This window comes from Panthera uncia (genome assembly GCF_023721935.1).
Source record: "Panthera uncia isolate 11264 chromosome C1 unlocalized genomic scaffold, Puncia_PCG_1.0 HiC_scaffold_3, whole genome shotgun sequence".
Lineage (NCBI taxonomy): Eukaryota > Metazoa > Chordata > Mammalia > Carnivora > Felidae > Panthera > Panthera uncia.
Genome location: NW_026057584.1, coordinates 108726479 through 108788387, shown reverse-complemented (window position 1 = coordinate 108788387; position 61909 = coordinate 108726479). Strand labels below are relative to the sequence as shown.

Here is a 61909-nt window from a genome sequence, read left to right as displayed (position 1 = left end):
ACTTGTTGGGATGAGCACCAGGTGTTATATGTAGGGGGTGAATCACTGGATTCTACTCCTGAAATCATTATTGCACTATATGCTAAGTTGTATGTAAATTTAAAAAAGAAATTTAAAAAAAGAAATAAGTGTGCCTGGGTAACTCAGTTGGTTAAGCGTCTGACTTCAACTCAGGTCATGATCTCACAGCTCGTGACTTCGAGTCCCACGTTGGGCTCTGTGCTGACAGCTCAGAGCCTGAAGCCTGCTTCAGATTCTGTGTCTCCCTCTCTCTCTGCCCCTCCCGTTTGTGCTCTGTCTCTTTCTGTCTCTCAAAAATAATAAATAAACATTTAAAAATAAATAAATAAAAATTATAAAATAAAAAAAAAACTTTTGTGTTTTAAATGACATCACCAAAAAAGTAAAAAAGCAATCCACAGAATAGGAGAATATATTTGTAAATCTTGTATCTGCTAAGGATTTGTATCTTGAATATTTAAAGAACTCTTGCAACTCAATTAGACAACCCAATTTTTTAAGGATTTTAAGGGCCAAGGATTTGAATAAACATTTATTCAAAGAAGATATGAAAATGGCCAGTAAGTGCATGAAAAGATGCTTAACATCATTAGTTATGCAAATAATCATAAGAAGACACCAATTAGCATCACTGTAATAACAGCATTGTTCACAATGTGGAGAAACTGGAACCCTCATACACTGCAAGCTGGAATGTGAAACGGTGCAGCCACTCTGGAAAACAAGAAGTTCATCAGAATGTCAAACAGTGTTACCATGTGATCCAGCAATTGTGGTCCTAGGTATATACCCAAAAGAATGGAAACGTATGTCCACACAAAAACTTGAACATGCATTGGGGCACCTGGGTGGCTCAGTTGGTTGAGCGTCCAACTTCAGCTCAGGTCATGATCTCACAGCTTGTGGGTTTGAGCCCCGCATCAGGCTCTGTGCTGATGGCTCAGAGTCTGGAGCCTGCTTCAGATTCTGTGTCTCCCTCTCTCTCTGCCCCTCCCCCACTCATGCTCTGTCTCTCTCTGTCTCAAAAATAAATAAACATTAAAAAAATTTTTTAGGGGTGCCTGGGTGGCTCAGTTGGTTGGGTGACCGACTTCAGCTCAGGTCATGATCTCACAGTTTGTGAGTTTAGCCCCGCATAGGGCTCTGTGCTGACAGCTCAGATCCTGGAGCCTACTTCAGATTCTGTGTCTCCCCCTCCCTCCCCTGCTCACGCTCTGTGTCTGTCTCTCAATAATAAATAAATGTTAAAAAAAACTTTATACAAAAAATTTTTTTAAAAAAGCTTGAACATGAATGTGCATAATAGCCTAAAAGTGGACACGACCCGAATATCCATCAACTGATGATTGTGTAAACAAAATGTTATATGTCCTTGCATACACAGGAATATTACTTGACCCTAAAATGGGATGAAGTACTGATATGCGCTGCAACATGGATGAGCCTAGAACACATGCTGAGTGAATGAAACCAGACACAAAAGACCAAACATTGCATGATTCCATATATATACACGAAATGTCCAGAATAGACAAATTCATAGATCAATGGTTGCCAGGGGCTGGAAGGAAGAGAGAATGGGGAGTGACTGCTCATAAGTAGCAGGTCCTTCTTTGCAGTGATAAAAGTCTTCTAGACTATGGTGATGGTTGCAAAACTCTGCAAATATACTAAAACCCATTAAGTTGCACGTTTTTAACCAGTGAATTTTATGGCATGTAAATTATATCTCTGTAAAGCTATATTTTTAAGAAAAGGTTTCTTCAGGGCACCTGGGTGGCTCAGTCAGTTAAGCGTCCGACTCTTGATTTCAACTCAGGTCACGATCTCACGGTTTGTGGGATTAAGCCCCATGTCGGGCTCTGCACTGTCAGTAGAACTGACTTGGGACTCTCTCTCTCCCCCTCTCAGCCCCTCCCCTGCTGGTGTGTGCTTGTGCTCTCTCTCTTTCAAAATAAATAATAAACATTAAAGAAAAAAATGTTTCTTCAAGAGGTCAAAATATAAGACTCACCTGACTTCTCTGTACCAAATTTAATGACTATACAGCAATATCTAAATTTTAAGGGAAAGATTGACCTATTTTCTTATAGGAACAAAAATCCTAAAATCCTGTGGCTTAGGGCACCTGGGTTGCTCCATCGGTTGGGTGTCTGGCTCTTGACTTCAGCTCAGGTCATGATCTCACAGTCCATGGGTTCAAGCCCGCATAGGGCTCTGCACTGACAGTGTGGAGCCTGCTTGGGATCCTCTCTCTCTCCCTCTCTCTCTGCCCACTTGTGTGCTCTGTTTCCCTTTCTCTCAAAATAAATAAACAAACTTGAAAAAAAAAATTTAAATCCCAGTGGCTCAACAGCACAAATTTATTCCTTGCTTGAGTTACATATGTAATACCGGTTGTCCCAGGACCCTGCACTGCACACTCCCCTTGCAACCCAGGCTGACAGAGCTTTACCATCTTATAGCTGGAAATAACTGGACCCTCCCTGTCAATACCCCAGAGGAATAGACTGCTGGAGGGGGGTCACCGGGCAACAAAATGCTTCCGCCCAGAAGTGAGACTTGTCACTTTGACTCACACCCCTTTGGCTAGCCCATTTGACTTACAGCCCATTGCCCTCTCTGTCTTACTGCAAGAGGACAAGAAGATGTAACACTTAATGTCCCTGGCAGGAAAAGAGGACTAGGTGTGGGCAAGCTCTAGAAGGGTCAACCACGGCATAGGATGTGACTCTGGCTGTCAGATCTGTCTCTCCCGGACTTGAAGTAAGTCCCTAAGATGCGAAGGATCCAGAATGATAGCGAGTCTTCCATCACTAGTCATGGCAAAATAGACCTCCCCTCCTGGGGTGCTAACGCCAGGAGCACTGTGCCCGAGGCTTGGCTTCTGAACCCTGTACTGCTCAGCAGCAGCCTTGCTGTCCTCGCAGGACCTGTGGTAAGGTTCAGTTTTGACTGTGGTTTTCATGCACGGCCTGGGAACCAAGCTGCTTCATCAGCTCTCCAAAGAAGTCCAGGATTTTCCATAAATTCTTCATCTCCTTAAAGCAGCCAAAATGGATTTTTGTCATCTGATACTGAAAACCCTTCCTGATTGGGGACAGCTATGCATACAGCAATGAGGACAATCACATGACTGGGAAACCTACCCATTGTCATTAATTTGTTCTGTGCTTATGGATAAGACTTATGATAGAAAAGCCAGGTTTATGGGTTAGGCACAAAAGGAGTTTATTCCTGGGGCGCCTGGGGGGTTCAGTCAGTTGAGCGTCGGACTGTTGATTTCGGCTCAGGTCATGATCTCACAGTTTTGTGGGACTGAGCCCTGAGTCGGGCTCTGTGCTGTCAGTGCAGAGCCTGGTTGGGATTCTCTCTCTCTCTCTCTCTCTCTCTCTCTCTCTTTTTCTCTGTGTGTGTGCGTGTGTGTGTGTGTGTGACCCTCCCCTGCTCATGCTCTTTCTCTCAAAATAAATAAACTTTTTTAAAAAAGGAAGTACAAATCTCTCTATGTCACTTGTGCACACACCCTCTTATTTTCAAAGAGCAGGTAAACACAGGCAGAATTCAGGCATCCACTCCAATGTCCCTTCCTTTGCAGCACATTTGTCTGGCTATCAGCTTTAGATGCATCTACTCATTCTTGATCTTGGATGTCTATATTCTTTGAGTGTACAATACCAAGAAAACTATACCAAGATACCAAGAAAACTATGTGTGGCCTTTTAGCTCTTGCAAAGAGCCAAGGTGACATGAGAGAGAGACTGTAGGAGATGAGGCCCCTCCTCACCTTTGATGGGTAAGTAAACACTGGGACGTGTTGTTGATGCCTGCGTCATATCTGGGCTGTAACAAGGGCCTGAGGAGGGTAATAGTGACCATTACCATGCATGTTAAAATACTTGTTAAAATCATGTTTCCACAAGCACCTAGTTGTATGCCTTTGTCTCCTAAAATTCACAGTACAGCTAAGAGGCATCTTAATCTGCACTGATATACTTTCCTGCTGGGTTTCCTGAAGTGTCCAGGCTGAGATAGAGGCACAAGACGCCAGGATTGGCTCTTGTTGGCAGTTAGTAGACAGGAAAAGCTTCCATAAAACATAAAATTGCCATTAGCTTAATTTTTTTTAAGGTCACTCAGGAAGGCTGTATTTGGCACCCGCTGTCTTGGCTCAGTCATCGCCAGCAATAACCTCAAAGCCAGCACACGGCAGCTGCATCTGCAAATGATTTCCTTGAAGGTCAATTGCAAACACCGTTTCTTGGAAAGTTTACCTTTTCTAGAGCAACACTGAAAGCTTTAGCCTACAGCCACTTAGGGGTTAATGGCCACCAGAGAATCTGCATTTAAAGCCGCCTGCTGATTTTGCCTTCAGGAGCCTGGGGACTTTGCCACATCAAAGCTTCCCATTCCTCACCATCATGCTTAGCACTCCTCTAGCTGTAAGAGTGCAGGGAGCAGAGCTTGTGAGGACAGGGTCTTTACATACAGTGTTTAATCTTGGCAACTCACCTGTTGGGCAGTTACAAAGCTGAGCCTCAGAGAGCTTAAGTGACCCTGCTCCCGGGGGTGAGAAGCATAACTACAAACCCCAAATCTGTGCAGTTGCTCCTTGCACTCTTTTGTGGGCGGGGGGGGGGGGGGGGGGGGGGGAGGGCGTGGACCGGTGATGCTTTACTCACACAGTTTGGTCATTTGCATATTTGTTTGGTCTTTCACCTAATGAGCTGATGAGAGCTGGCAAATACATAATGAGTGTATCCTGTGTGCTAAAAACGGTCAGGCACCTTACATAGGTGCTCACTTAATCCTCACCATTCTAAGAAGTAAACTTTTGAACTTTTTATTTGAATATTGTCTTTTTTTTTTTTTAAGTAGAAGTACACACAGGAAAGTACACAAATCCTAAGCCTAACAAGGTTTCACAAAGCACACGCGTCTGTGTAATCACACCCTAACCAAGAAACAGAGCATTGCCAATATTTCAGAAGCACCCTTGTGCCCCCTCCCAGCCACTGGTCCCAGCCTCCAGCCAGGGATAACCGCTACACCTGGATTTTCACACCAGAGACTTGAGATCTAGAATGAGGGTCCCTTCTTTGTAGCTGACAACAGACTGGAATTTTTTGCCCCCGAATCTGCCTTAGCCAGCTCAGCCTGCTACAACAAAGTGCCACAAAACCCTGGTGGCTCAAAGCCCAAAAATTTATTTCTCATGGCTTTGGAGGCTTGAAGTCCAAGATCAAGGCATCCACCAATTTTGTTCCTGGTGAGAGCTCTCTTCCTGCTAGCACACCTGCTCCCTGACGATCTCATTTGACCTTAATGTGTCCCAAAGACCCTATCTCTATAATGTCTATATACAATCACATTGTGGGGGTTAGAGCTTCAACATATGAATTTGGGTGTTGGGGGAAGCACAATTCAGTCCGTACAAGAAATCAATGCTTCTCAAACTTTGATTCCCCTGGGGAATGTGTTGATTGCAATTACAGATCCTGTTCTGCAGTCACTGATGGAGTAGGTTTAAGCTGGAGAACTTCTTCTGACCCATTCCCTTGTCGACACTTGCTGTACCTGGTGGAAAACCGCTGTCTCGAGCCATGGAGCAGAAACAGCCTGCTTTGAGCTGTCTTCCTCACTTTCCTCCTGTTCATTCGCCCTCTCTCTGGCTAACGCATTTATCTCTAAGCAGGTTACATGAGGATTTTTGTGTATGATTTGGAGAGGGCTGCCAATAATCAAGGAAACAGCATTTTTCCTAATACAGGTTTTATATTTTACAAACTCAAGAGTGAGACTGGTAAACTGGGCCCCTCCTGGCCTGAGGGACTAACCTCAAGGTGAAGAGCATAGAATAATGATTTCAAATCAGAATCTGGAGGGTCATCTGGCTGTCTCCATTTGATCTCAGGGTAGTCAGCTCAAGCCCCACACTTGGGTATGGAGATTACTAAAAATAAATAAATAAACTTGAAGTAAGAATCTTTAGTAAATGTCCCATAGCTTTTACTAGAATATTCCAGATGTCCCCACATTGCAAGGCATTTCAGCATTCAACTTATTTTTAATAACTATTTTTTCTACAGGCAATGAGTTCTTTTTAAAAAAATTTTTTTTAACATTTATTTATTTTTGAGACAGAGAGAGACAGAGCATGAACGGGGGAGGGGCAGAGAGAGAGGGAGACACAGAATCTGAAACGGGCTCCAGGCTCTGAGCGGTCAGCACAGAACCCGACTCGGGGCTCGAACTCACGGACCGCGAGATCATGACCTGAGCTGAAGTCAGACGCTTAACCGACCGAGCCACCCAGGCGCCCCTACAGGAAATGAGTTCTTAATATGCACCAGATACACTGAGCTTGCCTGCCTGCCCGGTGTCCTTTTCCACAGATGCCTCCTTTTGGAGCTAGAGAAGATGCCCACCTGTCATTACAGTTCTGGCATCAACTCTCAGATTCTCTGTGACACTGACCTGATATCCAACAATTCAATTCAATTCAGTTCTGACAGTAAGTACCCAGAGTTAGTGGCAGAACCCCACAGGTTTAAGGATTTAGTTCCACATGACTACCCCCACTGCAGGTGCCAATTGCAAGTCCCGGAGGGGCCACCCATACTTCTGATGGAGCAGCTATAGATCCTGTGACTCCCCTCTTCAGGTTCCATGCTTGGCTAGAATGACTCATGGAACTCAGGAAAACACTTTACTTCTGTTTACTAGTTTATGGTAAAGGATACAATTCAGGACCAGGCAAATGGAAGAGATGTATACAAGGCAGGAATAGCCAGAAGGTATTTGGAGCTACTACAGAGCAACCTATCCTCTCCAGGCACACCTCCCCCTAGAACCTCACTGTGTTCATCCATCGGGAAGCTCTCTGAACCTGCTGCTTAGAGATTTTTATAGGACTGTCATCACAAGGGCATGACTCATTAAATCACTGGCCATTGGTGATCAAATCCAATCTCCAGCCCCTCTCCCGCTCCCCACAGGTCCGGAGCTCTAAGCTCCCACCATCTAATTCTATGGCTATTTCGGTACCCGGGCTGCATCCTGAAGCCATCTAGGGACCCACCAAGGCCACCTTATTAGCATAAACTCACATCTGGTTGAGAGAGGTTTATTACGAACAAAAGTGCTCTCGTAACTCTTATGTCCTACGACATCCTACGGGCTTTAGGAGCTCTGCACCAGAACAGGCGATGAAGATCAAATATATATTTATTACACCAAATGGTAATTAAGAATTGCTAGTGTGTTTTTATTTGTTTTTTTAAGTTTATTTATTTTGAAATACAGAGAGAGAGAGCACACGCACGAGTTTGAGCAAGGGAGGGGCAGAGAGAGAGGGAAAGAGAGAGAATTCCAAACAGGCTCCAGGATGTCAGCACAGAGATCAATGCGGGGGTCGACACGGGGCTCAATCCCACGAACTGTGAGATCATGACTTGAGCCGAAATCAAGAGTCGGACGCTCAACCGACTGAGCGACCCAGGTATTTTCCATTTTGATTTTCCACAGGGAAGGTTATCATGTTTCAGTAGAGTTTTCCACGCCTCGCTCAGTCCTTGCTCACACTCTGTCTCTCTCTGTCTCTCAACAATAAACAAATGTTAAAAAAAATTTTTTTTAAATGGTGACAATGGACCATTTTGTTATGTGTTTTTTGCCACAATTTTTATTTTTTATTTTTTTAAGATTTGGTTTTATTTTATTTTACTTTGTTTTATTCATTTTTAATTGTTTTTCAATGTTTATTTATTTTTGAGAGAGGGAGACAGAGCATGAGCAGGGGAGGGGCAGAAAGAGAGGGAGACACAGAATCCGAAGCAGGCTCCAGGCTCCAAGCTGTCTGCACAGAGCTCGACCCAGGACTTGAATTCACAAACCGCAAGATCATGACCTGAGCTGCAGTCAGATGCTCAACTGACTGAGCCACCCAGGTGCCCCTGAAACCAGTATATTGTTATTAAAGAGAAATTAAAGTTAAAAAATCAAGTACCATTTTTATCACCTAAAAAAAAAAAAACAAACCTTTTCATTGAGTGAATTAATGAATTAACAAACAAGTACACGCTGAGGCCTATCTTCAGTCCCCTCCTTTGTCTCCGTTCAGGCTGCTATAACAGAACCCCACAGACTGGGTCTTCAACAATAGATACTGATTTCTCACAGCTCTGGAGGCTGGGAGTCCAAGATCAAGGCACCAACAGATTCACTGGTAAGGGTCTGTTCCTGGTTAATAAACACCCATCCTCTGGGCACCTGGGTGGCTCAGTCGGTTAAGTGACTGATTTCAGCTCAGGTCATGATCTTGAGGTCTGTAGGTTCAAGACCCACATCAGGCTCTGTGCTGGCAGCTCAGAGCCTGGAGCCTGCTTCATATTCTCTCTCTCTCTCTCTCTCTCTCTCTCTCTGCCACTCCCCTGCTCATGCTCTGTCTCTCTCAAAAATAAACATTAAAAAAATTTTTTTTTCAATAAACACCTGTCTTCTGGCTGTGTCCTCACATGGTAGAAGGGGTGAGGGAGCCCTATGGGGTCCCTTTTATATGGACACTAATCCCATTTGTGGGGGCTCCACCCTCATGTCATAATCACTTCCATAAATATCACCTCCACAAAGGCCCCACTCCCAATACCATCACACATACGAATTTTGGTCTCAACATATGAATTTTGGGGGACACAAACATTCGATCTATGGTACATCTATGGCAATAAAGGAATTCATGTAGTCTTTTTTTAAAACACTTCCTTTACAATTATTCAAAAGGCATTTAGTTAGGATATCTTGGGGTCATTTCCTTCCTTCTGCCAAGGTTACTGAAATATCTCACAAAAAGTGTCACTTCATAATGAGAATTTGGCAGAAATTTTCTGCTAGAGTAGTTGAAGTCTATGGGCCTTAATTATAAAGTTGACTAATATAGCTCATTATAATACAGTAGTTTTTTTTTAAAATTTTTTTTCAACATTTTTTATTTATTTTTGGGACAGAGAGAGACAGAGCATGAACAGGGGAGGGGCAGAGAGAGAGGGAGACACAGAATCGGAAACAGGCTCCAGGCTCCGAGCCATCAGCCCAGAGCCATCAGCCCAGAGCCATCAGCCCAGAGCCTGACGCGGGGCTCGAACTCACGGACCTCGAGATCGTGACCTGGCTGAAGTCGGATGCTTAACCGACTGCGTCACCCAGGCGCCCCTATAATACAGTAGTTTTAATGTAGGGGCCAGTACTAAGTTTCACATGGATAAAAGGGATTGACTTTCAGCCCAGGTGATTGGTGGGTTCCTTATGTTTTATTCTAGCCCCATCCCTCAATGTCTCACTCTTCTTGTTAAGAGCCTGGACCAGGGGTGCCTGGGTGGCTCAGTCGGTTAAGCATCCGACTTCGATCCGTGAAGTCGAGATTAACGACTTAACTCACGGTTAAGCATCCGTGAGTTCGAGCCCCACGTCGGGCTCTGTGCTGACAGCTCAGAGCCTGGAGCCTGTTTCAGATTCTGTGTCTCCCTCTCTCTGACCCTCCCCCATTCATGCTCTGTCTCTCTCTGTCTCAAAAATAAATAAACGTTAAAAAAAAAATTAAAAAAAAAAAAAAGAGCCTGGACCAGATCAGGTGACCTGTCACATGAGGGCACAATGGCCAACCCCTCAGATAGAAAGGAACAACAGCCAGGCTCCTGGAGCCTGCTACTTCTTTGCTATCTGTGGATGGAAATGCTGAGCTGGTAAAGAAGAATCAGTTTCCTTGAAGCTGCTAAAATAATACTCATGTCACTTCATCAGTGAACTCTGGACTGTGAGAAACTATAACCTCTCTTAGGCTGGGGCACACCCCCCCCCCGCCCCCGCCATCACACACACTTCTTTCCCTCACTGGTTTCTAGCAAAGGGAGGAAACATTACACATTGCTGTCTGTTACCTGTATTTTGTGAGCTTTCTCTTTATTTAAAAAAAGTTTTTTAATGTTTATTTATTTTTGAAACAGAGACAGAGGGTGAGTGGGGGAGGGGCAGAGAGAGAGGGAGACAGAATCCGAAGCAGACTCCAGAGCTGTCAGCACAGAGCCCGACGCAGGGCTCCACCTCACGAACCATGAGATCATGACCTGAGTCAAAGTCAGAAACTTAACCGACTGAGCCACCCAGACGCCCCGTAAGCATTCTCTTTAGAGGAAAAAGAAACTGATTCTGGCTCCACTCCTGGAGCTAAAAAGTTACTACTTGGGGCGCCTGAGTGGCTCAGTCAGTTGAGCGTCCAACTTTGGCTCAGGTCATGATCTCGTGGTTTGTGAGTTCAAGCCCCACATTAGACTCTGTGCTGACAGCTCAGAGCCTGGAACCTGTTTCAGATTCTGTGTCTCCCTTTCTCTCTGTCCCTCCCCCACTCATGCTCCGTCTCTGTCTCTCAAAAGTAATAAATAAACATTAAAAAAATTTTTTTAAGTTACTTCTTAATGAGACTGTCACAAAAGCGGGTCAGAAAAACGGGTAGCTGCTTGCACAAAAATCTTCTGACTTACCGAGGGATCTTCCATTTTTGTTAACATGGAAGACGGGGCTCAGGTAACACAGGAGAATGTTTCTCTAATCTACTTATTCAGAGTAGAGGCATCTTGTCCACTGTTATTTGAATTGTCCCAGGGACTCTTTATAGTTTGTTCCTTTAATAGAAGATACAATTTATCACATGAGTCTGGGGTAGTTTTACCTGCAGGCATGGACTCTTTCAGAGGCTCAAACAATATAATCAGCGTGGTTCCTTTCCAGCTGCTCCAGGTCATGTGCTGCATAGTAGCAAGACACCCAGGGGCAGAGCCTGGAGAAAGGCATCCTGTGGCTCACACCCAGCCCCTGTCTTTGGCCTGAGTTGTGTCACATGGTCATGCTTGAGCCATGTGCTAGGACAAGAAGGATGAGATGTCAGGCCTGAGTTCCATCCTGTCCATGCAGCGGAGAGTGAAGTCGAGCTGCCCTAAGTGCAGGCTGGGGAGGGGCAGAGCTGTGCCCCTGGGGGACCTCACATCACATCCTGCTCCTTGAGCTCCATCCAGGTGGGTGCATTTATCAGGAGTTTTTGTTCATTTTTACTACCGAGTAGTACTTCATAGTATGGACCTATCACAATTTATTTCCCCCACTGAAGGACATCTGGGCTGTCTATAGTTTTAGGCTGGCATGAATAAAGAGGCTGTGGGCAATTGTGTCAGAGTTTTTGTGAAGACACAAATTTTCGTTTCTCTAGGAGAAATGTCCAGTGGTGTAGCCAGGCCATAGGGATAGGAAACTGCCAAACTATTTCCAAAGTGGTTGTACCAGGTTACATTCCCAGCAGCAAAGTACAAGGCATCCAGTTCTCCCCACATCTTTGCCAGCATTTTGTATTACCGCTGCTTCTTACTTCAGTTGTCCTGGTAGATGTGTAAGAGCATCTCAGTGTGGTCTTTACTTGCCTTAACGTAATGGCAAGTGATATTGAGCATCTTTTCACATGCCTGTTTTCCTTCCATCTATCCTTTCCAGTGAAATGTTTATTCATGCATTTTGCCCACTTTCTTATTTTGTTAATTTTTTTTAATGTTTATTTCTGAGAGAGACAGAGCACAAGCAGGGTAGGGGCAGAGAGAGAGGGAGACACAGAATCCGATGCAGGCTCCAGGCTCCAAGCTGTCAGCACAGAGCCTGATGCAGGGCTCAAACTCACGAACTGTGAGATCATGACCTGAGTTGAAGTCAGACGATCAACTGACCGAGCCACCCAGGCGCCCCACCATTTTCTAATTGGATTGAGAGTTCCTTATATTTCTAAAAATGAGTTCTTTATCAGATATGTGGTCTGCAAGTGTTTTCTCCCAATCTGTAGCTTGTGCTATTACCCTCTTTAGAGGGCATTTCACAGAGACAAAGGTTTCATGAAATCCGATTGATTGATATTTTTCTTTTATGGATAGTGTTTTTTGGTGTCATATCCACAACTTCACCAAGCCCCAGGTCCTGAGTGTTTTCTGCTGTTTTCTTCTAAACATTTAATAGTTTTACACTTTACTTTAAAACCCACGATCTTGGGCACCTGGATGGCTCAGTTCGTTAAGTGCCCAACTCTTGATTGTCATGACTGTCATGATCTCACAGTTCATGAGATCGAGCCCTGCATCGGGCTCTGGGCTGACAGGGTGGAGCCTGCTTAGGATTCCCTCTCTCCCTCTCTCTCTGCCCCTCCTCAAGTGCACACATGCATGCACACCCACTCTCTCTCTAAATAATAAAATAAAATAAAATAAAATAAAATAAAATAAAATAATTTATGATCCATTTTGGGGTGCCTGAGTGGCTTGGTCAGTTGAGTGTCCGAGTCTTAATTTCAGCTCAGATCATGATCCCAGGGTCCTGGGATCAAGCCCTGTGTCAGACTTTGCACTAAGTGTGGAATCTGCTTAATATTCTCTCTCTCTCCTTTTGCCCCTCTCCCCTGCTCACTCTCTCTAAAATAAAATAATAAAATAAAATTTAATTTAATTTAAAAATCTATGATCCATTTGAGCCAATTTTTGTAAAAGGTGTGGAGTTAAGCCTGGGTTTTGGGTTTTTCCCATGGATGTCTAATTACTCCAATGCCATTTGTTGAAAAGACTCTCTTTTCATTCACTGAACTGCTTTTTTATCTTTGTCAGAAGCCAGTTGGTTAGACTTGTGTTGACTATCACTTGGTTCTCTGTTCTGTGATCTATGTGTTTATCCCTCAGCCAATATTGCAGTCATGATTACTGTAGCTATATAAGGAAGGCATAATATCAGGTAGAGTGAGTCTTCCTACTTTTATTTTTTTCAAAATTCTTTGAGATATTCTAGTTCTTGTTTTTTCTATATGAATTTCAGAATAAACTTTTCTATGTCTACCCAATCCTTGGTAGAATTTTGATAGGAATTGCATTAGATGTGTAGATAGATCAATTTGTGTAGAACCAATATCTTTATTATGTTCAGTCTTCCAATTCATGAACGCAGTATGTCCCTTCATTTTTTTTTAGATCTTTTTGTATTTCTTTCATTAGTAGTTTTCATTATACAACCCCTTACATATTTTGTTGGGTTTATACCTAAGTGTTTGGGGTTTTTTTGAGCAATTGCAACTGGTATATACCTTTAATTTGAGCCTTCACATGTTTATTGCTAGGATATAGACATACGATAGATTTTTGTGTTTTAATCTTGTGTTCCATGACTTTGCTAAGCTGACTTGTTAGTTCTAGGAGTTTTTTTTGTAATTTTCGTGGGATATCCTATATAGACAATCATGTCATCTGCAAATGGGAACAGTTTTATTACTTTCCAATCTGTACTCCTTTTGTTTATTTTTTCTTGCTGTATTGCATTGGCTAGAACTTCTAGCATCATGTTGACTACATACTTCACTTTTATTTATTTATTTTTTTAATGTTTATTTTTGAGAGGGAGAGAGAGCAAGCTTGAGCAGGGGAGGGGCGGGGGGGGTTGGTGGACAGAGGATCTGAAGTGGGCTCTGCGCTGACAGCAGCGAGCCTGATGCAGGGCTGAAACTCATGAACTGTGAGATCATGACCTGAACCAAAGTCGGACCCTCAACCAACTGAGCCACCCAGATGCCCCCATACTTCACTTTTAAAAAAGAGAATTTTAAAAATACTTAAAAAAATTTTTTGCAAGTAATAAATTTTTTCTCCTAAATCATCTTCAGCATGTTTTTTAAGAAATTATCTGTAAACACTTATTGAGCATGTACTCCTAATAGAACATTAAGGGGGAAAAGGATGGTAGTCTTCAATTGCTTTCATGTTTCTATATCCGAGAGACTTAAAGTCATTATATCAAGAAAGTCCTTGTAACATTTGTAAGGTACTGACTCTTGGAATGTGTCCCATTGACCTCAGATAGGGCTAAGAAGAGAAAGTGTATCCGACCTTAGGCTCTTTCCTTCCCTTGGTGTATATCCAATTGCTGTAGCTTTAGGAGTTAGACGTTTAGGAGCCCTAAGGTGCTAGACAATTCAAGGAGGGTGACAGCTTTCAGCATTCTTGGAAGAAGATCCAGAACTTCTAAGGTTTCAACCAGGACCCAAAAGAGTTGCAACTGGCATATTCTCGGGGCGGCGGGGGGTGGGGGGGCAATCTTCTTGTTTTGGTGAAACCTTGACGTGACATCTGCAATGGTAGTTACCTATTGCTGCTCAGGACAAGCCTACCCTCTCAATTCCACTCTGAGATGCTGGGTCTGGGTGTCAGCAAACCACATTTCCCAGAACCCCTTGCCACCTGATTTCCTTTTAGGCTCTGCCTATGGGGGGGCACTGGTGAAAAACTGGAAGGTGGGAGGAGATAAGAAGGGCATCTCTTCCTGTTTTCAGCTACTGTGGGACTCCTCCAGTAACTGCAGTTAGTTCCAGCTCCCTGCTACTCTGGTTCTCAAAGCCCTCAGCTCAAGGGCACCCCTCAGAGGCCCGAGGCCCAGCTGCACAGTACCATCTTAGAGGTCCCAGCACCAGAGAAGTTCTACAATGGTCTCTCAATCAAGCCAGCCTATCCTTCCAGTTCCTCCATTCTGGTAATGCTAAATCTTCCCTTGTGTTCTCTCACCCCTAGAGATGGTAGCTACTTCTTACAGTTGCTAATTTTTGGGTTACCTCAATATCAACTTTATTCTTTTAGACTTCTAGCATCTGTATAACCAATTCCTTGTATTAAGACCCTTTTGTTTGAAATGCCTAGTGTGGTTTCTATTTCTTGGACCTTAGTCAATATGGTACTTGGTACCAGGATTATTCCCCACCTCCTGGAACACATGTGACTTTGTAATGCATCACAAGTACTTGCCATCTCCTCATCACGTCCATTCAGCAAAATGTCACCAATGTAATGGATCGGTGTGATGTCCTGTGGAATGTCAGGAAGACTAAGTTCTCTTCAGGCAAGATTATGGCAGAGAGAAGGATAGGTGACATAACCCAAGGCTAGACAAGTGAGGATGTATTGCTCTCTCTCAAATACCTCTTTCCTAACTGGATTCTGATGGATACAATAGCCACTTATAACCACTGCAATTCAAGGATGAACCACACTGAGGTTGCAAAAAACATGAGCTATTGTAGAAAGTCTTAAATCCCTAGACTCAGAGAAGGGAACAAGATTTTAAAAATAATAATGCTGGATAGACAAATTGTGACATATTCATTCAATATGTATTGAATGGCCCAACAGTCTATACAGCAAAGAAAAAGAATGAACATACCTGCACCTAACCAGAGAGATGAATTTCCGTGACATAATGTTGAACAAAAAAACCCAGGCAAAAATGAATACATACTGTATGGGTCCATTTCTATGACATTCAAGAACAAACAAAACTATTTCTGGTGATATAAGTCAAAATAATGGTTGTCTTCTGAAGGGGGATTAGCACCTAAGTGAGGGCACATGGGAGATTTCTGGACTGCTGGATATTTCTACATCTTAATTTAGATGGTGATTACATGGATATATACTAATGTAAGAATCAGCCAACTTATACACTTAAGGTTTGTGCATTCTATATGTGCATGTTACATCTCAGTAAAAAAGTAGTATAAAAGTTTCAGTACAGACTAGACATTAAGAGTATTTATAGAATAAATGGATATGTGACTTGAGCTTTCCAACTTGGTTTCATTTATTTCCACCAGTAATAACTAGAAGTTTAGAAACTTTTTGAATTGTGTACCAAGTGACATCCAGTTTAAAAATACAATTTCTCAGAATAATGTGGTTTAACTCTACCACAAACAAAATACTGTGGGTCTTGTCAGTTTATTTAAACTATTTTGTATTTCTAATACTCAACCCACGTAGACATTTGTATACAAAGGTAAAGATTTTATTTTAATCAGATTAGTATTCACCACCCTTTTAAAGTGCCCAACTGGACTTGTTCTGTGGAGGATACACAAGAGACAGGCACTATCTCCGAAGGAGTTACAGTCTCTCTATGCCTGCCTTTTCTGGAGACCAGAGCACAGATTCAGACTTTGTATTTCCTACTAAGACCAGACCCATGTCAATCTGGAAAGGGGGACAGATAAAATCTGTGCAACCCATCAAGATCTCTTGTGAAAGCTTATTTCCTGACTACTGGTTGACAAATGCCTTTAGTGCATCGAAGCTGAGAGAATGTGTATGTCTGTTGTACAGGCCAATTTCATGTTTATCACTACACCCTAATACTAATAAGGTTCACAGTTATTGAGCATCTGTGACCTGCTAGTCCTATAATAGCTTCATATGTGTAAACTTATTTAAATCTCACAATAACCTCAAGTTACATAATGCTGCAATCCCCATTTTACAGATGATAGAACCAAGTCATTGACATTAACTTGCTCTAGGTTCAAAGGTATTCAGTGTCAGGGCTGGAATTTGAACACAGGCTGATTCCAGAATGCACTCTCTTAATCATTACCATGTACAATTTTTAAATTGAGATATAACTGTCATATAACATTGTGTAAGTTTAAGTTGTACAATCTGTTAATTTGATACATTTATATGTTGCAATATGATTACCACTACAGAGTTACATAACACCTCTACCATATCACATGCTTATTTCTTGTTTGTGGTGGGAACAATTAAGGTCTAGTCTCTTATGTTACCATATATTCTTAGCCATCTAAGGTAAGAAATGATGGAAAGCTGTGCATCTGGAAGCAGGTGATTTGAGCTATTTTAATAGAACAGTGCAGTTATATCACAGCAGACTAGGATGACATTTCAGGATCATGCAGAGAGCTTGAGCTACAGTTCCCTTTCCCAACTATATTACATTCCTGCTGCTTGCTGGATTGTTTCTTCACTTATTCAGGTTACAAATAATTAGTGCATGCCTCTTATGTACCAGGTTTTTGTATTTTGTGTGGGAAAAGAGAAAACAACTAAGACAGCCTCTTCCCTATTTCTGGCGTATATTGCCCTCAGCTTCTTCTTCCTAGTCATAATTTCATTCTGCTTATCTTTGCATCAGTTTAAACTGTTGCTTACCGATGGAAGTGACCCCAAAGTGACTTTTTAAGAGTCCTGACCTTTTTTGCCTTTTGGCATCCATTAACAATGGCCACATCCGAGTCCTAGCTCTCAGTAAAATGCCTTTTTTGACAGCTCAGCGCAAGGTTTGTTTTTGTTTTAATTTGGGAGTGTTTCAAATCCGACTTAGTTCCATCATTTACCTCCTGACAGCTTGATAACGAGGGAGCAATAACTCCCTTATCTGTGGGCTGTTTAATGACGATATAGTAGCGCCCTGGGAGCAATAGACTAAGGCCCTTTCCAGATGCCGTATTTTAAGACTTTCAGCTGGAAAAACCTTCACTATGTGAAATTTATTCGGATTATTTTAAGTCAGGATTTTGTCTTCTTATTTAGAAACAACAACAAAAAAATTGACCGCTGGCTTGCTGCCTCCTAGATTTCTGGCTGGGGGCCATATGATCATCTAATTTGTAGTTTTTCAGGCAGACAGAGGTTAGAAACAGGCAAAAGTGGCCTCAACAGCAGATAAATGTGTCAAGACTGTGACAGGAATTGTGAAGACTGCTATAGAAATAGCTTTTTTAAAGTCACCTCCTGTTCTACAAAGCATAGCTGTCTGTTCCTTTCCCTGTTGTCCTTCGCCAGGTTCGACAGTTAGGTCCAAGAGACTGATACTCAGTTTCCTCGGTTTTTGTTGCCGACAGGTAATTATGCTAAAAGTCTGTAGTAGTAGATCTTATTATGCTTGAGTACATTATGCATTCTAGAGCAGAAGGTTTTTGCTGGAAAGCTTCACTGTCAGATATGATTTGCATTTTTTACTAGATGCTTTCTTTGCTCCTTGAGGACAAACATGTTAAGGATTCCTTTGTGCATAAACAGAATAGCAAAACACCAGTCTATCTGTGGGCTCGAGTCTGTGTTCTTAACAAGACTGGCATTGCTTCAAAAGAGGGCATGCCTTTGCTGCAGGACCTAGATGCAGTTTGTTTGGAATGGTGAGGGTGAGGGAGCAGGACAGAAACTTCGTGCAACTCCATCTTAACTGAAAACAAAAATGCCAAGCCCTCAAATCAAACCAAATAGTAAGTATTGGAAACTAAAATCACTTACTTCTAATATTTTCTAAAAATGTTTTCTATTGGTCTTTTTGAGCCCCTTGCCCTGATAAGTGCTGAGGAATATGCTTTTACTGTGCCTACGGAATAATCCTGTCCTGTGGGCAATTGCACTGAAGTCATCTCCAGCCTGGGAATTCAGGGATTCAAGACAGAGAGACGGACTCCTGACACCAAACGCTGGGTGTCGTTTGCCCTTCTCCGTCCATGAGGAGGCTGGCACCGAACCTGGAACATCTCCCGCGGCCCTGGCCTTGGTCAGGGGATAGTCTTCATTTACGCTGCCCTGAGCTGCCCCTTCTTGGTTGCTTTTGAAGGCTGTGGCCGAATCGGCTTGGGCGCTTGAGAAGAAAGGCTGTGGGAAGCTGGGTGTCTGTCCGCCTCTAACTCGGGTGAGGGCCAGACACCCCAGGAGGGCCTCTGCGCGGACAATGCTGCCCGCCCGGGCCCGCACGAAATCTCCCGGCGCACTCCGCGTCCGCTCTCAGAGGCCCGGGCGGCCCGGCGTGCACTGCGCCGGCCGACTGTGCGGGTCTCCGAGCGGGTCTCCGAGCGGGCAGAGCGTGACGCCCGGTTACGAGGCCGGCCGGCGCCTTTGGATCCGCTCCGCGTCCTCTTTTTATTGCCAACTCCCTGGGACTCGGCCCCACGAATGGAAAGCAGCCCTGTAAATTCAACCCCGTAGAGTAGGCGCCAGCCAATAAAATGCGCAGACCCGGGGCACGTGACAGTAGCGGGGCGGTGCTCTGGCGGCTCCCCGATCTCTATGGTTTTCGCGGCTCGCTAGAGGGCGTGTGGTCCACTGGAGGACTCCCTACATTCTTCCTCCATTACCTCACTGCCTCCGGTGGCTGCTGGGATACTGGAGGACTCGGGTCCCGGCTCGACTCAGTCCTCCAGCTGCCCGGGGAATACCTCTAGCAGTTCTTCCCTGCCGCCACCGCCGCCCCGCCGCTTCCTCCTCCGCCCGCCCGCCGGCCTTCTTCGCCCCGCCCCGTCCGCGCCGCGCGTCCGGCCCGCCCGCGGGCCCGCTTCTCTCGGGAGCCCCCACCCAGGCGCATGGCTCCATGAAGCAGGAGGAGAAGGTAGAGCGCGAGAGGTCCCGTCCACCCCGGCTGCGTCTGGGCCAGGAGAAAAGGTGGGAAACTCGGGCTGCGCCGCGCCCTCCTCTTCCTCCTTCCCCGCTGGGCCCGGCCTCCCTCGGGCCTCAGCCGCCCTGCCCGCCGGGCCTCCTTACCCGGAGGCGAGTGGAGGGGCCCGGGACGGGGTCCCTGGGGTCAGGGGCCAGGGTCCCGGGGCAGCGTGGGGGAGGGGCTCCCTGGCGGCGGGGTAAGTGGGCGGCCAGGCGGGGCCTGCGGGCCTCGTGTCCGGGCCGGGGGCAGGGGGGTCGGGAGGCAATGCTGGTGAGGGGTGGGCGGCCGCCCCTGCTCTGGGCCGCGAGGTGAGGCGAGGCGAGGCGAGACTCCAGCTCCTTTCTGCACTCCCTCCAGGAAACAGTCTCGGGTCTGTGTAAAGTTTGGTGGTCTCCGGCGCCGCCTGGCGGCCCCCACCCACTGTCCCGCCGCCCCCTCCCCCGCCCGGCGTCTGGATTCCACCCCCGCGGCTCGGCCCTCTCTGTCCTACCCGTCGCCCCGGCATCTCCCCAACAACCCCCAGCGCCCCGTACTCTCCCTCCCCACCCCCCTTTTTTTCTTACCTTTCACCTTTCTCTCTGCCTGCTGTGCCCCTCCCCGCTCCGGCCTCTCCTTTCCCCACTCTTTCTCGTCCTTTTCTTGCCTAACTCTTTTCACGCGCACGCTCTCTCCTGTTCCTCTTCTCCCTCTTCTCTTTTTTCCCAGCCCCACCCTCACTCCCTGCTTCCTTATCCACCCGTAGCCCCCATTTCCATTATCCCTCCACCTTACACTCTTTGGATTTTAAGCTTCTCTCTCCTTCCCAGGCTGTGGGTTTTGCCCTTCATTCCTTGTCCTCCTCCCTCCCCTGTCCTGATCTGAACTCCTCACTTTGCCACACTCCCTTACCCTTATCCCTCTGGGCCTATCCTCTTTCACTGCCCTCTCCTTGGATAGTGTGGGTGGGGCTTGGAGTCTCCTGTTTACATCTTTGGGAATAGCTTAATTTTGTACTGGGGGGGTGGGGGAGGTGGGGAGAGTTGTTAAAGGATTGTGAAGAGATTTGTGCAAGACTAATAGTAAGGATGGATGACTCTTACCAACAATTATCATCTCCACCTGGGATGACAAGATGGCCTGTCCTCAGGACCTTGGCATGCTGTCCAGTAATTCTTCAACACCATCTTTGCAGAGAATTTGGGACTATGCTTGTATTCTGAAACCAGTGGAGAGCCTTGAAATGGTATATCTTGGCCTGAGAGCAAGTTTTGATCTAAATAAGTGGTGGAGGAAGTTTTAATGTGTGTCTCATGTTCAGGCTCAATAAAACCTTTGATCCTCACTGTCCTCCCTTCTTGGTGATGACGCCAAGGATGAGGTGATTCAGTGCATGGGACTGCCATTGCTGCCTTATATTTAGATTTTGAAATGTTTTGAAGTAGGGAGAGCCTGTTCCCTAGCTGTTGTTTTCTTTTTTTGTTTTTGTTTTCTAGAAATTGCTCTAGGAGTTGTAATTTTTCACAAGCCTTATCTCACCTCTGGACTGACTTGATTTTGTTCATTCACTACCCCTGAATTTCTGTCTTAGGTACAGGAAGAAGGAATGGAATCGGAAGGAAGAAAATTCATTTCAGAGACAAAATAGCTCCCCTCCTCTGTTATAGCTGTACCCCTGGCAATAGAAACTGTCTGCTTTCAGTGAGTATTACCTTGGACATACTTAGAATATTTAGAATTTGTTGCTGTTATTGGTTTTAGCCCTGTGCTAGGACATTAGGATGTAGACTTTTTCACTTGTATTTTTCTGCTTCCTTGAGGGGGTCCTAATGTTGATGGAGTTCCTTCCACTTGTCCTCTTAAAATAAATGTGTAAAGATGAACTTGTTTTCCATAATCCCATTAGAGTGACCTAGATGGTGGTATAGTAGTAGTACACTTATCCTTTATGTTTTTAGTACATAAGTCTAGCTCCCACCTCTTCCCAAATTACTCATTTTTTTAAAACAACCAAAGATCAACATTCAGAGGTTAATGCAGTTCCTGATCAAGGTCAATTATTGGGTCTCTTCTATACAGTTATAATCTTCAGAGAGTTTTGGAACATTTTGCCCTAAATCTGCTATGGTGATACTGTTTTCTGGAAAAATTTTTATTACTGCTGTGTCCCCTTGAGTGTATTAATTGTGGTATGCATACACTTGTAAGATAGCGTTTTTCACAGTTCTTCACATCTTATTGGAGCCTCGTAATCCTCCGTAAAGGAGGCAAAGGGCAAATATTTTCATTTTATAAATGAAAGAACCAAGGCCCAGAAAGATGTGGCACCTTGCCACAGATCACATAGTAAAGGAAGGGGAACTAAAAACAAAACTTTTGACCCCTGTGGGTTTTTTTTAAGCTACGTTGAAATGAAAATCTGTAGCCCTGTGCATTTTTGTAAATCTGTAAATTTTAAATTTAAATTTTATGGGTAGATCTGTATTTTGCATGGAAAATTTTCACACAGCAAGTGTTTGGATATGTGTACGCGTGTATGTTGAGGTTTCAAAAATATAGAAGTGATTATTTGAAATGATTACCAGAATGTTTGTGGGTTTTTCATCTGTTTCTTGGAATAGTTACATAAGTAGGCCAGAATTACAGTTCAGGTGCCATTTCCCTACTCATACCACATAATTATTAAATTGAATTTCAGTTCAACTCTCTGTGTCACAAAGGAAACAACAACCCATTCCTTTCTGTATAAAGCTTGATTTGAACAGACATTGGGACACTACATAATAACAACAAAAAGCAGGCACTCCTTTTTTCTTTGCCTCTTTCCTATCTCCCAGATCTGCTTTCTTTGTTATAAGGTCATGCTCCCCAGTAAGCTGTTTTGAGGCTTGTCTTCAAAAGGTGAATCCAGATTTTTTTTCCCCAGGCTTTTCTAGATATTTTAACTTGGTTTTTGTTCAAAATCTAACTACTTTGACACAGTATTTCCATTAGTACTCAATATATCAAGACTTTTACAATAATAGCATATTTAGCAAGTTTCATCTCCTTGCAGTGTATATCTGTAAGCTTAAAAGAGGACTCTGGTGGAATAGAACTATGTACAACTCTCAAAGAGCCCAGTATTCATACTTTGTATTTTTTGGGACCTCACTGTGAACAGAACAGTAGATGATTTATTGGAAGCCATTGCTCTCCAAAGAGGAAGAGCATCAAGGTCATTAAAGTAATAATTTCATGTTAATAATAAGATCTTTTTTGACTACAAGGTAGTTATTAATAGAATTTTATTATGAGGGCATTTATTTTCCTAGAAATTGTAAGAATTCTAAGCTATGTTATTTTTATAACATACCCTACTTACATTAGGTAGTGGTAGTATTAATCATAGCAGACACTTGAATAAATAATAGTTAATGTGCCAAAGAATGTTAGATGCTTTTCATGTGTTAGTTATTGAATGGTTACAGATAACCTTCTGTGGTATCAGGAACCTAAGTCCATAGACATGTGACAACCTTCCTGAGTTTGCATAGCCAGTACGTGACAAGTCTGAGTTAGAATTTGAACCTAGACTGTAATCCCAAAGCCTAGGCTCTGCCCTCTGATGTTTGGAGCTGCTCTGTGAAGATGTCAGTGAACTTAAGGAGCCTTGGAAGGGAGGAGGGCTATCCTGTCCTCCAGCCAGATCAGTCAGGGTATCTTCACATCTTCCTCTCCACAGTGGTCTCCACACCTTTATAAACATCAGAAGTTTGGGGCGTCTGGGTGGCTCAGTCAGTTGAGCATCCAACTCTTGATTTTGGCTTTGGTCATGATCCCAGGGTTGTGGGATCCAGCCCCACATTGGGCTCTGTGCTGAGTGGGGATCCTGCTTGAGATGATTCTTTCTCTCTCTCTTTCTCTGTCTCAATCAATCCTCTCCATCCTCTGCCCTTCTCCCCCTGCTTGTGCTTTGTCTAAAATAAGTAAAATGTAAAAATATATAAGTAAATAGACATCAGCAGTTTATGAGACATCATTTGTATTTACTCCTGAAATGATAAATTGTTTCTCAAGCAAATAATGTTCCAGTGGGTAGCTCTTAAAGCACCCCGTCATTTAAAAACAAAAAAAAATTTCTCAAGTACAGTTCAGAAGCTAGGTATGGCCTGTTAAAGGAAAGCCTTGAATCATCTTAAAACTAAATACCTCCCAAGGCTAAGTCCAGGACTAACCAGTGACTGTTGTGTTTTAGCAAAGAAAACCGCTACAAGCATAAATCAAACCAAGAAGTTAATTTAAGAGATATTTGATCTAATTTGTGGAATGAATTGGACACATTGGCTATCCATTTAGCTGTGAATTAAACCATTCCTTGGTTTAGGCTGAATAGAGTTGACATTGTTGATAAGATTTGTAATTCAGCTGCCTTCAGCTTCTGACGCACTCCACAGTCAACACCTCACAGTGGAACCAAGGATCTAAAGACTAGTTTGTGCCATAAGCATTCTTTTTATGAAAAAGACAAACTTTGGGTGGCTCATTTAGTTGAGCATTTGACTCTTGATATCAGCTCAGGTCTTGATCTCGGGGTTGTGAGCCCCGTGTTGGGCTTCGCACTGGGCGTGAAGCCTGCTTAAAAAGAAAAGATGAACTTCAGTGAAATTACCAGATTTGTAGGTAAGACTGTTGGTGTGTATACTATATGCAGGGACTGTGTTAGGTGCCGTGAAAGAAAACACAAATGCCGCAGCCTCTGAGACGGAAGGCGATGACGAGCTCAGTGCTGGCTGGGACAGAAGCGTAAGCTCCCCAGCCCAGAGCAGCAAAGCACTGCTCCGCTTCCCCAGAGGGAGGAAGAGCTACCATCCAGCTTTTATTGTGGAACCTAATGACAGCAGATCCTTTGAGGGTTGTGTGTCAGGGAGGGCGTGGTGACTTTTTCAGCAACGAACATACTTCAATGTATTTGATGCTTGTTAGGTTAGGAGATCTTGAAAGAAGAGGTAAAACCATGATTCTTGTTCACTTTTCCAGCTTTTTGTGGAAGTATAGTTATTGTCTCCATCTGGTGGAAATCAAGTTTTAACTTGTTCATTCTCGTTGACTGGTCTAAAATGGACAGGCAGTAGGAAAATGAGATCAGCGTTGCTGGCTTTTTAAGTGGCCCTTCAGGGGCACCTGGGTGGCACAGTGGGTTGAGCATCCAGCTCTTGATTACAGCTCAGGTCGTGATCTTACAGTTTCATGAGTTCTCGCTGGCCTCACGGAGCCTGCTTGGGGTTCTCTGTCTCCCTCTCTCTCTGCCCTCCCCTGCTAACACTGTCCTCTCTCAAAATAAAAAAAAAATTTTTAATTAAGTGGCTGTCCCTTCAGTTTAGCTTTGAAAGAGTAACCAGCTGAAGGCGTGGAACTGTCTCTGTGATGTATGTGTATACAAAGGTGGTTGATGAGCCCAGTGCTGACTGGATTTTGGGAGCATTGTAAGCCACCCAGCCCAGAGCAACTTTTTACACTCAATTCCAGTTATTTCAAATGAACCAACTTCATAGTATCCATTCAGGAATGTTTCTGCTCAAAGTACCATCATTGGTAGTTTTCATGAGATTTGGGAAAGGTTAAGAACAAATGCACACGCGGTTTTAGAAAAGATAGAGTATGCCATTAGGGGTATTTGGTTTTAGCTGGTTAGTCTGTTGTATTGAAATGCTGTTCTGAGATCTCTTAGGCTGTACTCTACAAAGCCAAACTCTTGGGGAAATGAGTGACTCTTTGGTCATTGGAGGACAGTCCTGGGAGTGGAGTCTGAGACTGCTTAGTTGTGGTGAGATGGCCCACTTTATTGGAGTAGGATTAAAAGCATCTCAGAGAGGGGCGCCTGGGTGGCTCGGTTGGTCGTCAGACTTCGGTTCAGGTCATGATCTCACGGTTTGTGGGTTTGAGCCCTGCTTCAGGCTTTGTGCTGGCAGCTCAGCTTGGAGCCTGCTTCAGATTGTGTGTCTCTGTCTCTCTCTGCCCTCTGCTGCTTGTGTGCTATCTCTCTCTCTCTCTCTCTCTCTCTCTCTCTCTCTCTCACACACACACACACACACACACACACACACACACACACACACACACAAAATTAAATCTTAAAAAAAAAAAAGTCTCATAGAAAAAGTTTTGATGAGGGGCACCTGGATGCTGGATGGCTCAGTCTGTTGGGCATCCAACTTCGGCTCAGGTCGTGATCTTGCGGTTTGTGAGTTCAAGCCCCGTGTTGGGCTCTTTGCTGACGGCTCAGAGCCTGGAGACTGCTTCAGATTCTGTGTCTCCCTCTCTCTGCCCCTACCCCACTTGTGCGCTGTCTCTCTCTGTCTCTCAAAAATGAATAAATGTAAAAAAGAAAAAGAAAAAGTTTTGATGAAATTGATAAATAGGGTTGATGTTGTAAATATGTATTCACTCACAGCACTTTGGTTTACTTTACATTCTTTATCTGTAATTCACTTGTTATTTGCCTTATGCTGACAGAATATGTAAAATATTGGCTCCCTTAAAAACATGTCTTTGTAATGATTCAGTAGGAGGGGAGATAGAGTGAGTATGTAGACTATAGATGAAATAAGATTAGCCATATGTTAAAAATTACTAAAGCTGGTTATTTGGTTCATTACACTATCCTACTTTATGTTTGAAATTTTTTATAGATTGAAATTTATAGAACAAATTTTTGAAGAAATACCTTCTCATGTATTTTTGATGCAAAAAATCTAACAACGCCTTTGGTCACTAATTGAGAATATCGATTGAATTGTTTCCTTAGTGGCCTGCAGAGAAATGCTTGGGCCTAAGGAGCCACAAGATTTGGGTTGGTTCTATTGATTTCAAATCGTAGTTTAGGTGTGGGGAGTTGTTGAATGTAATCACTTGGTATCGGTTGTGATCGTGCTCCATGACAGAGCAGTGCTTGTACATGGTGGCACAGAGGCAGAATCTTCCTAGGCTTGAGTTCACCTGCCTGCCTTGGCCTGGTTTGAAATCCTTTCTGTCGCTCCATTGTGGGGTGTTTCACCAGTCAGGTAGCAGATGACACCTGCTAAGGAACACCTGAGTTGCCACCATGTCATGACATTTCACTCTTTCTTCAGGTGTGCTTTGGTGCAGTGAGAATGAGGAAACGTACCTTTTTTTGACTTTTGTGTTTCATCCCTTCTCTTTGCTGCTTTGAACTTTGGGGCTTTCCGGACACCCTGTTAGAGCTCCAGCTCTTTAGAGGTAGTTCTGCTGCTTCATTCAACCTGTGTCTAAGCCCCCAGCCCACAGTGATACACAAGATAGAAAGTCAAGAGGCCGGTGACATCCACTGTGGAATCAAATGACAGTGACAGGGGCACTGGTAATTTTCAGGGTCATGGCTTGAGATCTTGGCTTTCAGCTTAGGTCGGTTTTTTTCCTGCTCCATTTTATTTTTATTTCATTGAGTTTTATTTATTTATTTTTAGTAATTTCTGTTCCCAATGTGGGGCTTGGACCCATAGCCCTGAGATCGAGTCGCATGCACTTCCAACCGAGCCAGCCTGGTGCCTCTCCTGTTCCGTTTTTGTTGGCAAGATTCTGTGAAGTATTAGGTTTGTTTTTAGTATACGCTTGAATGTAACTTGTTTTTTTTATCATACCCTTAAGAAATGACTGAATCCAGTGGATATTATTGGCAGGCGTCATTCTTCTTTGTGGCTGGTGGAAGGACCCAGGCCTTGGAGTCTGACAGATAGACTGTGGTCCAAATCCTAACTCTGCCACTTAGCAGCATGCTATCTGGCTTTGGGCAGGTTATCTTGCTTATTAAGCCTGAGGTTCCTCATCTGTAAAATGATGGTTACATTGCCTACCTTGCTGAGGATTTGAGGTTTTGAGTATTTAATGAAATCCTGTTTAAAGAGCACCTGTTCAGAGTAAGCACTCCTCTAAGTGCTGAGTGCCTAGCAGTCCTGGCCCTCTGGGAATTTCCATCCTAATGGGGCAGTTGAACAAAAACCCAAAGTGATAAGAGCAGCTAAATGTATTATCACCTAGTATATGGCAGGCACTGTTTCAAGTACTTTATTCGTATTAAGCTCATTTAATTCTCCTAAAACCCCATGAGGCAAGTATTATTGTTGTTCCCATACTGAGGAAACTGAGTCATGGGGACGTTGATCCTGGAGGAACCTGAATTTGAACCCAGGCCATTTGGCTCTGGAGGCACTATTTTTAAGAAAAATGTTCTCTTTTTGTTTTTTAAATTTTTTTAATGTTTGTTTATTTTGAGACAGGGACCAGGATCAGGGGAGGGTCATAGAGAGAAGGAGAATCCCAAGCAGGCTCCCTCTTAGGGCAGAGCCTGACATGAGGCTTGAACTCATGAACCATGAGATCATGACCTGAGCCGAAATCAAAAGTCAGATGCTTAACTGACTGAGCCACCCAGGTGCCCCTGTTTTTTGTTTTTTGTTTTTAATTAGAGAGTGTGCATGCACAAGTTGGGGAGAGGGGCAGTGGGAGAAACAGACAGAATCCCAAGCAGCCTCCACGCTCAGTGCAGACCCTCACGTAGGGCTTGAACCCACGACCCTGGCATCATGACCTGAGCTGAAATTGAGGATTGGACGCTCAACTGACTGAGCCACCCAGGCACCCCTCCCTCTTGTAACAGTCTAAACAAGACAGTGACATCCACGTTCAGAAACAAACTTGTCATTGGGGCTTTTATTGTATCAAGTACCTAAGGTTTTCTCAAAAAGAAGCTGTTTTCAAGTGAGACATTGAAGTGTACAAGCTATTATCCTCAGCTACAGACAACTTTCATCACACTAAGAATTGCCCTAAATACAAAAATCTGTATTTTGCTATGGATTAGCATATATCAAGAACATAAATAATACTTGTGAAATTTTTGTGTCTCAGCCTAAAGTGACGACTTGTTTGTGTAAAAATAATGGCATTGCAAATGGGCATGTAAATATCTAATTTGATTTAAAAGTTTGTAGAATTTACAACCAAAATACCGTATTATATAGAGCATTGCCTAAAAAGGCATATATCCAAATCACAGGAAAATTTAAGTATGCTTTTCTCAAGGCAGCAGAATTTTACAAACTTTGATATCATCACTATTGAAATAACTAGGATTAGGGCACCTGGGTCACTCAGTCGGTTAAGCGTACAACTCTTGATTTTGGCTCAAGTCATGATCTCACAGTTTGTGGGATCAAGCCCCATGTCAGGCTTTGTGCTGGCAGCATGGAGCCTGTTTGGGATATTCTCTCTCTCTCTCTCTCTCTCTCTCTCTCTCTGCCCCTCCTCTGCATACATGAGTACTCTCACACAAAATAGGTAAATAAACATTTTTTAAAAAAAGAATTAGGATCTGTTTTCCTGATTCGGTTGAGTCAGAGAAAGGATCTTGGTCGTGTTATAACTATGCATTTTTACCTCTGGCTGTTTAAGAAAAAAACTTAGTAAAAAACCCTTCATTCCTTCTGTTCACATCATCAGATGGGATGTTCTGATTTTCTCGCTTGTCCACTGCCACACGTTGTTAGGCTGAGTGGCTTTGCCTGCATCTGCCTCGCTGTGACAGGGAGGAAATGGCTACCTCACAAGAGGCCTCTGAAGCTTAGGTCATTTCTGTGAATAAAGGTTCCTACTAAGTTGTAGCTTTTTTTGAATTGGAGTTTTGAAAGGATAGAGAGATGTGTAGAAATTGGAGTGAGTTCAGAGAACCAAAGAAAATGAGCAAGGCATTGGAGAGCGAGAGCTGTGAGGACAGAGGGTTGGGAGCCTTGTGTTAGAAGGCGTGCTCTTAGAATGGCAGCTTTTCATATTCACTAAGGTCTAGGGCCAAAATCACACAGATAGATTTAGGTTAGTGATGAGTAAAATGCTGAAAGGATGTGGTCAATGAGGAAAAAGCATGAAAGTCCTTCTGGGGCTCTTTAAAAATAGGGCGGTCTAATTTGGAGGTTCTAAAAAGGTAGAGAAGACAATGATGAAGAATCTGACAGGTCCAGTGCTGTCTTGCAGTCTTGAAATGTCCTCATCCATTTTCATGATGGCTGCCATCCCATCCTTCTGCCCCTGGGAGTCCTGGGCAAGAGGGGCTGTAGTTGCCTGCCTCTGTGATGATCATAAGCTTTATGGAAAGTGAAAAATAGTGATTCTTTAGGAAAAGGTTAGGAGTCCCTGGCCTGGAGATCAGGGTCTTCCAGTTGTGTTGGTCTGAAGCCTTTTGTGACCTGGTGACCTGGATGAGAAAGAGGATTTGATGACTCTTACCCTCTCCATGTAGACCCTGTCTTTTGGTTATTTTCTCCTTTTAACTAATCTTTTGAATTAATGCTTAACCTTTCTCTTGTTGTTAGGGTTCTGCAGCATTCCAGACCTCGAGCACTGAATCAGGATGGGAAAAAGACGTTGTGTTCCTCCACTCGAGCCCAAGTTGGCAGCAGGCTGTTGTGGGGTCAAGAAGCCCAAGTTATCTGGAAGTGGAACGCACAGTCACGGGAACCAGTCCACAACTGTCCCCGGCTCTAGTTCAGGACCTCTTCAAAACCACCAGCATGTGGATGGCAGCAGTGGTCGGGAAAATGTGTCGGACTTAACTCTAGGACCTGGAAATTCTCCCATTACACGAATGAATCCCGCATCGGGAGCGCTGAGCCCTCTCCCCCGGCCAAATGGAACTGCCAACACCACCAAGAACCTGGTGGTGACTGCAGAGATGTGCTGCTACTGCTTTGATGTCCTCTACTGTCACCTCTATGGCTTCCCACAGCCACGACTTCCTAGATTCACCAATGACCCCTAGTGAGTAAATCAGGTACAGGGGACAGTGAGAAAGGCGTGACGACGTCTTTCTTGGGTCGTTCTCTTGAGATCCTGTACTTCTACAAAGCTTTGGCATCATTTGGGCAGAGGGTAACAGGATTAGGACAATGAGAAATGTCCAGGCATAGCTAAAACGGTATCTGGATTCAGGAGTGGAAGAGGTCTTCATTATGCTTGGAGGAGGTATAGGCTTGTTTTTAAGGTCATGTTCTAGAAATCAGGAGGATTTTGTTCTTGGTTCTTCTGTTGGTTTGTTGGTTCATATTGCAGTGGGTAGGAAGCCACACCATCACATCATTGTGGACCTGGATGTTGAAGTTCAAGTGAATTGGATGTGTCTGAGGGCCAGGCTGGAGACTAGGAGCTGTGATGCTCTTAAGGAAGGTCTCCTCACTTTGTTGGTAATCCCACATGGCTGCTGGTACCCCGCCAAGAGTGTCAGAATCTGCTTTACTGTTTTCAGTTCAAGACTCTGTTATTTGTCCCAAGCTGTCTCAAGGTGTCAATGACTTAAATGAAGAATATGCAGGAGCGCCTGGATGGCTCGGTTGGTTAAGCGTTCTGACTCTTGATTTCAGCTCAGGTGACGATACTATGGTTCATGAGTTTGAGCCCCACATCGGGCTCTGGGTTGACAGTGTGGAGCCTGCTTGGGATTCTCTCTCCCTCTACCCCTCCCCTGTTAGTGCCCACGCATACTCCTTCTCTCTCTCTCAAAATAAATAAAAATAAAAGGGAATATGTATAATGTGAAGAAATTTCATGCTTGTGTTTTCTTCTTCCTCAGAATTGGAAGCAGGTCTGAGGTGGCTTTAGTTTTTTTTCCTTTTTTTTTTTCTTTTGCCTTAATGCTTATTTATTTTTGAGAGACAGAGCATGAGCAGGGGAGGGGCAGAGAGAGAGGGAGACACAGAATCTGAAACAGGCTCCAGGCTCTGAGCTGTCAGCACAGAGCCCCACATGGGGCTTGAACCCACAAACCGTGAGATCATGAGCTGAGCCAAAGTCAGACGCTCAGCCAACTGAGCCACCCAGGCGCCCCTCTGAGGTGGCTTTAAAAGCACTGAAGAGATGCTTTTGGAGCATTCATTGACCTAAGATCATTCATTCCTCAACTGTTAATGCCATATTGGGGCAATGCATAGCCCCACTGGGCAGGGAGTGGAGAGGTATAAAGAAAAAATCCTCCCTCTTGGGAGACTTACTGAGTTGGCAGATCACACACACAAAGCTAAATAGTGTGTATGGCACACTGGGCAGAAAGAGAGGGGAGGTTATACCTGTGTGATTGTGTCAGAGGAGAGCAAGTATAGAGGAAAATGTTCTAACTTTTTAGGGAAGTATTGCCATGGGATACCATGGTCAGAAAATTCCTGACTGAACATGTGGAGATTCTGAGCTTTTATCCTAGTGGGATCAAATGTGTCCCTAGCAGGAGACAGACATAGATTTGGAAGAGTGGGTAGTGGCTGCAGCGCTGTAAGGTATGGGCTGTTGTATTCAGGGGCTGATCTTTCCATCCTGCAGACAGTGGAATTTTTGAGGGGTTTTGAGTAGGTTTTGGGACAGGAACTTCGGCTGCTGCTGTTCAGGTGTTTACTGGAGGAAAAAGATAGGTGGCAGATCTGCTTCCTAACGGTGATCAGAGTAGACAGCTTTAAAAATTTAAGTTGCTTTTAGAAGTATTTTGCTCAATCTAAGAACTAAGGGCATAGACATAGAGAAGAATCTCAGGAAGAAGAGACAGCCCTGTAACCTGTTGGTAAAATATCTGTTCCCATCAATCTAGTGTAGCCTGATAAAGCAGGACTTGGCCTAAAAGCAGAAAGTGGCAACTTCCACTAATAACAAGCTTTCTTAAGGATACATTGTTTTTCTTTTCCAAACATTTATGAGCAGGACCAGGGGCAGAAATAATTAGAACAGTGTGGGGTCGTGGGGAATGGAGAGGACATATGCAGGTTGTGTCTTCATGAAGGATGTAACTGGGAAACATGGACACTTCTAAGAATAATTAAGAGGAGAAAGATATGGAAAATTAGAAGAAATTGAGTCCTGGGCAGAGGAAAAGGAAAATACCCCAAACATATGTCAAAGTGAACTGAACCATAGGCAAGGAGCACAGGAAGGGCAGAGAGCGCCTCCCTTCAGGCTGCCGTGCTGTAGTGTCCTCCCGTCTCCATCTGCATGGTTCCCAGGAAGCCAGAGTCCTTCAGGTAGCTGCAGTTCAGGTAACAGTCCTTTTGGGGAATAACCGAAATGAACAGGGCAAAAGCAAAGCTTTGTTCTTATCCATAATTGTTTTGGGGCTGGAGAATGTTTTTTGTTTTGCTTTTTTAGTCCGCTCTTTGTGACATGGAAGACAGGGCGGGACAAGCGGCTTCGTGGCTGCATTGGGACCTTCTCAGCCATGAATCTTCATTCAGGACTCAGGGAATACACGTTAACCAGGTAATGACACCAGACATAAGCTGTGCAGATAAATTGGCTAGAATTGAAAAGAACTACCTGACTTTATTTCTTCTAAGTGGTAAAAGTTTGAGTGTTCTTCTTTTGGTAATCAGGAAATGTGGGGCCTTAATCTGGTGACTCACTAATCAGTTCAAGTGTAGACAGTTAATAGCATCATGTTATTTTTAGCACGTTAGTACAGATGGGTAATCAATATTCTCTGCATAGCTCAGGGTTCATAAGTATTTGGGCATATAATGTTGGCTCCTAACTCCAGAGCAGCCTCACTTCTGTTTTCTGTCCCCTCCAGTGCACTTAAGGACAGCCGATTCCCCCCCCTGACCCGAGAGGAGCTGCCCAAACTTTTCTGCTCTGTCTCCCTCCTTACTAACTTTGAGGATGCCAGTGATTACCTGGACTGGGAGGTGAGAACAGCCGCATTTGGAACTCTGCATCTCTCGTTGCATTTGGGTTCGGGTTAGTACATGGTAATGTATCTCCTTCATTGAGAGAGGGTATAAGAATGTAAAAGCTGAGTTTAGAAGCAATTGGGGGCCATATAGGGGATAGGAAAGGTGCTATGATCTTAGAATTGGGGAAGAAATGTGAAGTCTTTCTTTTCTTGTGTCTTCCCAGTCCATTCTTTTCCCTATCCTTCTCCCACTCCTAATAGAAACTGATATTGGGGATAAAAGAGAGCATTTCAGATCCCTCTTGGCCAGCCCTTGAGTAAAAAAGTTGTTGTTCGGAGCCATATGTGAGGAGTCATGAACCTAAATCAAAACCCTGTGGTATGTTTAATGGAATAGATTAAAAGTGGAATATTTAAGATTATTGGATGAGCTATTGAAAGAATGTATTTCTGCAACCCTCATACTCGGGAGAGGTGGCTACAGGTAGACTCACAGCTTCCCTCCAGCTGAAGTTACTTCGGCTTCAATAGCTGAGGAAAGAGTTAATCACGAAGAGTAGCAGGTTCTCCTTTTCTCAGACCTGGATTGAGCTGGTCAGGGGACAATGTCAATTAAGTGTGGATGACTGCAGTTCCATTAGAATAAGTAAATGCCATTTATTGGTTATTTTTTCTGTAGGTAGGGGTCCATGGGATTCGAATTGAATTCATCAATGAAAAAGGCGTCAAACGTACAGCCACATACTTACCTGAGGTTGCTAAGGAACAAGGTGAGTTGGACAAATGGAATCTCAGTGAAGGATACTATTCACACAATTACCATGTAAAGGCAGGAAAGTGGAGTGTTGTCTTTCAGCCCAACTGCAACTACAAATGAGTGCCTTTCTTCCTCTTACCATCTATCAAGTCTTAGGGAATGAGAAATAAACTCCCAAAAAGATGCAGGAGCTGAGGGTTTCCTGGGTGGCACAGTCGGTTAAGCATGACTCTTGGTCTCGGCCCAGGTCACGGTTTCACAGTTAGTGAGTTTGAGCCATGCGTTGGACTCTGCTGATGGTGTGGAGCCTACTTGGCTCTCCCCCTCTCTGCCCCTCCTCCATTAGAGCATGCATGCGCACGTCCACGCGCGCTCTGTCTGTAAATAAATAAACTTTTTAAAAATTCATAAGAAATAATTTTTTAAAAAGATGTAGGAGCTGAGGAAGAAGAGAGGTTAAGACTTCCCTTACCCCCTAGTTTCATTTCTTGGTGAAAAATTTTGTTTTTTGGCCCCCAAAACGAGTAGTATTTGTAGCAGAATTCCAGTAATCAACTGGATGATTTTATGGAGCTCATTGTAAAGTGAAGTTTCCTGTATCACTGGGTTTTGAACTTTTGGTCATTAATTATTGAACAATGTTATACCTGGATAAAGGGAAAACATAATCTTCCCTCTTCCGCTCGCGCGCTCTCTCTCTCTCTCTCTCTCTCTCTCTAAGAACTTAGTAAGTTCTTATAATGAGACAATAAAGGTAGGAGGTGGGTTAGATAGGTTTTCTCTTTAAAAGAATATTTAGAATACCTTTCAATGTTGCCTCTGTGTTCTGTGATACATAATTCATTTTTCTTTTGGGACACCTGGGTCACTCAGTTGGTTAAATGTCCAACTCTTGATTTCCGCTCAGGTCATGATCTCATGGTTTGCAAGATCGAGCCCCGTATCAGGCTCTGCGCTGATACCAGGGAGCCTGCTTGAGATTCTGTCTGCCTCTCTGCCCCTCCCCCTAGTCTCAAAATAAATAAACTTTAAAAAACGTATTAAGCATAATTTACTTTTCTTTCTCTCTTCTCTTTGTCCCTTTCTTCTTTCTTGTCTGTTTTTGAAAATAATATGTAAAACACAACAGTATTTGTTGGATGTGAACCTGGAATAGAGAAAAATAGCCATTTCAGTGTATCGATGAACTAATTATGTGGAGAGTGATTGCCTTATTGGTTTACATCATGGTTGTGTTTAAACTTTTTCAAAAGCATTGTGGATGTAGCATCAAAAGGAAGCCTTTTAGCTACCTTAAGGTCATAAGTCTAACATTTCTGTATAAGGAGGCACACCATAAATACTTCCTAACAGTGAGATGTGGTGACAGTATAGATAAATAATGAAATTACTTGTGCCGTTTGAAAATTGGTTGACGTAATTTAAAAATTGGGGGTAATTTTAGGGGTTTCTTTTTGGTTTCCAATTTTGATACATTTGACTTTATTAAAAATGTACAGAAATAACATAATATATGTGTGAAAAATTTTCCTGTCCTTCATGAAGGAATAGCTTCCCTCCTGCTATCAGTTCTCTGTAATAGAAAACAGGACTTCTAGAAATCATCAAAATAAAGGAAGGGCCACACAAAGAAGTATAGACGACAGAATTTGAATTCTCTTCTCCCACAGAACAGTCTTAGTTACCAGCACTAGTCCAGCAGGCAGGTCTTAAGTTGAGACTATGTTTGTTGCTAGGTAATTATGCTGGGATCACATCTGACAGGAAAGACACAGAGCAGAGGGCCTAGGGACAGCCGTTGTGTGTGTTGGGTTTATCATCTCACATCTCAGGTTCTACTTGGACTGTCAGTGAGGCAGATGGGGCTCTAGGGATGTGGGGACAGTATCCAGGGCTCCCTTTGACCGTAGCAGACTTGGCGGCTTCTCTTCTCTTCATGTTAGAACATGCCCTACTCTTGTGTCATCAAGCACTGACCTCATTGTGCCTCTCTTCTCAGACTGGGATCAGATCCAGACAATAGACTCATTGCTCAGGAAAGGTGGCTTTAAGGCTCCAATTACCAGTGAATTCAGAAAAACGATCAAACTCACCAGGTAAACCCACTGTTTCATTTTCTTTGTCACTTTAATTTAGTTGGGGTTGGATGGAGGATACTTGTGATGGAAAGGGTTAGAAAAGATTTTCTCTGCTAATGTCCCTAAAGAAGTGTGGGTCAGGTTTAAGCTGGGAGGAAGCAGTGGCAGCAGAAGCAAAGACTCCCCAGTGTCTTGGGCATCTCTGCAGCTGAAGTGATGGCAGAGCTGGAGCAGAGTTTAGGCCACGGTCAGGTGGTGGGTGTCTTTGCCAGACCCAATGGTTGGGAGGCTAAGAGGGCAGACTGAGGCCAGGAACAAAGGCTCTCAGCGTAGAGTTCCAGGGTCAGTTGAAGTCACATGCAGTCAGGTGGCAGGGGATACAGGTGGTGTGTTAACAGGATAGTCAGTGCTTTTTACAGAGGGTTCCAAGAAAGGCCGCACCTGTTGGGGGAGGTTGCCTCATGTGGTAGAATGCACATGGTCTTGGAGTCTGAACCCCAGCTCACCACTGCCTAGCCATGACCTGAGCCGGTTACTTACTGTGCCTCTTTGAGGGGGAGGGGGACTTTGCTGTATGTAAGAAATGAATTATAATTCCTTGGGGTTGTATTAGATGTGGTAAGGTAATGTATGAAGAATTTCTAGCACAGGGCCAGGCAATAATTGTAGGTGGTCAGTAGATGTCGGTTCTCTTGCCATCCCTACTGAAATCGGAAACACTGAGAGGTTTAGCTTCTGTGGGCTTCTGTGGGCCTCTGTTGGCCCCTTCATCTGTAAAATACTGAAAATCATATACTAACCTCACAGGTCTATTTGGAAGATAACCCAGTGTTTTTGAAATGCTTTGGATTCCAAAAAAAAGAAAAACTTCAAATACAAAGCATTATTATTATTATTATTATTATAATTTATTTGAACAGCCATTTCCCTGTCAAAATTCAGGAATAATCACCTTGCAGTGGAGGAGTGATTACAGTGGGAAAGAGATGGCTCTGGGTAAGGATTGTCACACCCAGCTCCTGTGGTCTGTAGTAGGCTCCATAGGTTTGTAACACCCCATGCTTCGCATCCTGACTCATGGCTCTTTCCAGAGCAAAGCCAAAGTGCTATGAACTCTGTTCTGATGACCCTGTGATATGATATGGCATATTCATCTGGGAATTGAGACCCGTCCTATATAGCCCCAGGATCCTTTAACCTGCTGCATCAGAATTTGACCCAGAATTAGGTATCTGTGCCCCTTTTAGTTATCAGTAACTTGTTTGTTGCTTTTCTGCAAATTGAGGTTGCATTTCTGTCAAATTTATCACATCTTATGCAGTAGATATGCAGTTTGCACTGGGCATTGGTATAGCCATCTTCCAATCTGCCACCCGCGTAATTTGACCTTGACATTCTTCATCCAGACCCCAGTAGCAGATTGCTTAAGAGCAGCCTGACGATAAGCATATGTAGTGTTTAAAGGTGGGATGTGCAGAAAATACATTCTCAGGGGTGAATTGTGATTGTGCTTTTTCATCTTGTTCATTTGTAATAACAACATTGTTTTCTTGTGCTGTCTTTCATTTTCTGTAAGTAAGATTGCTCTTGGTCTTCCATCTTATTCTTTCAAAATGTGGAATAAGCTTTTGGTTTTCTCTGCTGAGTGACTTTACAAAATGAAGGGTTTGGGGTTCCTAATACCCTTTCCTGTTTCCTTATACAGGTACCGAAGTGAGAAGGTGACAATCAGTTATGCAGAGTATATTGCTTCTCGACAACACTGTTTCCAGAATGGCACTCTTCATGCCCCGCCCCTCTACAATCATTACTCCTGACACAAGGCTGCATGACCAGTCCCACCCCCCTGTGGCCACCAATGGCTATGACATCATTGGAGCAGATGCCTCCTCTTCCTGGTCCAGTTACTTCTATTACTGCACCATTTTATGATGCTAGCTTCCGTTGCCAAGTCTGCCTCCAGCTGACTGGGGGGGGGGGGGGGGCAGGGTTATACTGAATGAAACAGAACTTGAGGGGCCCAAGCCTTATCTCAGCCTTTCCTCAATATGGGGTTCCGTTGGATTGGGGCTCCTCCGTGACTAGTGAGAATTACCGTGTGGGTTCAGAAGACCCTTGGCATGCAGGTGCCACTGGTGATTTGCCGCCTGTGTGTTGGCCACACAGTGGAAGCTGGAATTGGTGGTCCATGAAGGCTTACCCCACACGCACCCCTACAGCCTCCCCAGATCAAGTAGGTGTATTCCCCTGGCAGTCTGGGCAACGGAGACCAACAAGAAACATTTTTAGGTTGTTTTAAATTCCTTTTTTAAACTTCCAGTTTATTGCGTACCAAGAGTTGATCACAACCTCCATGCTTCATAAGTGGACGCCATGTTAGGGTTGAGCGTGGGCACCATGAGTCCTCTAAGGCTCTTGGACAGAGACCCACATCAAGATCGGAAGCCCTTTGGATGGCGTTGCAGATCTCATTGCTCAATTAGCCTCGAAGGTTTTAATTCTCATCCCACTCTCAGTTGGATTTTCTGGCACTCTTCCTGCATCGAGTCTCCTGGTATTGAACAAAGCTCTGTGGTGTAGCCTGCTGAGGACTGGACTGGGATGCCCGTGGGAGGTCCCGAAATCATCGCTGCGTGCAGTGAGAAAGGAGAGACCTCTTCCTTACCACCCGGCTACCTCACTCCTCTACTGGTAGCAGTGCCTATAGCTGGATCTAGGTTCTCAGAAGGCATAGGTGTTCAAACAAGCACTTGGGTCGGGCTTCTAGAAGGACACGTTGTCATAGGAAAGAATCCAGGGTCTCCACGCTGTTTTCTTTTCAGGCAGACATCCTGAGGGACCTTTAAGCAGAGGAGTTCCTTGTCTAGTTTGCCTGTAGAAGTGGGAAGACTGTTGCTGTTTCAGTCCTTTCCAGGACTTTAGAACAAAGCTGTGTAATTAACAAGATGAATCTTTATCTTGCCTAACATGCTGGGACTCTTCGCCCCACCATGGTAAAGTTCCAAATAGCTCATTTTATTCTAGGTCATTCAAACTTTCATGTGGCATATTTATCCCTTCCCCATTGTTGCTGATTCCAAATAGCTGTCAGCAAGTTTCTCCTCCCTCTTGCCTGTTCTTCACTCATTTGGTGGCAGAGTTCATTGAAGCTGGGGACTTGGAAGATGCTTTGGAAACATTGTCACAGAGGCACTGCTGAACGGATTCACAGGAAGAGGTGGCCAGTTGGAAGAAAGGACCCGGAGGGTGATACACTGGTTTTCAACAACATGCTCAGAGAACTCTTGAAGTGGATTGGGTGTCAATCCGGTGAACACAATTGTTTTGATTTAATTTATTTTTAAAGTTTATGTGGTGATGGTGTGGCTTTCCAAAATGGGCAAATATCCAAATCAAAAGAAATTTTGAGTTTTCTTCTGCCAGGAATGGGGGAGGGGGAGCAGGGACATAATCCAAGAAATGACACACATGCCATTCTAGGCATTGCTGTCTTGTTTCCTGGAAGAAATGGATGAGGGTGAGCAGATTGGCTCGGTACCATCCTCTGCTGTTCGCGAGGATCTAGAACGTGCAAGGGAAGCGGGTGGACGGCGGGGTGGCCAGGTCAGGCCACACCACCCCACCTTACTGTTGTGCTGCGTTCTCGCATCCTGCCACTTGTCCCTTGCGAGGTTAATGAAAAAAAGCTTTTGAAGATGAAGGGATTGTTTCGTGATTTCCTGCTGCTGAAAATAATAAATGTTTTGTTACAAACAAACGTGACGATAGTTACTCTTAGGTGCCATGGATTGATGTCAGGGTGGTCAGCTCTGGACTAAACCACCCACCTCCAATTTGTACAACAGTATTGATACATAGGGCTACACTCATTACTGTTCAAGTGTTCTATGTTAAAAGTTGTGTTGAATTTCTAAAGATTAAAAAAAGCAAAAAAATTGGTGCTAAACTTTCATCCCTGAGCACGCTCAGTGAGACTGGTCATGCAAGCATTTACTACAGTGCCATGCTCTTCAAGCCTGTTTTTCTTGTGGAAATGTTGCCCTATTTGTCTTCCCCAGTGTATAGTATATTTTTTATTTTGTTTTACTGAGGGTGGGGTAGGATACCTGCCATTTATGAAAATGAACAGAAAACTTAAAAACCCACGAAACGGGGAAAAAATCAGTGCACAAGAATTGGGCTGGGTATGCCCAGCACCACACTGAAGTGGGCTCAGTGGTTTTGGAGTGAAGAAGCCTTACTCCCTGCACATTCCCTCATGCTCCCATACAAGTCCAGCAGTGGAGATGCTCGAGTCCCTCTGGCCTTGTCAGGGGGACTCAACGAGTCGACCAAGGAAAACTATTTGGCCCCATAAGAAATGCCACTGTCAGTGTCTGTCCTGAATGGGGCCTAGTCAGGAAGCAGTCTGGAAGTGTACGATCACAGTCACTTCATGAAGATGTGTGGCAGGTGGCTCTCAGGAAAAATACTAAGTCTGGATCATCCATGTGGCAGCTTTGCATGGGGAGATGACGGCTCTGAACTCGAACTGAACTACCTTCCACGCGCTTGACCAAAGCGGTGGTGAGGGTGGCCAGTACATTTGGTGTGAGTGGCAGGTGTAAAGAGAAGGGAATGTTTTCTTCTTGGTGTTGTTCACTTTGTCTTCGGGCTGCTCAAGCTGAACAGTAGGTAACCGCTGTGAAGGAACCAGCCCACCTTGGCCGGTTTGGTTCAGAGTTCGTTTTACCCCTAGCTGTGAGTGCCTTTTGGTCTGGAAAGTTGGCTTGTCTCATAATACCCACAGCTAGGACATTCTCTCTGTAATTATGAGTCGTCCTTGTTTTATGTTAACTAAGAGAATGTCTTTGATCACTAGGATTTGTCAGTGTTGGATTGTTTCCACTGTGAGGTTCTTAAACTTTTTTGCTTCATAATATTAAAGCAACTCATGTTAGAGACCCTTTCAACATGAAAGGTTTGTAGTTGAGACATTACATATATTTTATTGTTTATAATAAAAATCATCTATACAGAAGTCCTGGGTGTTAATTTTAATATTTGCACAAGACCTGTTTTCCATGATGTGTTAACACCTACACTTTCACTAACTGTTGATGCTCTTTTCTATCGAGATTCTGGAGCCTAGGGAGCTATGTGTTCGTTTTGTTTATTTTCATTCTTAACTTCCCTGAAGCAAGAGACTTTGTATGGCCTTCAGTGCAAAGACTTCAGACCAATTCTTTGTATTACACTTGGTTGCCTCTTGGCTATATAACTTCTGAGTGCAAATCATTGAACTCTTTAACGAAGTATTGTAGAGAATAAATCATAATGGGTAAAAACTGTTCTTTGTCCTGCCTTTTTTTTTTTTTTTAGAATAGTAGTACCATTCATCTTTTTAAGTTTATTAGTGTACTTATTTAAGTAATTTCTGCAACCAACATGGAGCCCCAACTCACCATCCCGAGACCATGATTCACACATTCTTTGGACTGAGCCAGCAGACGGTGTTCAGTCAGCCTGCATGGTTGCATGGTGTCCATCATGATCCTCATTGTATTTTTTTATTTACACTTGCATTTTTTTGTGGGGCTGGTAGCAGTGCCACTGGCTTTTTAGAACCAATTTCCTGAACTGAGGTTCATGAACCTTTTAAAATTTGGATTTTTCTAGAAAGAAGGTTCATAGTTTTCATCAGATTTTCTTTTATAACTGATATCAAAAAAAACTAAAAGCAAGGGGTCAGGGCAGTAATGCTCTAACTGAAGCTATCATTTGGTGACCTTAATCCAAGCAAAAACCCTGGGACATACTGGTGTGGTCTAACGTTGTTGTGTTTGTTTGTTTGTTTTTAAGTTTGTTTATCTTGAGAGAGCATGAACCAGTGAGGGGCAGAGAGAGGAAAAGCAAGAGAATCCCAAGCAGGCTCCGCATTGTCAGCACAGAGTCTGACGTGGGGCTCTGAGGTCGTGACCTGAGCCAAAACCAAGAGTTGAATGCTTAACTGAGTCACCCAGGTGCCTCTTGGTGTTGTCTAACCTTAAAGGGAAACATTCATTACTTTTGGATGGCCCAGAAAAGAGGCGAAGTGTTTGAAGAAAATGGCCCAGAACAGTTTTTCAAACATACCAATACACATGTGTTCGGACTGTCCGTCTTAAGTTTATTTTTTTTTTAATTTTTTTTTAAGGTTTTTATTTATTTTTGAGACAGAGAGAGACAGCATGAACGGGGGAGGGTCAGAGAGAGAGGGAGACACAGAATCTGAAACAGGCTCCAGGCTCTGAGCTGTCAGCACAGAGCCCGACACGGGGCTCGAACTCACAGACAGAGATCATGGCCTGAGCCGAAGTCGGCCGCTTAACCGACTGAGCCACCCAGGCGCCCCTGTCCGTCTTAAGTTTAAATCTTTATTTGCAAGGATGGTTTTTTGTTTGTTTTGTTTTTAAGATACCCAGTTCTGCGGCCCTTACCCTTAGCAGAACTCATAAGCCTGTGGCTACAGGTATAACGTGCTGTCAGGGCTGGATAATTTGGAAATAGACTACAAGCAACTGGTTAAACACAGAAATTGGTACTAACACTGCAGGGTGTGAAAGGGATTCTCTGTTTCTTAAAGAGAAATTCTTGTTCTAGAAATTGCTGCGTGTTATACTATTGCCTGCAGTTAAACAGCATGGGATGCCATATCATTGTGGGTTTTTGGGATTGGGGGGTGGGTGGTAGGTGGTGGTAGTTAAATGTGCATAACCCAACATTTGCTATTTTAGCCGTCCCTATAGTCTTGAAATGTGAACTAAGCCACCTGACCAGAGATCGGCAGGGCTATTTCTTGTGGGAGCGGAGGTGGGGTAAGTGCTCTAAAGCTTCTTCCAGATCACTCGGGGTCTGACCTCGATTGAAGACCTGGCTTTGAGATACTTGAAGGACTTGACTCGGAACCAACACTGCACAAAGAACCATAGTAGTGTCCTGAGGAATGTAATGCAAGTGCTGTCCCTTCTGAGTGTTTTCCTCATTCTGAAATGAAGCTCTGACAAGGATTTTAGGATCTCTTCCCTCTGCTTACTTTCTGTTTCCATGAGGTTCTGTATGCTAGAGCAAATTAAAAAACAAGTGACCCCTCCAGTTTCAAGACTGTACCTATTGCTAGGGGAACCAAACAGGAGAGAGAGGTTTCAAATTCATCCTGTCAGCCACTCAGGTTCCTGCTGCGAATCCAGCCTCCCACCCCCAGTATGGCCATTCCTTCTTTGATCCCACCCTGGTTTCTGACCAAATAAGTAACCAAGGATGCTAATACTGGAATCTTTAGGCTGGCAGTCTGCTAGGCCTGAGCTCAAATCTTGGTTCTGCCATTTATGAGCCAGACAGCTAGTTACTACTCTGAGCCAAATGTTCTGCTTTGTGACAGGGCTGTGAACCTCCAAGGTAACCTGCCAGGAAGGCTTTGCCCAGGCCCCAGTGTACTGTTGCAATGGCTGGATGACTATCTGGACTGTCATCCAGTGTCAGATGTAGATGGGGACCACTAGGCAAGTATCAAAACCTCTGGGACCCCTAAGCTACTCTGGACATGTGGGAGGAGGAAGCATAACTATGCTCAGACCTTCAGGTCAGGATAGGCTTTCTGAAAGGGGTGAGTGCTGAAGTAAGCCCAGCTTGACCTCAAGCCCTCAAGAGGGCTTTTCAGGGAGAGTCTTAACAGTTCCAACACAGGGCACACTGCCCAGACGGGCTTTAGAATCCAAGAGTGGGACTCTCAGGGCAGCCTCCAGGAAGTTGTTGTACCTGGAAGGCAAGGGTGGTTTGCACAGTTACATAACCTCCCCACATCCCCACATCCCCATTCCGTTGTATCTCTAGAGATTGTATTAATAGTGAAAGGGAGGGGGTCACGTGTTTATTCCTTTGGTTTCCTTTGTACACTTACCAGGCAACTTCCAGCAGCAGGTGCCAAGATTTTTTTTTTTTTAATTTTTGAGAGAATAGATGAAATTGGGAGATTCTTAACATTAACTTTGAGTATAGGGAGAAGTGGGAAACATATCAGCATACTATATTAATGGCAGAATACCTGGGTCCAGGAAAGACATTAGTGATTCAGTCTACAAGAGATTCTTTGAGAAGCACACCAAAAGGTTACAAAAGTTGTAAATTACTATTTTGGTTGAAAAAAATGTAGAGCAACATTAATAAAATATGTATTACAGCAAACGTGTTTGCGTAAGTTCTGTATAATTAGTGTTTTCCTTCATTTCCCAAGAATTATATGATGAAAATGACATTTAAGGAAATTGAAATATGAATTTACCTCAAAGAGTGAATATTCCTCGTATGTACCTGATAATTTCATTCATGTTACTACCCCCCATCTGTTTTGACTAAATGTTAAAGAACAGTTCCAGTGCCCACCCCTGCTCCTCATATCTCTTGTGACTCACCTACCCCCAACCACAAGTAACTTTTTTCTCTATGTATCTTAAAAAAAATTTTTTTTTAATGTTTTTTTTTTTTTGAGACAAAGACAGAGCATGAGCAGGGGAGGGGCAGACAGTGAGGGAGACACAAAATCTGAAGCAGGCTCCAGGCTCTGAGCTGTCAGCACAGAGCCGGATGCGGGGCTCGAACTCACAGACTGTGAGATCATGACCTGAGCTGAAGTCATACGCCTAACCGACTGAGCCACCCAGGCGCCCCACTATGTATCTTTCTATAGCATTTTCTTTCACTTTCTTTTCTCTGACCACTTGCCATTTTCTGTCTTTTGTTATGGAAAATAAGCCCAGATTTTGCATCAGCTGCTTTTGGTCATCTTGTGGGGACATATTTATGACAATCATCTTTTTAACCCCAGGGCTTTCCACATGAGTGTTTATAAAGGTTTCCTGAATGAAAATGTTGTAGACCTTCCACCTTGCAAACATCACAGTGTGCATTTTCTCCTTACTTTCTTCACCTGTTCACTTCTTTCCTGCTGTGTGTATATAGAAGATACCAAGTGTTGGATATCCAGCTTGATGTTGGCCAGCACATGGTAAGGTCCAGTAGGTATTTGGTGCTTGTAATGGCCTGTTGGTTGGACAGATGGAAGAAAAAGGCCTATACTGAGTTCCAGGCCCATTTCCCACACCCAGCTGCTGCATGTCCCCAGACTCCTCATCAGGACATTTTTCCTGCACATCCAATGAATGAACCGTATAGGAAAACATTTTCAAACAGTCTGCCTATGCTATATAACCTACTATTATTTTACCCAGTAATTTTCTTCTGGAAATACAGATATACAGCAAATTAATTTTGTAAAAATTACTATATTTATAAATCAAAAGAATACAGATTACATATTGTCAAGTAATATATATATTTTTAATGTTGATTTATTTTTGTGTGTGAGAGAGAGAGCACGTGTGATCAGGGGAGGGGCAGAGAGAGAGGGGGACAGAGGGTCCCAAGCAGGCTCTGCTCTGACAGCAGAGAGCCAGATGTGGGGCTGAACCCATGAACTGGGAGATCATGACCTGTTAAGTCTTAGGCTTAACCGACTGAGCCACCCAAGGCGCCCCTTAATTCATCATTTGTAAACACAGTTTAAAGGACAATTAAACACTGTTCACCACAGAGACAAATAATGCACTAATTCCTTCCTTTGTTGTACAATCTTCTATTTTCTCCCAAGCCGAAAACAGCATCGTTTTTCATTTGCTTACATTTCTGTGTATCATCCAAATGTTCCAACAGATGTATTAAAGGTCTCTCAGCATCACTTCCCACGTGCTCAGAAGTATCAGAATAATTCACTACAAATCGATCACATTTTTTAAAATACTTAAGCGTTCAAAGAAATTCCACTGTGTTTTCGGCGTCACTAACCCAGCTTTCCCTCAAGACGAGTTCCTAGGGTCAATTAGCGCGTTCCATCTAATCCTTCCCCCGGCTCTAGGAAGCAGGCCTTACGACAGGCGAGGAAGCTGAGGCTCAGAAAGGTCAGTTGACCAGTCCGAGGACGCACGACAAAGGGACCCTCGACTCCCCAAAAAGCTCCGGGACTCCGTCGCCCTTGTCCGCCTGGGAATCCCAGAGAGCCGCGCCACCCCCACCAGCTTCCTGGTGGAAGCCCAACCCATCCTCCGACCACGCCCCTTCCGTGGCCGGGACCCGCGCTTCCGCTTCCGGCGGTGTGAGTGGGACGCGCGGCGTGGTGTGGCGTTTCGTGGCGATGGCGGCCGGAGGTAGCGACCCGCGGGCCGGCGACGTAGAGGAGGATGCCTCACAGCTTATCTTTCCCAAAGGTGGGGCTGGGGCTGCGCGACTGCCCCCGCTGTCCCGCGTGGTCGCCGCAAACCTGGCGTCGCCCTGTGCCTCGCCCGAGGCCGCGGCGGGCAGCTGGGCGGGTTCCCGGCTAGGAGACTGGCGGGGAGAATGGGGGATGCGGCCGTGGGAGGGGCCTGGGCCCGCACCGCCACTGTACCTCTAGAGGGGCCAGTCGGATTCCACGCCTGCTGCCTTGGAACCGTGGGCGCCCCGCTTCACGCCACCCCTGAGCAGCCTCTTGCTACTCGTTTAAGTAATTTACCCGGTAAACTGCGAAGTGCTGCAGGAATGTGGCAAGGATGAACAAAGCGACACTAGTTAAAGTGGTAAGGACATCATCAATCATTAATGTGCCATTCCAAGGGCGCTTGGCTGGCTCAGCCAGTAGAGCATGCGACTCTTGATCTCAGGGTCATGCGTTCAAGCCCCACATTGGGCAAGGAGCCGATTAAAAAAAAAAAAAAAGGTAATGTAAGGTTGCAAAAGGAAAAAGACTAGCGTGGACTGAACTTCCGATGTGTGCAGAGTGACTGCGCCTTTTAAAGGCAGAATAAAGAAATGGGGAGGAGGTGAGTGGGGTCTCCATAGGATCAGGGAAGTGCAAAATTACAAAAACCGGGAAGGGGGGAGTTGGTCGATTTGAAACCCATTTGGGTTTGTTAACTGGCGCTTGCAAGAGTTAAACTTATCCTCTCCCACAGCTCTCACTGTGAACTGACGGAGGAGGCCCTACCTTCAGGTGTTGGCGGGACAAACAGTAAATTTCTTGGGCAGACTTGGGTTTTCAGAGGCAGGAGCTTTAAAGGGGCTAAGGTCATCCTAGGAACATGGCCTTGAGCTGTTAGAAATTATGTTAGTGTTTTGTTAAAGACTTTCTGGGCCAAGGTTGAGTCCCAAAAGGAGGACTCAGAGGAGCCTGGCTAGAGTTTGGGTCAAGGAGAGCCTTTGTCAGAGGACTACCTACAAATACAGCACATTTTACTGTCAGGGAACGTCCTTTGTGCAGTGTGATGTATTTTATTTGTAATTTATTTTTTTCCTTTTTTTATTTTAGTTTTTTAATTTACATCCAAGTTAGTTAGGTTTTAGTGCAACAATGATTTCAGGAGTAGAATCCTTAATGCCTCTTACCCATTTAGCCCATTCCCCCTCCCACAACCCCTCCAGTAACCCTCTGTTTGTTCTCCATATTTAAGAGTCTCTTGTGTTTTGTCCCCCTCCCTGTTTTTATATTATTTTTGCTTCCCTTCCCTTGTGTTCATCTGTTTTGTGTCTTAAAGTTCTCATATGAGTGAAGTCATATGATTTTTGTCTTTGACTAATTTCGCTTAGCATGATACCTCCAGTTCCATCCACGTAGTTGCAAATGGCAAGATTTCATTGGTTTTGATTGCCGAGTAATACCCCATTGTATACATATACCACATCTTTATCCATTCATCTGCTGGTGGACATTTGGGCTCTTTCCATACTTTGGCTATTGTTGATAGTGCTGCTATAAACATCGGGGTGCATGTGTCCCTTTGGAACAGCACACCTGTATCCCTTGGATAAATACCTAGTAGTGCAATTGCTGGGTCGTAGGGTAGTTCTATTTTTAATTTTTTGTAGAACCTCCATACTGTTGTCCAGAGTGCCTGCACCAGTTTGCATTCCCATGAGCTGTGCAAAAGAGATCCTCTTTCTCCACATTGTCGCCAACATCTGTTGCCTGAGTTGTTAATGTTAGCTGATGTACTTTATTTGTAATTTAGAAGCCAAAAATAGGCAAGAAGCTTAAGATTTTAAAATAACCATATTTTACAGATAGTGGAAAATGCAAACTAAATCTTCACAGTATCCACCTTAACAATAATCTTAAAATTACCCAATAATTTTAAAATTGTTATATTCACGATAAAAACTGAAACTCTACACCCTTTTCACCCAGAGGAAACTACTGTAAACAATTTAGTGCTTATCCTTCCAGACTAATTTTATGTTTATTTATTAATATACACATACACTATTTTTCTTTGTAAAAATGAGATTATACAAAAGAAGTGCTACAGCCTTTAAAAATTTTGACGGTAGGGGTGCCTGGGTGACCCAGTCAGTTGAGCGTCCAACTTTGGTTCAGGTCATGATCTCACAGTTCATGAGTTCCAGCCCCAAGTCAGGCTCTGTGCTGACAGCTCAGAGCCTGGAGCCTGCTTCAGGTTCTGTGTTTCCCTCTCTCTCTGCTCTTCCCCCGCTTGTGCTCTGTCTCTCTCTTTCAAAAATAAACATTTAAAAAAAATTTCTTTTAATAAAGAAATTTTTTGACAATATATTGTGTAGAACTTTTTTTTTGTTTTGTTTTTAAACTCCAGGCCCATTGTGGGCCTTGAACTCATGGCCTGGAGGTCAAGAGTTGCTTGCTCTGCTGACTCAGCCAGCCAGGCACTCCTGTCTTATTCTCTTAAAGGGCCGGATATACTTAGTGGTTTACCATAATACTATTTATCTGTTGATAAGCATATAGGTGGCTTCCAGTTTTTTATTTCATAGGCTCAATGTCAAATTTCCATAGGATAGCTTCATAGAAGTTTTTGGCAGAATAGAAGTGTGTGTGTGTATGTGTGTGTGTGTGTGCGTGTGTTTAAGTGTAATAACTGAGAGATGCTTTCTTAATGTATGATAAAGCTTATTGTACTTGGGTTTTATCTAGGTACTTTTTATTTTTTACACTCTGAAGATACTTGTTTTGATAAAGGCAGGTAGCATCTGGTACACGTGAAAATTTTATTGAATTTGGTATAATTAGATCTTAGATTCTGTCAAGTAATGGTATGTCAGAGTTCTGAATATCTCTTATCTTTAACTTCTCAGCTCATATGGGGGGGGGGACGACACAGTGTTTATTATGTAGTTTAGAACATGTGAAGATGGGGGCACCTGGTTTGCTCAGCCAGTACCACATTTGACTCTATGTCGGGGGTTGTGAATTCAAGCCCTATTTTGGGGGTAGACTTGACTTAAAAAAAAATGTGAAGGTATATAGAAACAACAGTAAGTACTTAAAAGTTAAGGAAAGCCTTTGCTGTAGATAGCAAGCAAACAAATGTGTGCTAATTCATTTTAGGACAGAAAGAATGCATGAGGCAACTGAAAGCATCTGAGAGTTTGTAGTGGTAGTTTTCACAGCATGTTTGCCTGAAAATACAATTTGTCCTTTATCCATGTGATATAATTAACAGCAATTCTACTGAAAAAACTAGTAAGTAAGCCATTTTTTCCAAAAAGGTTTGTATGATCCCAGTCCCTCCCTCCCTTAATTAAAGAAATCCCCTAGAATATTTTGTACTAGAGAGAAAATTTTGTAGTAGAAGACCATCTGAAATTGCTACCTTTATCATAATGTTTGTAATGAAGCGTCCTCAAAATTCCCAGTGGAGGGGCCCCTGGGTGGCTCAGTTAAGTGTCCAACTTCAGCTCAGGTCATGATATCATGGTTTGTGAGTTCGAGTCCTGCATCAGGCTCTGTGCTGACAGCTCAGAGCCTGGAGCCTGCTTCGGATGCTGTATCTCCTTCTCTGCCCCTACCCTGCTTGTGCACGCGTGCGCACTCGCTCTCTCTCACTCTCTCTGAAGAATAAACATACATTAATTTTTTTTTTTTAATAAAAAAGAAAATTCCCAGTTGAGGTACTGGTCAAGGAATATTTTTCCTTCTTATAGGAAGGAATTGATAAATAATTTGGGTGAATTGATAAATGATTTGGATTAATAAATTGTGGCTATGGTTCTTAAAAGATCAGTACAGAGGAAGAGTAACATGCATAGTTTGGCTGCTTTGACCTTTCATTGTTTGAAAGGAGTGAAAGTGATGTATAAATAGTACTTGGACATTACCCTCAGTAAAGAATAGGAACAGGTGACTTCCTGGTGTTCTGACAGTTCTGTTCTGTTATATTTAACAGGTAAATTTTGCTTGGTACGGAAAGGGAGGCATATCTTACTTGGCCAATTTTCCAGGAGCCTTAAAAGCAGCAATAGCTGTAACAAACATGGAGATGATTCTTACTAGTAATTCTTGTTTAGCCTATTGGTTTCCATTTTCTTTTTTTTCTTTAAGTTTGTTTATTTTGAGAGAGCTTGCCCACAAGTGGGAGAGGCGCAGAGAGAAGGAATGAGAGAATCCCAAACAGGCTCTGCAGTGTCAGCATGGACTGGAACTTAGAAACCATGAGATCATGAACTGAGCTGAAACCAAGAGTCAGATGCTTAACTAACTGAGCCACCCAGATGCCCCTGATTTCCATTTTCTGAGTCTGTATCAGTGCAGCAGCCTCAGAAGTTGAGATTAACCTACTTTTTAGCTGCTGCTGCTTTTTTTTCTCTTATGTCACTTGTGACTGTCACTTCAGAGCTGTGGAGTCCTACGCTCCTAATATTTACTGCTTTCTCAGCTCATTGCTTTGAAAGCAGTAGTTTCTTCACTTGTACGTCACTTCACCAGTGAGTAACAGGCAGTGACCTGGGCTGGACAGGAATTGGCTCTGAGTTCCTCTTGTTCAAATTCTGCTGACCTTGAGTAGAAAATAGCTTTTTGGTGCCTGTTAGATTCAGAAGTAATGAGAACCTTGCAAGTAAAAATACTGTTTCCTCCTGCTGCCACCCTCCCCCAGCACAGACTGTTGTGAAAGCAGAGTGGAGCTCTTGTCACCTGGCCCGAGAGAGGGGGGCCACCCCTCTGATAGTGGTATTAGTGATTTCCCGAGAGTAAACATACCCAGATCCCATGGAAATGCTAAATTGCACATAATTTGGGGTTTTCCTCATTAGTCTTCATCAGTGTGGGATTAGAAACATGAATCCATGTTTATGAATGGTTCCTACTCTGGAGGAACTCCCTGATAAAGAAAAGGCAGAAACCAGCTCTAATACTTTATAATAATTATTAGGAATGTATGCTCCTGTGGGATGCAAGGGAGACACTGGTTTCCCAAGGAGATAATGTTATTCTGAAAATATAGGGAAAGTTTGCCATATATTATGGAAAAACCTAGTTTTTTAATTTATTTATCTTTTAAAACTAGTTTTTAAAGACTGCTTACTGGTATTCTTACTGTTCATGAGGATTATTATAATTTTTTTTTTTTAAGTTTGTTTTCAGAAAGAGGGCACAAGCAGGGGAAGGGCAGAGAGAAAGAGAGAATCCCAAGCAGGCTCCATGCTGCCAGTGTAGACTCCAGTGTGGGACTTGAACTCACAAACCTTGAGATTATGACCTGAGCCAAAATCAAGAGTTGTATATTAAACTGATTGAGCTACCCACGTGCTCCAAGAGGATTTTTTTTAATGTTTATTTTTTATTCTTGAGAGCAAGTGTGGCAAGGGCAGAGAGAGAGGGGACAGAGGGTCTGAAGCAGGCTCTGCGCTGTCAGGCTGATACCAGTGAGCCCCATGCAGGGCTTGAACTCATGAACCGTGAGATTATATATAACCTGAGCCAAAGTCAAATGCTCAACCGACAGGATTATTTAAAGAAATTTTTTTAAATGTTTATTTTTGAGAGACAGAGACATGGCACGAGTGGGGGAGGGGCAGAGAGAGAGGGAGACACAGAATCTGAAGCAGGCTCCAGGCTCTGAGCTGTCAGCACAGAGCCCAATGCGGGGCTCGAACTCACGAGCCATGAGATCATGACCTGAGCCTAAGTCAGATGCTCAGCAGACTGAGCCACCCAGGCACCCCGACTGAGGATTATTTTAAATGAGCGAGCCCAAATGTCCATCAAATGATGAATAGATAAAAATGTGGCATGTGCATATATATATAACATATATATGTGTATATACACACTCGTACACACTCAGTGGAATATTACTTAGCCATAAAAAGAATGAAATCTTGCTATTTACAATGACATGGATGGAGCTAGAGAGTATAATGCTAAGTGCCATAAGAGAAAGACATTGATTTCACTCATATGTGGAATTTAAGAAACAGAACAGATGTACATAGGGAAAAAGAAAAAAAGAGGGGCAAATCAGAAAACAGACTCTTTATAGGAAAAAAAAACAAGGTTGCTGGAGGGGAAGTGGGGCCGGGGGGATGAGTTAAATGGGTGATGGGTATTAAGGAGGGCACTTGTAATGAGCACTGGGTGTCATGTATAAGTGATGAATCCCTAAATTATATACTTGGAACTAATATTACACTGTATGTTAACTCACTAGAACTTAAAAAACTTGAAACTAAAAAAATAAATGGGTATCAAGGGCAGGAGATTTGTGTGATGGTAAATATTTGAAATAGGTTTAGTTGGTAAATACATAAGACTATGAAACCTGGAAGGTAGGGAGTAGGGACTTCTGGCCTCAGGCCCAATGCCAAGTACGTGATCTGGGTGAATGAGTAGATAATAGATTCATTCAGGTACTAAAATAGAATTGGGGGTGCATTATTGTGTGTTTCCAAACCCTTGGCCCTCCCTAATGTGTAATAATTATTAAAATTGAGGGTATAGTATTAGTATTATGGAACTACATTAGGAGCTCATGCAAGCTAAAGAGAAATAATTGTTGGTTATGCTCCCTTTTGGAATCAGTAACTGGCCTAATTAGGATAATGACGTGTCATTATTTAATAGCACGTCCAGGTCAGGTTCTTTGATGTTAGAAACTGTCTGGCCCCACTGAACTAAATTTTAGTCTCATGAACTCTTCTGTGCCTTGTGGTAGGCAGGTCTGGCTGAAGGTGAAGCTGTGGGATATGCGGCCTCTGGATTTATGCAGGGATGCAAACTTGCTGTTAATCTCGAAAGCAAAATGAACATTTAGAAGCTGTCTTTTGAAGGAATATTTTCAGCTGACATTTGTGCTTCTCACAAATAGAGTTTGAAACAGCGGAGACACTACTAAATTCAGAAGTTCACATGCTTCTGGAGCATCGAAAGCAACAGAATGAGAGTGCAGAGGATGAACAGGAACTTTCTGAGGTCTTCATGAAAACTTTAAATTACACAGCCCGTTTCAGTCGTTTCAAAAACAGAGAGACTATTGCCAGTGTCCGCAGGTGAGTGCTAAAGGAAAGTTTTTATTAATCCAAATTCGTGGATGTCTGCGCGTAAAATACTTTTGCCTCCAGCACCACCAGCACCAGCACCCAATGGGCATCATCTATACCATGAACGTAAGAAAAATAATGTCTTTGTCAGAAATTTAAAAACGGCTCTTTGATCACCAGAATGCTCTTTGATCACCTTTTCCGGTACCTGAAATCCCCATGGTCATCCTGTACAGTAACCACTATTGGCAGTTTGTTGTTATTCTTCCAGATCTTTTCCATGCATTCACATACATATATACACCTATAAACAACACACAAGTGATTTGTGGTGGTGGCTGTTTTAATAAAATGGGCTTATTTATTTATTATTCACCTGAAATGTCTTCAAGATCTTTTTTTTTGTATTTTAATTTTAATTGTTTTTAATGTTTATTTTTGAGAGAAAGAGACAGAGCATGAGGGGGAGGGGGAGAGAGAGAGAGGGAGACACGGAATCTGAAGCAGGCTCCAGGCTCCAGCTGTCAGCACAGGGCCAGACGCAGGGCTCAAACCCATGATCCACGGGATCATGACCTGAGCCACGCAGGCTCCCCTCAAGATCTTTATACGTTTGTAAATATAAATCAGGAACTGTACCTTTCAGAAGGTGGGTTTTAGCATTTTTTCCCAAGGCATTGCTTCTCAAATTGAATTGGATGTAACCTGGGAAACAGTGATGCTCTGGGGCATATAGGAGGCCACAGGAGAAACATCTTCCTCAAGTAGCAGTTTAATTTAATGGTAGGTGATTTTAAAACATTTCTACATTAAAACAAACAGATACCAGCATACTGTGGAGTAAAACAAAAACTGTGTATAAATTCTTGAATTAAATTACAAGACTTAAAACCCTACTTGTAGATGCAGAAAGTCATTTGAGCCCATGTGCCCAGGTCGCCTAGGGGTACTTGTTTGCTGTGTTCCAGAGAAAATGTTTGAGAAGTACTGTCCTTAGGAAAAGCAAGTGTACAAAAAAGATATATATACACATTTTTCAGGGAGATATTTCTAATAGCCAAGGGTAAAAAGAAAAAAAAAGAAAAGCAACCTAAACATTCAATAGTAATTAAATAAATAAAGTGGTAAATCATTTGGTGAACTACTATATTGTTATTAAAATTGTGGTAGCGGGGCACCTGGGTGGCTCAGTCGGTTGGTTAAGTGTCCGATTTCGGCTCAGGTCATGATCTCGCAGTCTGTGAGTTCGAGTCCCGCATCGGGCTCTGTGCTGACAGCTCAGAGCCTAGAGCCTGTTTCAGATTCTGTGTCTCCCTCTCTCTGACCCTCCCCCATTCATGCTCTGTCTCTCTCTGTCTCAAAAATAAATAAAGGTTAAAAAAAAATTAAAAAAATATTGTAGCAAATGAAAGATGTTGACATGTTAAGTGTGCAGAAAATGAAGGTGATAAAATTGTATCTGAAGTATACAGTCTGTTCTAGAAAGTGTGGGTGTACACACTGAGGAAAGATGGGAGGGGAGTGTGCAGTGTTGGGCCTGTGAGGTGACCTGAGTAGATGAAGGTAGGCTTATACCTTCGTGAACAAATGGTGTCAGGATTGTAAACATGTTGGTTTTCCCCAAATTACTGTATATATTTAGTGCCATTCTGCAACCTCAAGGAAATGGCCGGGGGGGGGGGGGGGGGGGGGGATAAAAAAATGATTTTAAAATTGTAAGAATTGTCAGAAAAAATTTTCTAAGAAAAATGAAGAATTTGTCGTAAATGACAACAAATTCAAATACAATTCTATCATATTTTGTGTGAGTCCAGTATATGGCATTGTAGGTTAGTGGGGAAATACTTTAAAACAAAGTTTGAACACTATATCACGTTTTTAAAGTTTATTTATTTTGAGTTGGGGAGGGGCAGAGAGAGATTCCTTAGCAGGCCCCATGCTGTCAGCACAGAGCCTGACATGGGGCTCTGTCCCTCAAACTGAGATCATGACCTGAGCTGATATCAAGAGTCAGACGTTTAACCGAATGAGCCACCCAGACACATACCCCCTCCCCTTTTTTTAAGGTTTATTTATTTATTTTGAGAGAGAGTGGGGGGGGGGCAGAGAAGAGAGGGAGAGAGTGATTGCCAGGCAGCCTCTGCCCTGTCAGCACACAGCCTGTCTCAGGGCTCAAACTCACAAACTGTGAGATCATGACCTGAGCCAAAACCAAGAGTTGGACACTTAACTGACTGAGCCACCCAGGCACCCCTGAACACTGTATCTTACACCGAATTTAATTCCTCAGGAATTAAGGATTGGAATATAAACCATGGCGAATAAAAGTGTTATGTGACAATGTGAGTGAATATACGTATTATTTTGGCTGTGGTTAGTAGGACTTTAAATGTGGGGAAACTTGAGTGATTTCAGTTGAATATAAGCTTTGTGAGGGCAGGAACTTGGTCGTATTCATCACTGTCAGACTAAATAAATACTGAATAAAAAAAAGAATCTGTATAAATATCTTTAAACTCCCTACGTCAAATAAAATGCCGCATGCAAAATATAAGTATAAATAAACAGGGAAAGAATTGGTATCCTTAACATTGAAAACTCCCAGCAAATAATTAAGAAAGAGGTGACACCAGTTTTTGAAAATGGACACCGTCTCCAATTAGAGGCTTGATTTGAATCAGAACTTTAAATGGCTAGCTAATTCACATGAAATTATGCTCATCTTCAAGGAAATCAAAAAATGGTAAAAGAGCTAAGTAGATTTGAAAAGATTAGAAAAAGGGGCGCCTGGGTGACTCGGTTAAGTGTCTGACTCTAGAATTCGGCTCAGGTCACGATCTCGCAGTTCCTGAGTTCAAGCCCCATACTGGGCTCTCTGCTGTCAGCGTAGAACCCACTTCTCGGATCTTCTGTTCCCCTCTCTCTCTGCCCCTCCCCTGCTTGTTCTCTCTCTCTATCCCTCTCACCCTCCCTCCCTCTCTCTCTCAAAATAAATAAACTTAAAGACATTCATATCCTCTGGATAATTTGACTTCCAGGAATTTATCTTTAAAACACACAGTAATTGGGGCACTTGGCTGGCTCAGTTGGTGGAGCAGCCAACCTTCTATGTCAGGGTTGTAAGTTCAAGCCCCACGTTGGGCATAGAACTTTAAATCTTTAAAAAAAATGCACAGTAATCAAAACTAAATCACACAGTAATCGATCAAATACACAAAGAAGTACACATAATGTTCAAAAAACATTACTTAAAATGAATAATTGAGACAGTTGAAATGTTCAACAGCAGGAAATTTGATATATAAATTATGGCACAGCCTTTTAGTGGAGTGCCATGTTCAGGGTGCTATTATGTGTGTACTAATAGGAAAACATCTGTGTTGTTGATTGGAAAAAGGCCAATCACAGAATGACATTTGTTATGACTCATTTGTTTTAAAAAAGAAATTACAGAGGAGGGGAAGGTGATCTCCATGGAAAAGTTAATACTAGTTATTTCTGGGTAGGATTTCAGGTTATCTTCACCTTTTTGATATCTTTTGTATTGTTTATGAGTATATGTTCATTTTACAACAAACCCCTCCACATACATACCTACACTACACTTCTTTAGAAACCTCTTCCCAAGTAACTAAGTTTACAATATTTTCTTTAGAAAATGGATATAGCTTTTTAAGTGACAAAAAGTGATGAATGTGAGTGAATATTCTAAAACAGAAAAGTGTTTGGAATGATACGCTAAGATAATAACATTGATTTTGTTTAGGTAGTGATATGGGTAGCTTTTATTTATCTGTCCTGTATTTTCTAAATTCTGTGTGATAACTAATATGCTTGTAATAGAATGATACGCACAGTAAATGTTTTGTTTCCGAACAGATGTTTAAGGTGTTCTCTGAAACCAAATCCACCATGGATGAGCTCTCTTTTAAGAGCTCTATGTGTGAAAAACCAAGATAGGATTTGACAGTGTTTTATACAATTTGAATTAGAACTGTGCATTTAAAATAAGATGCTGTTTGCACACATATTTGTACAAAGTAAGGTTTGCCTATATTTATTTTGTAGATAAGTTTAAAAGAGAATTTCCTCCTTGTCACAATGTCCAAACAAGGGAGGAGATAACAACAAAATAAATTCCTGAGGAAAAGGTTGTGTAGTCCTTAAGGTGTATATGGTGGTTTTTCAAAAGTTAAAATGACAGGGCTTCTCTTGCCCTGTGTGCTCTGCTCACTTTTGTGGCCTCTGTCTGATTTCACTGTAACTTCCTGTTCTCCAGGAAATGATCTGAAAGTGTGATTTGGCCGCCAAGCTAACTATATGAAAGATTGCAAGTGCTTTGCTTGTTTACCTTTCTTGCTAAGTACCTTTGGGTTCTCTTTTTCCTAGTCATCATTCTTTGATTTTTGTTTGTTTTGATTCTCTACTCCGTGATCAGCTTGTTGCTCCAGAAGAAGCTTCATAAGTTTGAGTTGGCCTGTTTGGCCAACCTTTGCCCAGAGACTGCTGAGGAGTCAAAGGCTCTGATCCCAAGGTTAGTACCGGCTGTGCTGAGTTCTGTATGTTGGATAGATTCCTACAAGTAGAATTAGTGTGTCTAAATGGTGTGTGCATTTAAAATATGGACTGATATCATCAGCATTGAATGGAGTGCCTTTTTTAACAGGGTATGAAAATGATGGTTTTATAGCACACCGTTAGCAAAAATGTGGAACAGCTGAATCTTTCATACACTGATGGTAGGAGTGCAAATTAGTACAGTCACTCACTTTGGAGAACAATTTAGCTACATCTAGTAAAGTTAAAGATGATTATACACTGACCCAAAAACCATTCCTGGGTACATGCCCTGAAAGCAGCTCATACAGTTCATAAGAAGGCATGTATTCTAGTGCTCATTACTGCATTGTTCGTGGTAACAGAACTTGATAATCTGTCAAACATGGGCATGAATAAAAAAATCATTTATATAGCAATGAAAAATTAATGAACTGGAATAACATCAAATACCAAAATGAATTTGGAGTGAAGAAAATTGTAGAAGGATATATACAGAATGATGCCATTTCTTATAAAGTAAAAACAGTGCTGCATATGACTTGAGAGAGATAGATAATAGGTATAAAATAAGTATAGAAATGATAAATACCAAATTTAGCATAATGGCTAATTCTGGGGAAGGTATTTTGATAGGGAGCATACACAGAGCCATTCATTAATTTGTTCTGTTGTGTTTATCAAAGAAATCTAAATCAAGTAGGAGTAACTATTAAGGTTACCTTATTTTCTATACTTTTTTAAATCTTTGAAATACTTCATAATGTTTCTAAAAGGAATGGCATGCAGGAAGTAGAGCTGAAATGGAGAAGTGGGCACAGCGGTGCTCAAAGATCAGTGTGTTAAAAAGAGATCGGGAACATTGTCAGTCGCTGAGACACTTAGTTCTTTTGGTTTTCTTCTCGTAGCCTGGAGGGGCGGTTTGAAGATGAGGAGCTGCAGCAGATTCTTGATGATATCCAGACCAAGCGCAGCTTTCAGTATTAATCTCCAGGTACCATTCTGCTGCTGAGGGCACGACACCCCAGCCCAGCACGACTGTCCCAGGCTCTGGAGCTGACTTACACAGAAATTGTATGGCAGAAGACACTTGGTGTAGGTTGCTGTGTCGGACTTGACTAGTGGACCTTGATAACCTGACCTTGCCTCTCAGAAGGGTGAGATGGGGTGATGTGCTCATATGCTACACTGTTGACTACCTCATACCACGGTTTTGGTCCTGGTGGTATTTTTTAAGTCCTCTCTACTCCCAGCATGGGACTTTAACTCATGACCCCAGGATCAATTGACGCATGCTCTACCAACTGATGCAGCCAGGTGCCCCCTTTTTAAGATTTTATCTTTTTAGCTCCTGTGTTATTTTTGATTCCTAAGATTTCATGTTTAATAATTTCAATCTGTTTATAGTTCTTAAAACTAATAGAATTAAGCAATAGTCTTATCTCAATGTGAAAGGAAGAATTAAGGGGGGCCCCTGGCTGGCTCGGTCAGTATAGCATACAATTCTTGATCCCAGGGCCATGAGTTCAAGCCCCATGTTGGGCATGGAGCCCACTTAAAAAAACAAAACAAACAAAACCCAAACAGGGGTCCCCAAATATAAATGCAAAAGGAAGAATTAAACCAGATCTGTATCGTCATTTAAAATTCTTAAAGAAAGGAGGATAGTCATGACTGTGAGACAGCATTGGCATCGTGCTTAACCTGGAAGTCCAGGAAGAAGCTTGCTGGAAAGCAGTTACACCTGAGGATAACTGCCAAGCATCATGGAGCCCATAGCCCTGAGGTACATGGGTACTTGGCCTTTTTTCTTGGACTGTTGCAGAATGTAGGTTTGGAGGCAGTGGTCCTTAAGCACTATTTTCTCACTCCCAAATTAAGGTTTTTTTCCTTCATAGGCCAAACTTGAAGGTTTGGACACTTTGAAGAGTCTTTGAATGGGACATTCTGGTCCAAACCTCTGGCTTGCTACTCAGTAGGTGTTCTCTGATGAGGGTGACTTGGAAGGAGGGAGCCTGCCTCTTCGGGAGCCACTACAGTGCAGTTGCTCGATGTGAAGCTAGTTGGGGGAATCTCTTTAATAGCTAAACATTCTAGCTGGGTGTACTGCAGTATCATAGCCAATGAGGTCTAGCCACGGCACAGATCCTGGTCACTGAAGAAAAAAGAAAAAGCTAAACATTCTAGCTTTGATATTTCTGAGAGGAAATATGCCTGTTTTCTTCACAATTTGGAGATTTTTCTTTAGAGCGCTTGTTGGCTCCAGATGAATGTATGACCCAAAAAAAGGTTGGAGAGACAACAAAGTTTGTTTTGTTTTGTTTTGTTTTGTTTTAAATAGGTTCCACATCCATTGTAGGACTTGAACTCCTGACTCGGAGATCAAGAGTCTTATGCTCTACTGACTGAGCTTGCCAGAGGCCCCAACAAAGTTAGCTTTTAAAAGGTAAGATAGTTTGGAGTGCCTCACTGGCTCAGTCAGTAGAGCATATGATTCTTGATCTTGGGGTCATGAGTTCAAGCCTCATGTTTGGTGTAGAGTTTACTTAAAAAATAAAATAGTTTGATATGAGCTGGCTAAGGCAAAAATAAACTTTATAAATTCTTTCATTTTCTGAAATGACACAGTTTATAAGTCACTGATATTTAGTATTTGAAGGAAATCATCTTTTCATCCTTGGCAACTTCCCTTCTTTGAAACTCATCAGTGTTCTGGGTTATAAAATGTGGATGCTAATAGTATGTATTCCATAGATAATTTTGAGAAGATTGCTAAAAAGAGCCTAATTAGTGTGTGACATCTATTATGTCCCAATAAACGTTCGCTCGTATTAGCATCTCGGTCAGATGAGCAAGTAGACATAGATAGTTAGCTTGCTTCATAGAAATTAGTGTAGGAATTTGGTAGCATGCCACTGGTACTGGTATCAGGCTATGAAAGCCAAATTACTTGGATCCGTAGAATTGTTTTTAAAGAGAGGCAGTAACACGTGTGGCTTGGCACCAACTAGTGGCACAGAAAGAAGAGACCTAAAAGCAGACCTAAGGGACAGTCTAGGCCTGTGTGCTATATGGCAAGGGAGCAGTGCATTGTCGCCCACGTGCCAGTAGTCCGTGAGCCGCCTGAGCATGTCAAAGCATGTAATGGGCCCGGCATAGAGTTAGGCACTGATGAATGGTAGTAAGATGATCAGAAATACTAGGGAAAAAAGAGCAACAACATATCAGGGAACTATTTGTAAAAGCGATGTCATGCTATGTTACAGATTCAGTCTGGCTAATGTTCTGCTGGACATTGTTTTCTGCAGTGCGGTCCCAGACCACGTCTTACAGAATCATTAGGAGACCCTGCATAATCTTTAATCATCTGTGACTCATGGTGAGGCTCACTGTACTGTGTTTGCAAAAGCTGAAACAAAACCTACTGAGCATTAAAACAGGGATGTCATGTTGTCAAGCCATCATCAGAAAGCTAAGTTAACTGGAAGAAACTTTGCTGAAGATTGTAGTCATTCTGTTTTTATTAAACTTTATTAAACTTAAGGTTTGAGGGGCGCCTGGGTGGCTCAGTCGGTTAAGCGGCCGACTTCGGCTCAGGTCATGATCTCGCGGTCCGTGAGTTCGAGCCCCGCGTCGGGCTCTGTGCTGACAGCTCAGAGCCCGGAGCCTGTTTCGGATTCTGTGTCTCCCTCTCTCTGACCCTCCCCCGTTCATGCTCTGTCTCTCTCTGTCTCAAAAATAAATAAACATTAAAAAAAAAAAAAAAACAAAAAACTTAAGGTTTGAAAAACAGCCTTCCTGAATGGAGCCTGAACAGCACAAGCTGTTCTTATCAAGCATTAATGTTTTAAGTTTATTTACAGAACCACTGCTGCCCACATGAAGACCTGCACGTGAATGGTGCTTGCAGTGTTACTCATAATAGCCCAAACCTGGAAACAATCTGAATGCCCACCAACTGATGAATAAACAAAATCTATATCCAAATGGCAGAATACTGTTTAGCAATAAAAAGGAACAAATGTACAAAAAGCACAAAATTACTGAAGCCCACAGGATATGCCGGTGATGTGACATATTTTCTACTTTTTGTTATGAAAAGTTTAAACAGAGAAGCTCAAAGACCGTACATTGATCACCTATCATCACTTACATGTAACATAACGTTTGTAATATGTGCTTCATCTCTATTTTTGCTAGGAA

The 61909-nt window shown here is 43.1% G+C and overlaps 2 protein-coding genes across 3 annotated transcripts; both read left to right on the top strand.

Annotated features, from left to right (window-relative positions):
* The first annotated feature begins 18985 nt into the window (after positions 1-18985).
* Positions 18986-41146, top strand: AMMECR1L (AMMECR1 like). Of its 2 annotated transcripts, none has more exons than XM_049615791.1 (8): positions 18986-19319; positions 20882-20991; positions 29655-30099; positions 32461-32571; positions 32882-32996; positions 33663-33753; positions 35740-35836; positions 37524-41146. In XM_049615791.1, exons 3-8 carry the CDS (start codon positions 29693-29695, stop codon positions 37633-37635), a joined length of 933 nt encoding a protein of 310 aa, XP_049471748.1. In that variant the 5' UTR covers positions 18986-19319; positions 20882-20991; positions 29655-29692; the 3' UTR covers positions 37636-41146. The 2 variants fall into 2 exon arrangements, with proteins under 2 accessions (XP_049471748.1, XP_049471749.1); XM_049615792.1 differs by lacking the exon at positions 18986-19319 and adding an exon at positions 19865-20536.
* Positions 41147-45950: 4804 nt separating this feature from the next.
* On the top strand, positions 45951-59140 carry POLR2D (RNA polymerase II subunit D). The gene is made up of 4 exons (XM_049615790.1): positions 45951-46095; positions 52978-53158; positions 57588-57683; positions 58615-59140. Exons 1-4 carry the CDS (start codon positions 46023-46025, stop codon positions 58691-58693), a joined length of 429 nt encoding a protein of 142 aa, XP_049471747.1. The 5' UTR covers positions 45951-46022; the 3' UTR covers positions 58694-59140.
* Positions 59141-61909: the final 2769 nt, after the last annotated feature.

What these genes read in the sequence shown, in the direction of transcription:
- POLR2D (XM_049615790.1), top strand. Translation starts at nt 46,023, where the DNA reads ATGGCGGCCGGAGGTAGCGACCCGCGGGCCGGCGACGTAGAGGAGGAT. An exon ending in ACAGCTTATCTTTCCCAAAG is followed by an intron (nt 46,096 to 52,977) that starts GTGGGGCTGGGG and finishes TCTCACAAATAG; the next exon opens with AGTTTGAAACAGCGGAGACA. An exon ending in TCAAAGGCTCTGATCCCAAG is followed by an intron (nt 57,684 to 58,614) that starts GTTAGTACCGGC and finishes TTCTTCTCGTAG; the next exon opens with CCTGGAGGGGCGGTTTGAAG.
- AMMECR1L (XM_049615791.1), top strand. Translation starts at nt 29,693, where the DNA reads ATGGGAAAAAGACGTTGTGTTCCTCCACTCGAGCCCAAGTTGGCAGCA. An exon ending in AGATTCACCAATGACCCCTA is followed by an intron (nt 30,100 to 32,460) that starts GTGAGTAAATCA and finishes TTGCTTTTTTAG; the next exon opens with TCCGCTCTTTGTGACATGGA. An exon ending in GTGATTACCTGGACTGGGAG is followed by an intron (nt 32,997 to 33,662) that starts GTGAGAACAGCC and finishes TTTTTTCTGTAG; the next exon opens with GTAGGGGTCCATGGGATTCG.